A 70,942-nucleotide genomic window follows, 5' to 3' on the forward strand; every position below is an offset into this window, starting at 1 on the left:
GAGGGAGGAAGGGAGGGAGGGAGGGAGAAAGGGAGGGAGGGAGGAAGAGAGCGAGAGAAATAACTGAGTGAAACTGGGAAACAAAGGCAGAAGGACCTCTTGAGTCTGAAGCCAGCTTGGTCTACATAGAAAGTTCCAGGCCAGCCAGGACTACACTGTGAGACCCTGTCTTAAAACATTTCAGTGATTGTATTTCAGCTTCTTTTCTTTATTCATGTTAAGAAGCAGACATATCTGTAACATATCCATACTAGGTGGTAGTCCCTCATGTACTACTCTGAGTCTGTGCTACACCCTGTCCATCCTCTATTGAACCCGGGGACGACATCAGGGGTCTCTGGTCCCTGAGTGGTCTGGCAGACACCTGGAATGAATATTAAAGGAGGGAGGAGAGGAAGCCCTCCTGTGGAGGTGGTGTCTCTCACCAGGGCCTGGTAGCCTCCCTTTGGAGCTGAGGCAGGGCCTCTCCTGTGGTTCTGCAGTTGAGAATGCTGTGTGACTGCCCTGACTTGAAGGCTCTATGTATCCCCTGAACCTACCTTTATAACCCCCGCCTGACCTATCTTTCCTGGGTTTTCTTGGATATCCAGAATTTTAGTTAAATGCTAAAAGATATTCAAAAGGGGCTGGAGAGATGGCTCAGTGGTTAAGAGCATTGCCTGCTCTTCCAAAGGTCCTGAGTTCAATTCCCGGCAACCACATGGTGGCTCACAACCATCTGTAATGGGGTCTGGTGCCCCTTTCTGGCCTGCAGATATACACACAGACAGAATATTGTATACGTAATAAATATTTAAAAAGTAAATAAAAAATAAAAAAGCTCCCAACCTAAATTTTAAAAAAAGATATTCAAAAGTCTTTTGATCTTGTAACTGAGGCCTTATTTGGTGTGTTACTTCTCTGGTTACTGTGACAAAATATCAGACAGAAACTATTTAAAAGAGAAGAGATGGCTCAACGGGTAAGAGCACTGACTGCTCAGCCAGAGGACTGGAGTTCAGTTCCCAGCACTTCCATGGCGGTTCATAACTGTTTATAACTGTTGTATTAGTCAGGGTCCTCTGGTGGAATAGAACTGATAGAATGAACGAACGAATGAATGAATAAATGTATCTACCTGTCATCTATCTGGGGTTTATTAGAATGGCTTACAGGCTGTGGTCTAGCTAGACTCAAAATGGCTGTTTATCAATGAAAGGTCCAAGAGTCCAGTAATAATAGTCCAGTAATAGTTGAGCCTACAAGGCTGGATGTTTCAGCTGGTCTTCAGTATACACTAGAATTCCAAAGAAGTAAGTTCTGCCTCCTTTCTTCCAGTATTTAGTTTAGTTTTCCCCGCCTAGCTAAATTCTGCCTTTCTATAGGCTCAAGCCAGCTTTCTTTAATCATTAATGGTAGTCACAGCATACAGAGGGGAATCCCACATCAATAAAGTTATTATCATGTAGAATATTTAGCATCTTTGGACAGGAATCTGCATGGGTCTCTGTATATTAGCCCAGACATGTCTGTGATGGAGCAGGTGACAGCCGTTATGTAGAGTGGCTATTGGCCAGCTGGGCTCAGAGATGTCATGCATTTTGGGTACCTGTCAGCTCACTAACGCTCTCTCTGGTCTGACTAGCTTTGCATAGCATAGGAGACAGTAAGGGCAATCTCCAGCAGCCTGAGACCTTTCTTCAGACTGCCCTCCTTATCCCAAGTGCTGTGGCATCTAGACCCCGTGGTGTGCTTAATTATGCTGGGGCGTGCTAGAGTCTGATGGGGTGATTTGAGACGTCCTGGATTTGAGATGTCAGGATGTGTTTGATGTGCATGTTAAGGTGTCTAATGTGTTAGGGATGCTGAGGTGTCCTGGGGTGAGCTAAGGTGGGCTGTGATGGTCCAGGTGTGTTCTTCTGGCACCCATCCTGCCTTGAAGCTGTGTCAGTAAACCTATGTACTGAAATGGCCTGGGCTCTTCCAATGTTCTAGAAGTTTCCCTGAGAGTGGGGAGTGTGAGGTTAGGCCAGAACTGTCTTTCACCTCAGCAGAGCTTCAACCTAGGTAGTATGACCAAGTGGTCCTGGCTTCTTCCAGATTGCTGCATGCAATATTCTCAAAGGGAACTGAAGTTAGGCACTGAGGAAAACAGGCTGACGACATTGCTACTTGGTGTCCCGGGAGGGGACACAATCCCTTGTTAGAGCAGCAGCTCCCTTATCTATAAACCAAGGATAATTTTAGTGCCGTCCCTTGGCTGGTCACCTTTGGGACTGGATAAACACCACGATGCTGGCATCTGTCCTCAGCATCACTAATGTGGCCCCTTGTGCAGGCCTGCAAGCCATCCCCTGCAATCTGACCTGTAGGAGGGTTTGAAGTACTTTCTGGTTTTATGTGAATTCATCAACTCCATGAACATTACTCTGAAAGGGCACAGACTTTCAATCCCTGAAGGCCATGAGTAATTAATCATGCTGAGCTGTGTGGCACGGCATATGTAATTTAATCTGCCGCAGGGCTTGGGAAACACAAGGTGACCGTGGTGATTTGAGAAGGCCACCCTGGGTCCAGAGTGGGGATGAGGACTGTTCTGGGCAGAGTTCCTCTTAGGCACAGGTGCCTGCCAGATCTCTCTCTCTCTCTCTCTCTCTCTCTCTCTCTCTCTCTCTGTGTGTGTGTGTGTAGGGGTGGGGGTGCCAGATGCCTGCCTGCTGTGATTCAGGTCACAAGCCCCCTGTTCTCAAGAAACTTGGAGGAGGGAATTAAAGGCCTGTAGCTGGTTATGTGGCAGGTAAGGACATTCTTTCGAGTTGATCCTGACTGGACTTACTGGGTCACAGCCTGTGGAGGCCTGGCCTGACACCTGGTGTCCCCAGCATCCAGCCCCAGGAATATCCAGTGTCTCTCTTTTAGGTCTTATTCCAAAGCTTTCAGAACTACGCCTTTTCCACCTCAAGCAGCAACCTTTTTGACTTTTTGTTGTTTCTGGACCAGGTTGTCTATGGATTACAGGCATCTGCCATTGCAGATGGGAGTCATCCCGTCAAGTCCTAGACAAGTAAACATGTATTTTCTCTTTGCTGGGCCTGGCCTCCAGCACGTTGGGAAGTGCTCCCCAGAGTCACACCCCCCTGTAGAACAGCCTTGCACCAATATGGATGTAGCGCCAATGTGTGCCTGCCTCCCAGTCACACTACAGGTCCAGAACTGAGACCCCTGAGGGCGTGGACTTGCCCAAGGACACATTAGTAACCCGAAAAAGAAGAAAGAGCTGGGCGTGGTGACGCACTCTGTTGAGTTCGAGGCCAGCCTGGTGTACCTACTGAGTTCCAGAACAGTCCGAGCTACATCGTGAGACCTTGTTTCAAAAAAAGCAAAGAAAGGTAGGGAAAGGAAGGAAGGCGGCCATAGCGAGCCTTGGAGTTACTGAGGGACTACTCGCAGCCTCAGGTCCTGCTGCCAGCCTTTGCCACCCCGCCAAGACCCGGAGGTCAATGTCATACCCTGTGCGCGCCGGCGCACGCAAGGGGGCGGTGCTCGTGCCGGGGGCGGGATCAGCGGCGGCGCATATTGCTCGCGGGAGGGAAGTGAGAGACATGGGGGGGGGGCGGGAAGTCAAGAGGCCACGCCCACAACCAGCCGGGCGTCGTCGTCGCTCCGCCCCGCGGCGCGGCTGAGAATCTGCTGCTTGCGGCAGCGGCTTCCTTGCGCTAGTGCGCGAACGGGCGGCCGAGGGCTCGCGGCGGCGGTAGCGGCGCGGCGGCCAATGAGGACGGCCGGAGGGGGCGGGGCGTCGGCTGCGGTTTTTGTTCCGAGGTGGCTGAGGCGCGTCGTCCTCATGCGCGGAGCGCAGCCTGCGCGGCTGGCGCCCCGCCTCACTCAGGGAGCCGGGCGCTCGCCGGCCTCGCGGAGAGTGCTCCCGGCCATCGTCGTCCTGCGCACCACTACAAAGTCCGGCCGCGGGGACGCCGTGTCCTTGTGCTGTCTATCAGTCCGGAGTCCCCGCACGTCGGCCGGCTCTGCGCAGCCGCACGTCGAGAGCCCGGTGCATCGCCGCAGCGCGCGGAACACCACCCCCTCGGGCCGGCAGGCGGCTCAGCGCCTTAAGGTCCCCGCGCGCCCCGGGCCCAGCGCGGTCCTCGTGTCCCGCGGCCGGGACACCCCAAGGTCCCCGGGGACCCAGCTCTCCAAAGTCGTCGCGCGTCTCGGGACCCCTCCGAGCAGGCCAGGCCCCAAGCACTCCTGTTGTGCGCGCTCCTGCACGCCGGGCGGTAAGGCCTGCCCGCTGCGCCTGGGGCGCGCTGCCACTTGTTGAATCACTTCTCGTGTCGATATTGAGACCTGTTGTCGCCATGCTGAGCCTGTGGGCCCTTGAGCCCACTGTTTCTGGGACTCAATGATTGTTATTCTGTACTCAGGAAGCAGGAAGTTTGACGAGATAGGATGGTCCCTTAAGGGAATCAATCCTAAGAGCAGATACTTCTCAAGGACCCGTGGAAGGTGACTTGGAAGTGTATTCCGAAGGGAATGTAAGCCCCTTGAAGACTTCCTGTGAGTGGAGGATGGAATGTGAGGTGTAGACAGTGCATGTTGCCGCTCCTTATTGGCTACTAACTTTGTAGGTTGGGTTTTATTTTTCCTTAGTTTTAAGTAGGGATCTGAAATACATCACTTCAACTTAAATTCACGGTTGAATTTTTTTGCACTTAAGAATATTTCATTATTGGATATATCTTTTAAGTATGAATTTAAACTTCCATAATTTTTTTTTCTTTTTGGCGTTGAGACTTCTATCCCTGGGCCTGGCAAACCTATGCCTCCAGCCCATTACTTAGTGTATAATAATGTCTCGACTCTGAGAATTTTAAAGCTGGATTAGTTTGACTTTAGAGGTTTTTTGTTTTGTTTTTGTTTTTTCCCCCGAGACAGTGTTTCCCTGTATCTCTGACTGTCCTGGATCTCACTCTGTAGACCAGGCTGGCCTCGAACACAGAGATCCGCCTGCCTCTGCCTCCTGAGTGCATGCGCCAGCTTAGTTTTTGCATTAAGAAATGTGACTGGTCCTTCTTCAAATACATTTTGGTAACCTTGTGTTTCTGATGGAAGTGGGTCTTTAAAGAGAGGTTCAGTATCTCATTCAGAAGCTAGGAGTGAGGATGGTTTTCTTTTGAAAGCCTGAATATTACTCAATAGTGGAAATTGAAATTGTCTAGAAATTGGATTTTCTTTCCATGGATTTGGTTAGCAGAGACCTGTATGTGGAAGTCCTTTCAGACTCTTTCCTGGGTCTGGCACCTAGTTCACTCCTTAACTCCTCTGTGACTATTGGACATAGCAAGCCTGGTCCCTTCCCATGGCTTGATTAATGATTCTGCTAACTGTCCCTGGAACTTAGATCCTTCTAGTATAGGAGCTTGTGGCTTGAACTGAAGCCATACTAATTTACATGGCCTTTTAGTTTTTCTTCACTGAGGTTGAATTTGACAGTCATTGTAGAGACAGTTTTAGTTGCTACTCTGAAACAGAGAAAATGCCAAACAATTTTTTTTTTTAAAATTAAAACATTGATTTCAGCCGGGCGGTGGTGGCGCATGCCTTTGATCCCAGCACTTGGGAGGCAGAGGCAGGCGGATCTCTGTGAGTTCGAGACCAGCCTGGTCTACAAGAGCTAGTTCCAGGACAGGCTCCAAAACCACAGAGAAACCCTGTCTCGAAAAAGAAAAAAACAAAACAAAACACATCGATTTCATTTGTATAGGTGAGCATTTTGCCTGATTGTGTGTCTGAATCACATGCATCCTCGGTGCCCTTGGAGGTGAGAAGAGGGTGTTGGTCCTAAGAAACCGGAGTTCCTGGTGGTTGTGGGGACACTGTGTCGTTGTTAGGGATCTAACACAGGTCCTCTGCAAGAGCAGCCAGTGCTCTTAACCACTCAGTTATTATTGTCCCTCCAGCCCAAACAATCCCCTGCCCCCCTGACAGGGTTCCTCTGTGTAGCCCAGGCTGTGCTGTCCTGCCTCTGCCTTCTCCTGAGTGCTGGGATTAAAGGCCTGCGCTGCCCGACTTTTTTAAGTAGGCGCACTTCTAGGTACAGAGATTCTGTGAATACACACGTGCACTCAGGGACCAGGAATATCAAGGAGCTCCAGTCTGAGAGAAAGAACATGATGTTACTGGTAGAGACAAGACTCAAGAAATCCTTAGGTATTTTACCTTGGTTCTTTGGAAACAGTGGGGAAATTTTTCTTTTATTTAAGAAAAACTTTATTTTAGCTTTTGAGACAAGCTCTCACTGTGTGACTCAGGCTAGCGGCCAGCTTGTGATCCTCCAGCCTCCATCTTCTGTGTGCTGGAATTACAGGCATGTATCAGTATATTTAGCTCAAAAACATTTTCATGACATAATGAACACCTTTATTTTGTATGCTTACTTGAAAAATTAACAATAACGAAGCTCAGTGTGAGCTTAAAATTAGCAATAATGAAAGAAATTATATAAACTATATAGTCTACAATGACATTTCTCAAAGGAAGATTAACTTATATAGTAGAGTTCCAGGTACTTTAACTCCTTGAGGCCTTGCTAATGGGTAGTTAATCCCTCCCCTACCCCAAGACAGTGTTTCTTTGTGTCCCTGGCTGTCCTGGAACTCACTCTGTAGACCAGGCTGGCCTTAAACTCAGAGATCTGCCTGCCTCTGCCTCCTGAGTGCTGGGTTTAAAGGCGAGTACTAGAGTTAAAGGCCATCTGCCTGGGTGGTGGGCTGAGTAATTCATTCTTATTGTTAAGGGTTGGGGTTGAGCTAGTGAGTAGGCTGTCAGTCTCAATCTGCACGTTCCACCCAGCTGATCAGAGCTCACCTGATGCCTTTTGTCTGCGAGGAAGAGCTCAGGTACTGTCTTCTTCCATGTAGTGTTCTCCAGCCTGGACTCACCAGTAGTGATCATTTCTGATGATTTCCTTTTTTAAATTTATGGTTCTTTTATTGGATTTCAAAGGTGACATTACCCAAGAATGGATTCTGTGTGCTTGAAAAAGTAGGTGTGGTTGTGTCTGCCTATAATCTAATACTTGAAAGGTTGAGTCTAGCCTGGGCTATATAAAGAGAATGACTAGAATCAAAAAGTACCTTTATTTCCTGGTGGAGGTGGCACAGGCCTTTAATTCCAGTACTCTGCAGGCAGGAGCTGGTGGATTTTTGTGAGTTCAAGGACAGCCTGGTCTACAGAGTGAGTTCCAGAACAGTCAGGGCTACATCTTTGTTTTTTCAAGACAGGGTTTCTGTGTAGTTTTGGAGCCTGTCCTGGAACTAGCTCTTGTAGACCAGGATGGCCTTGAACTCACAGAGAGCCACCTGCCTCTACCTCCAAGTCCTGGGAGTAAAGGTTTGCACCATCACCGCCTGGCTCAGGGACGCATCTTTTGATGTCTCATTTTAGAAAAAGATTTATCTATTTTATTTTTATATTTATGACTGTTTTGCCTGCATGTATGTATGTGCACCACATGTGTGCTTGGTGCCTGTGGAAGACAGAAGGGGAGGCTGGGTCCTCTGGAATTGGAGTTGTGGATGGTTGTGAGCCACCATCTGGGTGCTGGAAATTGAACTTCTTTGCAAGAGCAACAGATACTCTTTTAAGTGGTGAGCCGTATCTCTAGCCCAGATGTCAAGCATTTTGAATTTTGACTAATGTGTAGCGATAGCATTTTTCATTTTAATGCTAAGCAGAGTGTTTCAATACCCTAAGGCTCTTTGCTCCAGTTCATCCCATCCCTCCCTCTCTCAGCCACTGGTCACCGCTTATCCTTTTTACTGTCTCTATAGTTCTGCCTTTTTTGTCATACGTTTGGCATTCTTTTCATATTGGCTTCTTTCACTTAGACATGAGGTGTAAGTTTCTTCCTTGTATTTCCTGGTTTGATACCTCACTTTTAAAAGGCTTATTTTTAATTATGTGTATTGTGTGTGTTTGAGTATGTACAAGTGTTGTAAGTCCAAGTGCTAGAGGAGTCCAGAAGAGGGTGTTGGATCACCTGGAGCTGGAATAGAGGTGGGTGTGAGCCATACAATGTGGGTGCTGGCAGCTGAACTTAGGTTATCTGCAAGAAGATGTATACTGCATGCTGGCTAGTTCTGTGTCAGCTTGACCCAATGAAAGAGAGATCCTCACTTGAGAAAATGCCTCTCCTAGATTGCTTATGGGCAATCCTGTTGGGCATTTTCTTGGTTGATGATTAATGTGAGCAGTGCCACCCTTGGGCTGGTGGTCCTGGGTGCTATAAGAAAGCTGATTTAAGGCTGGATATTGTGGCACACGCCTTTAATCCCAGCACTGGAGAGGCAGAGGCAGGTGGATCTTTGTGAGTTTGAAGCCAGCCTGGTCTACAGAATGAGTTCCAGGACAGCCAAAGATACACAGAGAAACCCTGTCTGGAAAAACCAAAAAGCAAGCAAGCAAACAAACAAACAAAACCCCAAAAACCTCAAGTTTTGACCATATGAAGAGACAGAAAAAATGGATCTCTACACCAGAAAGGAGGTGAATGGAAGCCCTCGCAGACACCACACCTGTCATTGACATGTTCTTTGATTCCCTAGTCTTTAGAATGTGAGAAATAAGATTCTGTTTTTTTTTTTTTTTTTAAATAAATACTGTTTTATTGAGCTGGCTGGTAGTGGCGCATGCCTTTAATCCCAGCACTCAGGGAGGCAGAGGCAGGAGGATCTTTGTGAGTTCGAGACCAGCCTGGTCTACAAGAGCTAGTTCTAGGACAGGCTCCAAAGCCACAGGGAAACCCTGTCTTGAAAAACCAAAAAAAAAAAAAAAAAAAAAAAAAAAAAACCAAAAAAACAACTGTTTTATTTGTGTGAGTATTTTGCCTATGTGTATGTCTGTGAACAACATGTATGTAGTACCCAAGGAAGCAAGAGGAGGGTGTCAGATCTCCTGAGACTAGAATTACAGATGATTGTGAGCTGCCATATGGGTGCTGGAAGTCGAACCAAGGTCCTCCAGCAGAACAGCCAATGCGCTTCACTGCTGAGTCATTTCCCCAGGCCCCTATGGTCGTCTTTATTTCTTCTTTTCCTTCTTCTTAATTAATGACTTTATTTTAAATTTTTTATTAGATTTATTAATATTATTTTATGTGAGTGTTTTGCCTAATTCCATGTGTGTGCCCAGTGCCCATGGAGGTCAGATCTGGAACTGGAGTTAGGGATGGTTGTGAGCCACCATGTTGGTACTGGGAATGGAACCTGGGTCCTTTACAAGAGCTGCAAGTGCTCCTAACCACTGAGCCATCTCTCCAGTCCCCATCCTGACCCTATGATATTCTTATGGACTAGGAAAATTAGAATTGCCTTGGCTGTATAGATTGAATTAGGACAATTTAGCATTTTGCATGGACGTGGGCTACTTGATTGTTTTGTGTTTCTCTGATTTGTTTCATCAGAGTTTCGAAGTTTTCCTCATAGATGTAGGTCATAGCCTGTTGGATATATATGTCAGTAATTTGTGGAATGCTTGCATAAATGACATTGGGTTTTTAATTTGCTTCCACTTGTTCATTGCTAGCATATGGGAAAACAAATTTTTTTTTTCTGTTTTTGAAACTGGGTCTCACTGTGTAACCCTGGTGGTCCTGGAACTTGTTTTGTAGACCAGACTCACGTTGAACTTAGTGAGCTGCTTGTCTCTGCTGGGATTAAAGATGTGTACCACCATGCTCAGCTGAGATTGCCTTTTCTGTGCTAATTCCAACAGTCTTAACTGTAATGGCTTATCTTTCCAGAGTTACTTTGTTAATTCTTTCAGATTTTCTACATAGATGATTGTGTAGTTTTATTCCTCCTCAAGCTATCAGACTTTTTTTTTTTTTTAAGACAGGCTTTCCCTCTGTAGCCCTGGCTGTCCTGGAACTCCCTCTGTGGACCAGGCTGGCCTAGAACTCACAGAAATCCACCTGCCTCTACCTTCTGAGTATTGGGATTAAAGCATGTGCCACCACCACCTGGCTTTATTTTCCTTTCTTTTTTTTTTTTTTTTTTTTTGAGACAGGATTTCTCTGTAGCTTTGGAGCCTGTCTTGGAACTAGCTCTGGTCAGGCTGGACTCGAACTCACAGAGATCCGCCTGCCTCTGCCTCTCTAGTGCTGGGATTAAAGGCATGCGCCACCACTGCCTGGCTTTCTTTTAAGGACTTGTATTATGTTATTAAGAAATGATTATGAAGGGGCATTTGTTTTAGTCTCAGTGCTTTGAGTTTCTTGTTGTTAATTAGAAAAGTTAGCTTTTGCTTTTTCTTTCTATTTTTGTTTGGTTGGTTTTTTGTTAGGCAGAGTCTCATTTGTTTCAGGGTCTACTGTGTATTCTTGGCTGGTCTAGAAGTCACTCTATACACCAGGATAACCTTTTTCTACCTCCCAAGTGCTGGAATTAAAGGCATGTACCACCATGTCTGTTTTTGAAATTTATTTTTAAGTATTTACTTTTGTGTGTGCGTGTGCCCCTGCTTGTCTATATGTGCACCATGGGCATACAGGTACTCTCAGAGGCCAGAAGAGGATATTGGATCCCCTGGAACTGAAATTACAAATTATGAGCTGTCTGATGTGAGTACTGGGAACTGAACCCAAGTCTTCTGCAAGAGCAATGTGTGTTCTTAACCACTGAGCCGTCACTTCAGAGCTGGGAGCTGTTTTTCTTTGTTGTTGTTGCTTGTTTGTTTTCAAGACAGGGTTTTTCTGGCTGTCCTGGATCTCATTCTGTAGATTATGCTGGCCTCGAACTCACAGAGCTCCCACCTGCCTTTGCCTCCCTAGTACTGGAATTAAAGGTGCGTACTACCACTGCTTGACCAGCTCTTGCTGGCCAGCTGTTTTTTTCTACTTCTTCTCTTTTCTTTTGGAAGATATTTATCGAGTTGAGGAATTTTTTTCTCATTGCATATTTTGCTGTTCTAAAAACATTTGACACTAGTGTTCTTAAAAAATCTTTTTTAAATTTTTCTATTCTCATACTATAGCAATTGACATGAAAGTTTTATGTGACCTTTCCACCAGCAAACAAGTCTTCAGTTCTTCAGTAGAAACCAGTTGGTTACTCCCTAATCCAATTAATTTCTGACACTGTCTACTACGTGGAGGCTGCACCAGCCCCTTCAGGTTGAGGGATCCTTCTGCAGGACTGCCCCTACCTCTCAGACTGTTGTAGTCTGTGTCTGGAGCTTCTCACTGACTAGCTATAAACTGAGATTCTCATACCTTCCTCTTCAAACTTGATTAATCTGTTAGAGGTTTTCACAACAGTTGGGACACACTGCACTTACACCCCACAGGGATGCAAAAGAACAGCCAGGTGAAGATATTCAAAGTCAGGTCTGGAAGAGTCCTGAATGCATGACCTTTCACCCCTGTGGAGGGTGTGCCCTACTCATGGCATGTGGATGAAAGAGGGGGCCATGTTTTCACATAGTGCAATGGAGAAAGGAGACTGTTCTCATGTGGCAGAAGGAAAAGAGAAGGTCGTGCTCTTAATATGATGGAAGGAGGGACCCATGCTTTCACATGTGAGAGAGGAGGCCATCTTCTCATGTAGTGTGACTGAGGGAGAAGGTATCTTTATCTGGTGTAAGAAAGGGAAGTAGTGGGGCTGGAGAGATGGCTCAGAGGTTAAGAGCATTGCCTGCTCTTCCGAAGGTCCTGAGTTCAATTCCCGGCAACCACATGGTGGCTCACAACCATCTGTAATGATGTCTGGTGCCCTCTTCTGGCCTGCAGACATACACACAGACAGAATATTGTATACATAATAAATAAATAAATAAATAATTAAAAAAAGAAAGGGAAGTAGGAAGGAAGGACAGAGTCATGTCATCATGTGCTAGAGTGGAAGGACAAGACTTTGTCCTGGTGGAAAGGAGGGAAGACTGTTCTTACAGGTTAGGTGGGAGAGGAGGACTGAGGGAACTGTAGAAGGAGGTTCAGTCCTCACGTGGTAGGAGGGGAAGAAAAGGCTGTGGCTGCAGGAGGTTCTGGAAGGCTGTTTCCTCCGGTAGGTACTGGAAAGCTAAAGGGTGAGCTGCAGAAGCAAGCCTCTTTTATTCGTCAGGATGTAGTAACATGAAAGGCCTGAGATATGTTACAAACAGTAACAACCTTTCCCTTTTTTCCTCCCTTGGTTTCCACTGGGGGGTGGAACCCAAATCCTTATGCGAGCTAGACAGGCGCCTTGCCACTGAACTATCATCTCTAGCTCATCTTCTGTTTCTGGAGTGTGTGTGTGTTTATCACAAATAGGTTATCTCTTGTATTTTATCAAATGCTTTTTGGCATCTTTTGATCCCAAAATAGAATTTTATTCTTTTTTAGCTTGTCAGTGTGATTGCATGAATTGACATTTACATCTGTGCAGTTTTGAACTAAACATCCTACTGTCCAAATCAACTAATTTAAGGTTTTTAATGCTATCAAGATGTTGATTTGTTATGTCAGGGAGGTTTTGTCTTTTCCTCATGTTTTGAAAAGGCTTTTAAAAAAAAAAAAACAACTGGTACCAACTTTGTGGAACCCCAACAACGCTTTGTCCCAGGCTTTTCAGAATCAGTATGACATCTATGTGTGACCTTTTTAAAAACATATTTATTTATTTATTTATTTATTATGTATACAATATTCTGTCTGTGTATATGCCTGCAGGCCAGAAGAAGGCACCAGACCCCATTACAGATGGTTGTGAGCCACCATGTAGTTGCTGGGAATTGAACTCAGGACCTTTGGAAGAGGCAATGTTAACCTCTGAGCCATCTCTCCAGCCCCTATGTGTGACCTTTTAAAAGAAGGTGATGTCTAAACAAGGCTATATTCTAGTCTCTCTGGGCATCAGTATGATATCTAGATGTAACCTTTTAAAAGAGCAATTGAGCCCCAGCTGATCAGTGACTACCAAAGAAAGTCTGCACTGGTAATCGCACTGGTTTCACTTGCACGACCTCAGTGGCACGTGGGGCGCTAGCCTTTTATTCTCCCTTGTTTTCCGTAACAGTGTGGTCACTGCTCCAGGAAGGGAGCAGGGCATTTGGCTCCATTCTTTGTATTAAGTGTCGTTGTTTGGGCTACTATGGCAGCATAACAAATTACCTCCACAGTTGGTGGCAGGAAATGGTAATGATAATTGTTGTTCATGGTTGCTGGGGTGTGGAATTATTCTACTACATCAGCTCAATGGGGCAGCCCATGTGTAAAGTCTCGGGCAGGTTGATCAGGTAGGTATGGCTCGCATATACACAAGGACTCCCTAGGCCACTGTCCACATGTCTCCTGACATGCTGCCTTTTTGATGTTTTTTTTTTTTTTTAGTTTTTCAAGACAGGGTTTCTCTGTAGCTTTGGAGCCTGTCCTGGCACTAGCTCTTGTAGACCAGGCTGGCCTTGAACTCACAGAGATCCTCTGCCTGCCTCCCGAGTGCTGGGCTTAAAGGCGCGTGCCACCACTGCCCGGCAAAGGGAAATTTTTTTTTAATTTAATTTATTTATTATGTATATGGCATTCTGCCTGCATGTATCCCTGCAGGACAGAAGAGGGCACCAAATCTAATTACAGATGGTTGTGAGCCACCATGTGGTTGCTGGGAATTGAACTCAGGACCTTTGGAAGAACAAGCAAAGCTCTTAGCCACTGAGCCATCTCTCCAGCTTTTTTGCTTTTTTTTTTTTTTTTTTTGGTTTTTCGAGATAGAGTTTCTCTGTGTAACAGCTCTGGCCATCCTGAAACTCACTTTGTAGACCAGGCTGGCCTTGAACTCACAGAGATGCCTGTCTCTGCTTCCTAAGTGCTGGGATTAAAGGTGTGTGCCACCACCACCCTGCTTGTGGTATATTTCTAAAAAGTCTGGCAGATGGAGTACCCTTTCACTTTAGTCTGTTCTGCTTAGCTTCTGTCCACTGTGTCCAAGGAGGTAACTAGACATGGCTTTCCCCGAGAGGAGTGTAGGAATCTTAGGTGTGTTCTAAAGCCTCTGCTCATGACTTGACAGTTACGAACTGATGTGCATCAGATTATTATTTTTGAAGTGCTCTACATTAAAGTTGTGTGTGTGTGTGTAGGAGTCAATTCTCTACCATTTCAGATCTGGGGAATCAAACTCAGGTCATCAGGCTTGGAGGCAAGCCTTTTTTTCTGCATTTCAGCTTTAAAGATTTATTTTTATATGTGAAAGCATTTTTTGTTTTGTTTTGTTTTTTTGAGACAGTTTCTTTATGTTGCTTTGGAGCCTGTCCTGGAACTAGCTCTTGTAGACCAGGATGACCTCGAACTCACAGAGATCCACCTACCTCTGCCTCCTGAGTGCTGGGATTAAAGGAGTGCGCCACCACTGCCTGGTTTATGTGAAAGCATTTTGTCTACATATTTGTATGAGTACCGCCTGTGTGTTTAGTTCCCTGCAGAGACCAGAAGAGGGCATTGGGTCTCCTGAACTGGAGTTGTAGATAGTTGTGACTTGCCACGCAGGTGGTGGGACTAGAACCCAGGTCCTTTGGAAAATCAACAATTGCTCTTAACTGCTGAGCCACCTCTCTAGTCTCCCTCTTTCTCTCCCCCCTCATGTGTAATTTTTTTGTCTGTTGCTTATACCAGTTTCAGTCATTAGACTTGATACTTTTCCTTTTTCAGCCGCTTGAGTACCTGAGGTGTGTGCCATTGTGCCTAGCTTTCAGCTGCTTGCTTTATTTATTTATTTATTTATTTATTTATTTATTTATTTATTTATTTAGCCTGCAGGCCAGAAGAGGGCACCAGATCTCATTTCAGATGGTTGTGAGCCACCATGTGGTTGCTGGGAATTGAACTCAGGACCTTTGGAAGAGCAGGCAATGCTCTTAACCACTGAGCCATCTCACCAGCCCTTTCAGCTGCTTTTTAAAGAGAAAACTAAATAAAAAGGAAACAGAAACCTGGCATTTTGTGCCAGTGTCTTAGCTGCCTGTTGCTTCTTGACTTTGTGATGACCTTGGTTTAGCAGAACTAACTGGTAGGTTCCTCTGTTCTCTCCAGTTAGAATTACCTTCAGGCTACAGTGCTTTTGTCTGTGTAGTGGGAGCTTGGATAATTCTCTGTTGACCAGGTTTTGTGTTTTAGGCTCCGTTCATTGTACAGCAAGCTCTTTAAGCAGGACTTGGAAGCTTTTCTTCCCATGAAGCTGCTGAGCTTGCAGTCCTTTCTCAGCTCCTATCAGACTACCTGTCCCTGGTGTCCTGGGCAGTGCTGGTCAGTTCTGTCCTTTGAGCCAGGTTTCTCTGATCAGGCTGTGTCTTCCCCTATGTCCACCTTGATATGAGTCTTGGCCTTCATCCTGCTCTCCTCTTACTCAGCTGTTAGTCTTGTCGAGCACCAGTCATCCTTCAGAGAGGCTTCTCTGCCCCTCTAAATAGGCCTTTTGAGCTATGTCTCATTTTGTGCATTCAGGTTTCTGTAAGGGGAGATTCACTTGGCGTTGTGGGTTGAATTGCATCCCTCAAAGCTGTATTCAAGCTGTAACCCCAAGATCTGTGAAGTGACCTTATCTGGAAATTGAGTCTTTGCGGGAAAGACTTTTTTTTTTTTTTTTTTAAGCACCTGGCTAGTCTGTTCCCCCACTTGGGAACTTTGTTTGTTTTGTAGTGCTGGGGATGGAGCCTCAAGCATCTAGGGACAGGTGTTACCACTGAGCCACACCCTAATCCCATGAGAGTCTTTTGAGTTGCCTATCACGTGAATTGTACATACATGCCTCCTTCAGCCCAGTTTCCAGCAGGCTCTTTATACCATGTTCTAAACATCTGTGATTATGACAAGGGTGACAGTTCCATACTTACTTAGCCATTATCCTATTTAGCAGCAATGCAGACCTTCCCAGCATCCACACTTTTCCTCACACAGAATGCTGATAAACTTTGGAAAATAATGCCAGTAATGTGTTGTTATCTAACAGTAATTAATCAAACTTTGGATGTTGTCTCTTTGAGGATCAGTATTGCATTTGGTCCCCTTTTGCTTGCATGGGGACTTGCTCTGCTTTTCCATACCTAGCAGTTATTTTTAAAAAATTTAGAGGGGGCTGGAGAGATGGCTCAGAGGTTGGGAGCAATGGCTGCTCTTCCAGAGGTCCTGAGTTCAATTCCCAGCAACCACATGGTGGCTCACAACCATCTGTAATGAGATCTGGTGCCCTCTTCTGGTGTGCAGGCACACATGCAGGCAAAACTGTATACATAATAAATAGATAAATCTTGAAAAATTAAATAAAAAGTCACAAGGTGTGTGAGACCCCTGTGGTGGCACATGGGCCAGGAATGACCTCGTCATCATGGTCCTTGATGGAAGATCCTGCAAAGCTCAGGTTGGGGGGAGGCTTTCAGTTTAGATGAGCAATGAGACCAGGCTGTCTATGGCTCTGTGTTCCTGCTGGCACTGCCAGGTAGGCTGGCCCTACTCTAGCTGCGACCCTTCCCTGGTATAAGTTGGAGATGGTGGTAACCCTGCTAGGGCTGAGTATATCAAGTGCTGTGCCTTTAAGTGTGTGGATGGGATTTCAGGCCAGACAAACTAAACAGGGATGGTATGTGAGTGGTGTGGTATATCCGTGGCTGAGAACAGCACCTATGTGTTGGTGGCACCTTTTAGTGAAGTGACCTCACAGATATGCATGGGCTGGGCAACGTGCTTTCTGCATCCGCTAGTGGAAACTCATGCCAGGCTCTAGGCTAGCCAGTATGTGCTCAGTGTGGAGTTGGTCACGTTGCCGTGTTCCCCATGCTTGCTACATGCTGACCTTTCCCTGTTCAGTTCCATGTTGGCTTTTGAGCCTCATGTTTCAAAGTCACAGAGGAAGTGTTTGTTGCTTTTGTTGACAGCCTATGTATATATTTTCAAGAATGAAAAGTGGGTGTTTGATTTTTATTTGAGGTCTTTCTAGTATCTGTAGAAATGTTGATATGATTTCTCTTTCATTCTGTCACTTTATTCTGTTGACAGAGTCCTCTGCTTGGGTGCACATTCCTTGTGGCTCATACCCTCTGCTCTAGAGACAAACACTCCCAAGGGTTGCTCTCCTTTGGAGTGCCTTACTGGGTGGCCTGTGTTGCAGGGTGTTTTGTTGATTGTGGATACATACTGCAGAGACCCTGATTCAGCTTCTAGCAGATCTGCTCTGTTTTCCTTCATTCTTCTTTCGAGTACCATGCTTGACCCCTTCTGTTGCTGGACAGTGTCTTGTCAAGGGCACTGCGTGCAAGGCTGATTATCTAGGTGTTTCACCTTCATCTTTTGTTTGTTTGTTTGTTTGGTTTTTTTGACTCTTTTGAGGGGTGGCTACCACATAGCTCTCAAATAAATACATATAGAGGCTTATTCTTTCTTGTGAATACCTAGCCTTAGGTTGGCTTATTTCTAACCAGCTTTTCTTAAATTATTCCCTTTACCTTTTACCTCTGGGCTTTCACCTTTCTCTATTTCTGTATTTCTTTCTTTCTTGCTCTGTTGCTGATTGTGTAACTGGGTGGCTGGCCCCTCGAGTCCTCCTCTCTTCCTCCTTTTCTCATTCCTCAATCCCCTCCTAGATTTCTCCTCCTATTTATTCTCTGCTGCCAGCCCTGCCTATTCTTTCTCCTGCCTTGCTATTGGCTGTCAGCTTTTTACTACACCAGTCAGATGTTTTAGACAGGCAAAGTAATGCAGCTTCACAGTGTTAAACAAATACACCATGAAAAAATGCAGCACATCTTTGCATCATTAAACAGGTGTTCCACAGCACAAACAAATGTAACACATCTTAATAGTCCACAGCAGTGCTGAGAACCCCAGCTTCAAAGGCTGGAGTTGGGGGTGGTGTGGCCAACTATAAGAGCTAGCAGGCCCGGGGCTGGAGAGATGGCTCAGAGGTTAAGAGCATTGTCTGCTCTTCCAAAGGTCCTGAGTTCAATTCCCAGAAACCACATGGTGGCTCACAGCCATCTGTAATGGGGTCTGGTACCCTCTTCTGGCCTGCAGGCATACACACAGACAGAATATTGTATACATAATAAATAAATAAATAAATAAATAAATATTTAAAAAAAAGAGCTAGCAGGCCTCTGGTATGGGCCCCAGTAGCTTGCTACTGGTGTTCTCACTGGGTGTGGCTGCCGTTGTCTCTTCTCATGCATTCATTGCACTTTGGGGACATAGGCTTTCTTGCTGCTTCAGGAGAAGCCTTGGTCTTCCTCTAGATCAATGGTTTTCAACCTTCCTAATGCTGTGACTTTTTAATACAGTTCCTCATGCTGTGGTGAATTATTTTCATTGCTACTTCATAACTGTAATTTTGCTGTTATAAATCATAATGTAAATATCTTTGTTTCCTGATATTCTTAAGCAACCCTGTGAAATGGTTGCTCCACACCCCCTCCAAGTGGTTGTGACCCATAGGTTGAGAACTGCTAGATGTTCTAGATGTTACAAGAAAGTTATTGGAGATTAAAGGATGTTACTAGAGGTTCTAGGAAGGAACATGCTTGCTTGTTTTGGAATTGGGAAGGTATTTTCCAGAGGGATATTAGGAACATTTTGTGTACACAGAATGTCGTATGTAACAGAAATATGGATGGAAGCATTCTACATATGGTCATGTGGCAATTTCTCTTTACAGAGACACAGCCCTGATGAGTCCATGGAAATGGGTCAGCAAAGTTAAGTCAGAGCTATAACCCTGAGTTTTAGCTCAGACCTGATGACTTGAGCCTGCTGATGTCCAGTGTTCTGGAAATTCAGTGCCCATAGATGTGGACCAAGGAAGAGCCCCGGCCATGGTCACTCTTATCACAGAGAAGCTGCAGAACCAGAGTTTGGATGACCTTACCCGAAGGGCCCGTGAGGCTGGCCCGGTGAGTCAGCTTGGGGGTCAGAGTGGGCACAGCCCACTGTGTGGAGACATAGACACGGAGATAGTACGCTTAGGGTGGAGACAGAGCTGAGTGGGGGCGTTGGACAGAAGCCAGTGTCTGTCTAATTATCACCACAAACAAATCAACTTCCAATGCAAAGCTGACCAACACAGATTTCTGTGGCCTGCTTACCAGATCTGCCAGGGTAAGTGATCCTGTGGTCCTGCTGCCTCTTTCCAGGGATGTCTCAGATTTATCAACTCAGATTCGTTCATCTGCTTTAGTTTAGTAGGTGGGTCTCTTTTTATTTTTTTAACCATGAAGTCATTTATTTTATTAATTCATAGTTAATTTATTGAGTTTTTTTTTTTTTTTTTCAGAGACAGGTTTTCACTGTGTACTCATAGCTGGCCTGGAACTAGCTGTGTAGACCAGGCTGGCCTCAACTCAGTCCACCTGCCTCTGCCTCCTGAGTGCTGGGATTATGGGTGTATACTGTCATATCCAGTGGTTACTTATTTTTAATGTTTTATGTTTGTAACTACTTATTACATGACTCCACATGCACTTTAATGTTTTGTCTTTGGTTTTCAGTGCCATGAAACTTGACACTAACACAGATACACTCTAAATACAGCTAGGGATTCCAGAAACACAAAACAAAGTATGCAAACAACTCTTGCGCTCTTTCCTTCAGCTCTCGTATGATGATGATGTCCGTGTTGGGCCATGTTCATGCCCAGACTGTAGGCACGAGTCTTTCTAAACTTGGATGCCTAAAGGACGTTTTTTTTCCTAGTGAACTTTTCATAAAATTTACACTTGGAAAAGTAGATTCACCTAGTCGAGGCATTCTAAACATAATTAACAATTTTCTTTCCTTTTTTTTTTTTTTTTTTTCAAAACAGGGTAACTGTGTAGCCTTGACTTTCCTAGAACTAGCTGTGTAGACCAGGCTGGTCTTGAACTCACAGAGATCCACCTGCCTCTGCCTCTTAAGTGCTGGGATTAAAGGCATGTGCCATCAGCCATTGGCAATTTTCTAATAACAAAACTGAATATCAGTTTTAAAAGTAAAATTTTAAATAATTAAATGTTAATAAAACTCAAAGTCGTTAAGCATTCAGTGCCTCCATTGCTATTATTGTGGTACTAGTCTGGGTTGTTTGTGCTGCCTGCTTGACCCTCCATGTGCTGGGTGGGGACAACTTGTGGTGGCCACAGTTCTGGCTCTTGGGCCACAAGACTGATGCAGTTTTTTGAGCTCAAGGTCAGCAGAACTAGAGGAGAATGCAAGGAACCTCCCCTAGTCTTAGGGCTCTGTTGTTGGGACAGATGCTGATGTTTGCCACTATGGACTCTGTCATCATGGGCTCACAATGTGTGCCTGATCCTGCACCTTTGGTCCTCCTCTAAAGCCAGAGTCCTTCAGTACTCTTCTGATTCAGCAGGACTGAATCCTCCCATCTTTGCTATCTCTATTCATTTTATTTGGTCATATTATGTACCCTCTGCCTGAGGCACACCCAGTTTTTCTTACTTTGCCTCTCGTGCTTGAAGGATAGAGAATAGTCTGGCTGTTGCAGAAAGACCTGGAAAAATGTGTGGTTGTATCTGAATGACTGCTACCTCAAGGGTGGAGAGGCATAGATGGTTTGTGACCATAGGTGGAGGATTGGTGAAGGCAGTGATCTAATGTATTGCTGGGTTGCCAGAGCAACAATGAGTATCTAGGATATGATTTGGGATGTACATTGAAGATGGGAGTTTTTTGTTGGCTGTGAAAGTAGGTTTGGGGGCAACAAGGACAGGACAATTGACAAGTAGTTGGGCCCTGCTGTCACATGTATTTGGACTTAGAGTATTCTCAGACAGCAGGGGACACTGGAACCTGAATTTCACATATGCATTTCAGTTGTGCATTGAGGCTTCTGATGCAGAGCTGGGAAAGTGTTTATTTACCTCCTAAGAGGCAGGGAGATAAGGAACCAGTGTAGCTGGAGAAAGTGGGCAATGACCTGGGCAATAAGTGCTTTCTGGGATGAGGGCTTGGTGGCAATGGAGATACTATGCTGGTTGGTTTTTGTCAACTTGGCACAAGCCTGGTCATCTTAATTGAGAAAATAAGGTTAAGCATTTTCTTGACTAATAGTTGATGGTAAGGGCACAGCTCAGTAAGGATAGTACCACCCCAGGTAGTATAAGAAAGCAGGCTGAACAAGCTGTGCAGAGCAAGCCAGTAAGCAGCATTCCTCCATAACGTCTGCTTTAGTTTCTGCCTTCTGGTTCATACCCTGATTGAATTCTTGCCTTGGCTTCTCTCAGTGGACCGTGACTAGGGATATGTAAGCCAAATAAACCCTTTCCTCCCCAAGTTGCTTTTAGTCATGGCATTTTATCACAACAGTAGAAAACATAACTAAGACATATGCCTTGGTCCTAGGATTTGACTCTTAGGTGCCAAGGGATTGAAGTAGAAGGGCTGTGATCCAGATCAGAGTAGCAGTCCCCTCTAGCTATGGGAAGAGGATAATGGGGTCAATGGAAGCAGAGAAGGCCAGCCAAGACCACCAGCACTAGCTTGGTCCAGGATAGATGCAGTAGAGCTAGAGTAAAAGGCTAGTGTTGAAATAAGGAGCGGCGGGACTGCGTCCCCAACACCCCGGCCGCTTGGCTAGCTCATGCCCGAAATAACAACACACAAACTGTATTCATTTAAGAACTGCTTGGCCCCTGAACTCTAGCCTTTACAGGCTAATTCTCGCACCTGGACTAGCCCATTTCTAATGATGTGTGTAAGCACCCCAAGGTGCGCTTACCGGGAAGAGTCTAGCCTCCGTCCATCATGGTGTCTCTGCTCCAGAGTGCAGAGATGTTGAGTCTCTGCGGGAGCAGAACAGAGTCTGACCTCACTTCCTCTTCCGCCCAGCATCCTATTCTGTTTTCTCCTCCCATCTATGCTTTAACCTATGAGGGCCAGCCAAGCAGTTTCTTTATTGCTCAGCCAATGAAATCAACAGATTGATATGACACTCCCACATCAGGCTAGGAGCTAGCTGTCGGGAAGAGGAGAAAGGAAAGTGTGATGTGACTGAGCTGGAAGCAAGAAGCATGGAAGGTTTATCATGTCACTGGTTTAGATGGTATAACATGGGCGGTTGGTGCCCCTAGCCATGTCCATCTGGGCAGGGCCAGGCTTGAATTGGCCCAGTGGGAGCCTGCTATCTCAGCAAATCTACCTTCTTGAGTATCTCTCAAGGAGGCCCAGAAGCTGCCATGTCTCAAGGTCCTGGATGTGGTATGATACAGAGACTGAGCTCTACAAATGGGTGTGGTCAGTGTTAGATCCACTGTATTGAGTGTCTGCACTCATGTCCTTGGGTTCTTCACCTTCTCATCCCATCTCTCATAGATCCCTGTAGATGCCTTCTGTGAAGAGTCTGGCTATTCTGCACCAGTCCTTGCATGTGTGCTGAAAAAACATCTGGTTAGGTACAGGCCCACAGCTCCTCAATTATCCCAGGAACCATTTCTGTTGGCTGAGAAAGGCCTGTCCTTCCTGGAGTGTATTAGGTTATTCTGGTGGGTGCATTCTTGTGCATCCTGGGGATGCAGGCCCAGGGAAGGTGGGCTATGAAAACAGATCAGGTACTTGCTCTCAGCAAGTGGTTGGACTGGCTGGCTAGTGGAGTGGCTATCAGCCACCTGGAAGGAAACCATTGTGCTGGCCCAAGACTGTGGTCTTTTGCAGCTATTCGAAAGGTGTGGGCAGTCCACTAACTATGCACAGTGGCATGAGAGCTTTCACCATTTGCAGTATCTCTAAAGCAGCCTTCTCTATCCATCTTAGTTTGAGGTTGTCCAATGCCCACAGAGTCCAGGTTGGTCATGTGTTCACCACCTCCATTCAGCAATGCTCGGGGAAACATAATCCACTGCAGAGGAAGACCTGTCTATCTCTAGACAGGTACCTGTTGTTAAACGGTAACTTTTTGAGTCATAAACCCAACTTTTAACTTTTTATTTTTATTTGTTTTTTCCTTTCTTTTTCTTTTTTTTTGAGAATAGAGTTTTACTTAGCCCACCTGACCTTGAATATGTTATATACCCAAACTCCTGATCCTTCTTTTTCTATCTCTATGAAATTCCCAACTGCTGAATTACAGGCATATATCACTACACTTGTCTTGCTTATTGATTGATTGATTGACTAGACAAGGGTCTTGCTAAGTAGCTCAAACTAATCTGAAGTTTGGAGTATTCCTCTTGCCTTGACCTTCCTGACTGCTGGGATTATAAGTATGTGCTAAACACCTGCTTTCTCTTTATGTGAAACAACAGTAGTTCTCCAGGACTTCTGGTACAGTTGCTATGGCATTTCCTGCTAATCTTTGAGACTGTCAATGGCTTATCTGCCTTCCTGGAGGGTTTTTTTTTCTGCTCTCTGGACCCTTCTCAGGACTGGGACCATCAAGCTAGGACCATCAAGATACTATATTTGGACTGTCATGACCAGTAAAGGGTTCTTGGGTCTTGGCTCAGTCTTTTTTTTCCTTCATTTTTGTGTTATGGGTGTTTTGCCTACATGCATGTTTGTGCACCACTTTTGTGCAGCCGCCTGTGGGACCAGAAGAGATCATTGTATTCTTTGGAACAGGAGTTATAGACAGTTGTAAGCTGCCATGTGGGTGTGGGAATTGGAATTGAACCCAGTTCCTAGGTTCTCTGGAAGAGCAGCCAGTGCTTGTAACCAGTGAGTCATCACTCCAGACCCTCAGTCTTTTTTTTTTTTTTAAAGCTTTATTTTTATTTTCCATGAATTAGTGTTTAGCCTGAATATATGTACACCATGTCTACCTGGTGCTGGAGGAGGCCTGAAGAAGGCATTAGATCCCCTGGAAATTGAGTTACAGATGGCTGTGAGCATCTGTGTGCATGCTGGGAATTGAACTGGAGTCCTGAAAGAGTAACCAGTGCTGAGCTGTTTCTTAACTGCTGAACTGTCTTTCTAGCCCCTCAGGATCTTTCTGAAAAGTAACTGGGTGGTGAGGTTTAAAAGACCATTAGTATAGACCATCCAAAAGGAAAAGGCCAAAACTTAAAGAGCAAGTATGAGCTAGTTCCAGGACAGGAACCAAAAGCTACGGAGAAACCCTGTCTCGAAAATCTAAAAACAAACAAACAAACAAAAAAACCAAAAAAAAAAAAAAAAAAACCCAAGTATGAGGAAGCACGTAGTGGGTCTGGATGATGTCTGTTTGTTCAGGTAGATTTTGTTAGGTTAAAAAAAAAAAAACTTCCAATGGGCTCAGTGGGTAAAGGCATTTGTTGCCAAGCCTGGCAACCTGAGTTTGATCCTGGAACCCACATGGTTTTAAAGACATAACTGACTCCCATAAGCTGCTTCTCATTTTAACACGTGCACTATAGCTATACATAACCACCCCATACAGAAAATAAATGTTTAATAAAGTCTTCAACCTTTTTATTAAGAAAAAGGTATTTTCTAGAGGTCAGTACCTGTAATTTTAAACACCAATGGAGGTGTTCGGGAGAAATGACATTACTGTAGTGAACGCTTGAGTTTTCACATAAGTACTGAGACTTCTCTCTTGTCACTTTCAGTATTCTGCTGAGAAACTGAACAAAAGTGGCCATTTGTTCCCTTTGGAGATTGGCGGTAAGTGTCTCAGAAGCACAGGTAGGGTCTTTCTAGGGCTGAAGAGGCTGATGATGGAGCAAAGTGGTGTTGGGTCTTTGGCCAGGAGGGGATTTTGGAGCTACACTGAGTCAGATATTTAGAGCAAGGTTCAAGGAGGCCTTTGTGTGACCTAATGTGGGACAGGAAGATCACAAGCCACCACCCTCCCTGCTCATGATCTAGAAGTCAGAACTGGTCTCTAAGCAGGATGGGCCAGGGTCAAGGCTCAGCAGGGCCTCTCTTTGCTGCTGCTGCTGATGTGGGAGGAAGCTAGAGAGTGCCTTACCCTTTACATAAGACACAAGGCCCACTCTGTGGTTTCCTTTAGCTATCAGGGGAAGGATAATCAGGTGGTACGTGTTCTGGCTGTCATTCTACTGTGATATACACTGGCTGAACAAATACTGAACCTACCTAGGCTTGCCCTCACTTCCTGACACATTGCTCTTTAGGAGTTACAGAGGACAGTGGTCCCTAAGTGTGGGCACACTTCTGATAAATCCAAGCAAAGACCCTGAGGTTAGAATCACCCTGTGTTGGTCTTGACAGTCTGAGCAGCATACATGGTAGAACCATGTCAGAGTCGCCTTGCCGAACACCAGATTACAAAAGTAGAGGTATTGACTAACCTTTGCATGAACAGTTGGAAGTAGGACGTGAGGTCTCAATCCCCATCTCACTGGACCTGTGTCCTCACTCCCGCTTGATTTTGGCTCCTCCAGTCCCTCCTGCATATGGGACCATGTTAACTGCCTCAGGCCCTCCTCAGAGTTCCTGGGGGCCTCTTATGTACTCCTTTCTTCCCTTTTTCCCTCAGTTGGCACTCTTGCCTTCTTGCTATCTCAGGTCATCCCAGGGCCCTGACTGTTTCCTGTTGGTCTCTTGGCCCATACTCCAGTGTCCCTTAGTTTGACAGTGACTGGAAGAAGCAAGGAAAGGCTGAGTGACCCGTGGGATGCCTTCCCATCAAGAGTGTCCAGAGCATCCTTTGGTCAGGTCCCTGGATATTTGGGCTTCACAGCTGGGCTAAAACTATATGAAGACACGCACATACCTGACTTTGCACATCTGTGAGTGAGGGCTGGAGCAGGTGCCTGCCCTTTGCAGCCAACAAGAGGAATAGAAGCTAGGGCCATGGTAGCTCTGAGAAGCTCATGCAGGGTCTGGATGCCAGGTTGTACTGAGTGCTTAAACTGACCCAAGGAGAGTTGGACTAGTCTGGGCAGTGATATGGAGAGCTGTCATGTGGGTATATCCCCTGGGAGATATAGATTTATGTTAGTTCCTGGGGTGCTGAGACTTGTGAGCTACAGTCTGGGGTCAGATGTCTTAAGGGCTCCTAAGTCTTCCTCAGGGGGCTTGATGGAAGGGTCAGAAGAAGTACCCCTTTTTTTGTTGCACTTAACCTGTGATGTCTTAGGTACATGGCATTGCAGGATGACCAGCCACCATGGGGCTATTGCCAGCACCCTGCTTTAGAACTGAAGAAGTGGAGGCTTGAGGATGTTGGGCAGGGTCACAGTCCAATGTCCAGCAGGCAGATGTCCAGGCCAAGTCTTGTTTTGTTTGAGACAGGGTTTCACTGTGTTTCTCAGACACAAAGGAAAACTCTAATTTAAACGCTTGTCAGTTCTGCCTTTGCCTCACCAATCCTGGGATAACAGGAATGAGCCACTATACCTAGCTTCAGCCACAGCCTCTATCTGTAAGATTTGAAACTCTGATTTGGTCATTAAGAAATGTGGCAGTTTCTGTGAAGTAGCGTCGTCTGACTCGTGGCTGGCAAAGGTCCACCTTTAGAGGCCAGCCAAGGACAGGAGTAAAGCATTTTGATGACACAATGTATTAGTGAATGGGGGTAAGATCGGAATCAGATTATTTTCAGGAAACACAGGTGGAGAGACAACTCCTTAAGACCAGGTGAAGCCAGGCATGGTGGCACGCACCTTTAATCCCAGAACTCAGGAAGCAGAGGCAGATGGATCTGTGACTTCAGGGCCAGCCTGGTATTCATAATGAGCTTCAGGACAACCAGGGTTATATAGAGAGACCCTATCTCAAAAAAGGAAAAAAAGACCAGGTGGAGCTTGGTGATTCAGGTGCCAATGGCCATTGAAGATAGGGTAGTACCAACCATGTGAGCAGGGGTATTTTATGTTCAGATGTGTCTGTGAGCCTGGGAAGGGAGGCAGCAGTGTGACTTCCTATTGCTCACCTGTTTCTTCATACACCTTTGTGTTTCCTTAGTGGACAAAAGTCCCTGGAAGGCCTTACATGGAGGATGGCCCATTGGAAGCCAGGTGGCCTCAGGCCCTTTCCCATTAGGCCCACTTGGTGTGTCTCACAACGAAGGTCTCAAATGGCAGCTGGCATCTCCAGGGCCTATGAATGTGGGCAGCTTCTTGGACCTCCGTGAGAGCACAGGGCCACCTGCAGCACCACCAACCAAGCGACACTGCCGGTCCCTGTCGGAACCAGAGGAGCTGGCTCGATGCCGCTCCCCATGGCGCCCTGGCAGCTCCAAGGTGTGGACTCCCATCTCTAAGAGGAGGTGCAACAGTGGTGGGAGCGCCACCCTGCAGTGCTGCAGCGCTCTCGGGAGCCCTGCCCTGCAGGGGCGTTCAGGCCTGCCCAGGAGTTCTGTGTCACCGCCGACGCCCCGGCCAGCTTCAGCCAGCAGTGGCTTTGTGGATGTCAGTGAGGGCAGCGCAAGCTCAGGTCCGCCTTGGCTTTCTGCAGGACCCTGCCCATTTTCCTCCAGGCGCCGACTGTCTCTCTCACAAGAGCACCTTGTAGATGCGAACACTTGCCTGCCTTCAGCTAGCAGCACCCCCACATCCACACCTGAGCTAGGCCGACACCATGGCCTGCTCCGGTGCCGCTCACAGCCTTGTGTGTTGGATGGGAGGAGGGTCCGGCGCAAGCGGAGACGGGAGGAGGATGCCAGGTGGACACGGCCATCCTTGGACTTTCTGAAAATGACACGGGTGAGGCTGCGTTCTGTTCTGGTTGCAGGGAGCTATGTTCTGCCTTGTAGTGTGGTCTTGGAGTAAGGCTGGTTATGGCCAGCAGCCCTCTTAATCTTACTTGAGTACTTTCTTCTGAGATGAGATGCTGTGTAAGGCCATCTTGTCAGGGAACATGGCATAGCTTGGTTGATGGGAGGATGGTTTGTCCCCGCTATCCCCAAAACCTCAGTCATACCCCACAAGCAGAGCACCCACATAGGGAACCTGGATCCTGGGCCCTGAGGAAGCAAGGAGGGACTGAGTGTGGAAGTTCAATGAAGCTATTGCATTTGGTGCAGCCTCATCTCTTGGGAACCCTCACTACATTTTGGGCATGGCAGTTATTTATAAAGTAAGAAGCCTTTCCTGGAAGCTGAGGCAGAGCTTGGTACCACTGAAGGCCTAGACCCTTGGCTTGTGATGACTGCAGGAGCCAGGGCTTGTGACTTGGGCTGTGCCTCATTCAGAGACCAGCAGGTACCTAGATGTGCTGTGCTATCACATTCTGGACATCCCTACACATTCTGGGGAGTTGTTTTGTTGTTGTTGTTCTTTTTGTGTGTGTGTGTTTTTTTTTTGGTGGGTTTTTGTTTTATTTTTGTTTGTTTGTTTTTGTTTGAGACAGAGTTTCTGTGTGTAGCCCTGGCTGTCCTGGAACTTGCTCTGTAGACCAAGGCTGGTTTTGAATTCAGAGATTCACCTGCCTCCCAAGTTCTGGGATGAAAGGCGTGAACCACCACCGCCTGGCAGAGCATTGGGTTTTAATTGGTGTAATAGACCACTGTCTGCTCTCATGTGGATCACAGAGAGGTGCCGGCAATGGGAAGGAGGAGAAGAGAACAGTGAGAATGGGCCCTCACTGTATCTAGGAGGGTATGTCTACTTGGACGCATCTGGGGCTTCTGTAAGGTTTCTTAGCCCCCCTGTGGGAGCTGGAGTGGAGCCCAGCAGCTCTGCTCCCTCTGTGTTGGTCCTTAGCTAGAAGCAGAATTGTAGGCCCTTCTGCTTCCCTCCCACCCCCAGCTGGGGCCGCACTAAGGAGCCTTGGCTGTTCTGTTATGTAGATTAGCCTGGCCTTGAAGTTCCAGAGATTTGCCTGTCTCTGCTTCCTAAAGGCTGGAATTAAATGTGTGGCCTCCTTGGTACTTCTTGCAGAGTTGTGCCTCTCTTCTCTTGGTGACTGGCATTGGCAGTTCCCTGACTCCCTATCACCCATACCTGTCCCAAGGCTTCAAGCCTGATTTGCCTCCTGTAGGCACTGCTGTGAGTGCACGTCAAACTCTGGGTGTTGTGGGTGGTGCCAGGGCTGTCCTGAAAGGAGCTGCTTTAGTGTGTCTGGTGAGGCCATATTGGGACAGTACAGATGGGACAGAGTGCCATTGGGTTGGGAGAAGCCTGTCTGGCAGTCCCAGGCTTGTGGAAAGTAGTGTAGTTCCTGCTGATGTCTTATTTTGTATTCTGCTGGTGTGACTGTTGATCTTCCTGACAGTCAGGTTTTCCAGGTCTTCCTGGTCACTATGAGGGTTGAAAGCCCAGTCTCCCTGGTGTGACTGTAGAGGTCTGATAGAAGGGAAGTGGTGGTGCCTTTAGTGTGATGTCGGCTGTTGGAAAGTTAACAAGTTTTGGATACCCAAGCTTCTCCTGCTAGCCAGTGCTTTGGGTGTGGCATATGGCATCATCACATATGCCAGGGTGACGGCAGCGTAGGATGAGGATGCCGGCAGAGGAGTCCTTGACTTGGTACCTTTTGGGGAAGGGGATAGTGTATAACAAAGACGGGGTGATAACCAAGGGATAGTCCTGCTCTGGAGATGCTATGAACACTCTGGGCTCCATAGGAGGTAAGAAAAGTAAATCTGTCCATGGGCTCATTGTGGAGGTAGGGTGTCTTATGGGCCCCACCTCATCTCTGCTCCATTGTGGCTGTCCCTTCTCCCTACCCCAGCTGTCTGCTTCAGGATTCGGATGCCCTCTGTTCTAGTCAGTCTCCACTTAGTCCCCATAACCCTTGTGACTTACAGTCAGCATCACTGGATAGTTAGCTGTGGAGTCCCCATAACCCCTTGTGACTTACTCACTGGTCAGCATCACTGGATAGTTAGCTGTTGCTGGGTAGCAGGTGAGCCCAGTTCAGCTGGAAGAATCTGAGCTGTGCTGTCTCACTATCCCGTGACTTCAGGTCACAGGACAGGAAGCTCACTAGGAAGGTCCTGGTCATGCTTGCCTGCAGGACCTGCTTCCCAGCTCCCTTCTGTGGTTCCTGACCGTTGACCTTTGTGGGACACATTAATGTTCTTAATCTTTCCAGCGTGTGTGTTGTGAGGAGCTGGCAAGGAGGCACTGCAGTGTTTCGCGGCAGCTAATTTCTGTGAGGTCCGTTGTAGTCCACATGCACCATGATGCATTTGCTTTATGGGACTGGCTTGCAAACCATTTGCAGTGACTGTGTACTGAGCAGGCACTGGCTCAAACACCTGGGATTGTGCAGACAGATGGTGTTGTAGGGGCAGGGGGAGTAGTATAGGAGGCCAGGTGAGAATAACATTGTGGATTTTGTGTATTTGCTTTTACTTTTATTTGTGTGTGTATTTACATGTGGGCATATGTGTTCATGTGTACAATGATCTAGACAGAGTTCAGCCTTGGATGGTATGCTTAGGAATGTCACCCACTTTATTTTGTATTTTTTAAACTATTCTTTTATTTTTGAGATTATAATTACATCATTTCCCTTTCCTTCCCTTCCCTCCAAACCTTTGCTTATACCTCTCCTTGCTTTCCTTCAAATTCATGGCCTTTTTTTCACTAATTTTTATTAATGCATATATATACCTGTAGTTTTTTTGTGTGTGGGGTTGAGGCCTTGTGGTCTTTTCCCTGGTTCTCTTTGGCATGTCTGTTGTTATTGTTTAACTCGTGTTTAGACAGTCATGTTGGTGAGAAAAAAAAGCATACAGATGCTTTCTGACATTAGTAGGAAACCCAGTCTCACATCAAACTCCTTGGTCCTCTGACTCTTATAATCTCTCTGTTCCCTCTTCTACAGTGTTCTCTGAACCTTAAGTGGAGAGTTGTAAATGTGTCCATTGGGGCTGGGCTCCATGATTCTGTATTTTTGATTGTTTGTAGGTCTTCGTCTGTTGCAGAGAAGTTTCTTTGATGAGGGCTGAGGACTACACTTACCTGTGGTATAAGAGCAAATATGCAAATATTTATGATGCAGTAAGGGATTATGCTAGTTTAGGAACCACTGTTTTTTTTTTTTTAATTGAAGCAAGGTTTCTCTCTGGGACATGGGCTTCACCAGTTTGGCTAGGCCAAGTGACCATAGGCCCAGGAACCTTCTTATCTCTGTGACCCCAGTGCTGGAATTAAAAGTATGTCACATACCTGTCAAAAAAAAAAAAAAAAAAAAAAAAAAAAAAAACCCTTAAAGTCCTTGTGAGGACTTTTGAAAGCATTCCTTTAAAAAAGGAATGCTTGAGGGCTGGGGAGACGTCTCAGTCAGTAAAGTGTTCACTATCCAAGCCTGAGGACCTGAGTCTGATCTCCAGCACCTGTGTAGGAAGCCAGTCCCACCCAGGGAAGTCTGCCAACTGGGTGTCCACTTCTGGGATGATCCTTTGAGTTTCCCCACTGTGTCTTTTCCTGTCTCCTTGGTGTTTGTCTGCCAGTCCAGTGAATCTTCTTTTGAAAGGCTAGGGATGTCTTACCCCTCTGAACTCTGCATCTTGTTGAGAGAGGGAGAATTATTTTTTGGCTCTTGTCCTTACAGGGTGTCCCTACAGGGTGTCCCTCATGGTTATTCTGATCTGTCTTCAGGTGAGATGGTTCCTCTAGTATTTGGTGCCACCTTCCATTTGCTCCTGTTTGAGACATGGGTCTGAGCACACCTCAACTTTGAGTTTTCTGGAGTAGTCTGGTGTTGGGACTCCTGTGTTTCTGGCCATTTCTTTAGAGACTGAATCCCTGGGAAGACTTGTCAATCTGCCTGGAGAGTGGAGCCCTCCAGGGTCCTGGAACTCTGCATTTGGGGCACAGGGCTTTATTTAGTCCCCCTATCCCCACTGTTCCTAGAACCCTTATCTACTTTTGAAATTTTCTCTTTCCTGAGCAGAGGCCTCTCTTCTTGAGCAGAGCTGGGGCAGGCACTGCAGGGTGGTCAGAAGGACTGGACTCCCTGTGACATATATGGGACATACTCACACGTGTGCGTGTGTGCTCTGGCCATCTTTTGTCAAATACCAAGGTATGGATGTTCTATGTTCCTCAGGCCTCTGTAATGTGGAACAGGCTGATGTTTTCCCTCCCTGACACCTGAGGGAGGCCCTCCTGGTTATGTCCAAAAGTCAGTTGATGTTTCTTGGCCATACTGGGATCTTGGCCTGGCACAGACACACACACAGCTAGACTCTAGGTGTGGCTTATTCTACCTGACTCAGACTCTGGCTTTGCCTTGGCCTGTAGCGCAGTTTTGCTAGCAGAAAGTGGAGCTTGTGGACACAGGTTAGGTGTCTTTATCTGCCAGGTGGCTTCCTCAGCATGTGGTCAGTGCCGGGGTGGAGAGGCAAACCCTGGGATGTCAGTGTAGTTGTAGGAGGCACTGTTTTCCCAGAACCTGCCTGGCTCACTATGGCTGAGGAGGCTTGCAGTGGTGGTCACTGGACACAGCAGAACATGTCGGTGTCACTGCACTGTAAGGATTTCTGGCATGTGTAGCTCCTGTCAGTTTGTTTACTTACATGCAGATCATCATGAGTGGCAGTAGGTGTTTGGTCCTCCTCTGGGGACATCCTCTGGGGATGTTGATGTTGCCAGTTCAAGTCAGCATAAGTATGACCTGTGGCCCCTATTTTCTGGTTTGGCTTTCTCAAAGATGCTGGTTTTGTGTCAGGTTCTTTGTTGATTGGTAGTTATTTCTTGTTGAAATAGGAGCGGCGAGGCTGCGTCCCCAACACCCCAGCCGCTTGGCTAGCTCATGCCCGAAATAACAACACACAAACTGTATTCATTTAAGAACTGCTTGGCCCATGAACTCTAGCCCTTACAGGCTAATTCTCGCACCTGGACTAGCCCATTTCTAGTAATGTTTGTAAGCACCCCAAGGTGCGCTTACCAGGAAGATTCTAGCCTATGTCCATCTTCATCGCGTGTGCCTCAGAGAGCAGAGCTATCGCGTCTACCCGGGAGAGCTGAGCATGGTGTCTCTTCAGGAGCAGAGCAGAGTCTGACCTCACTTCCTCTTCCGCCCAGAATTCTATTCTGTTTACTCCTCCCATCTATGTTCCAAGCCATGAGGCCAAGCAGCTGGTTTATTATAACTTAACCAATGAAATCAACAGATTGATATATGACACTCCCACAATTTCTCTGTGAATAGAGGAGCTGACTCGGAGGGCAGTGGGGCCCAGCAGTGTTTTCACACGTCCTGAGGGCAGGCTTCTGACTGCAGACCCAAGTATATGTCTTGTCAAGACAGGATCGGGCTGCTGGTGTGTGCCCATGGTCTACTGTCCTGCACTTGGATGTTTTTATTGTCCAGGAGGGGCACAGGAAACAAACTGGCACAGGTCTTCCAGCTGATACAGTGACATGGATAGTCAAATTTATCTTGATTTGAGTAAAATATAAATTATGCCTTTTTATTTTTGTGACCAGAATCTAGCTGCTGATATCTTTAAGGATTTGCTCTTTAGAATATTACTTCTCGGGGGCTGGAGAGATGGCTCAGTGGTTAAGAGCATTGCCTGCTCTTCCAAAGGTCCTGAGTTCAATTCCCAGCAACCACATGGTAGCTCACAACCATCTGTAATGAGGTCTGGTGCCCTCTTCCGGCCTGCAGGCATACACACAGATAGAATACTGTATACATAATAAAAAAAAAAAAAAGAATATTACTTCTCAAATTGGTTTACTGTTTTTGAGACAGGGTCTCTCTGTTTGCCCCACCCCCAGTTAGCCTAGAAATTGAGATCCTCTTACCCTCCAGCTCCCAAGGACTAGGATAATAGCTGTGTACACTGTCAAATGTCACATGCTCAGCAGGGTGTCACTCTTTATAGTTGAACAATAAAAACAAAAGATACTGCAGCTTGTCTTGTGGAGACAAGTAATTCCCATAAAAGCACTGCTCTGTTCTCCACAGGACTTGTGTATCTCTGTCTGTTTGTGATAGGACCGTTTCTAGGGATCTTCTTGTCAAAAAATAGATTTTTGCTCAGAGTGGTAAGCACATGCCTGAAACCCAGCATTCAGAAGGTGGAAGAAGCAGAAGGATCAGAAATTCAAGGCTCAGCTACATAGCAAGTTTTTTTTTAATTTATTTTTATTTATGTACATTGATGTTTTGCCTGAATGTGTGGCTGTGTCAGATCCCCTGGAACTGGAACTACAGAAGCTGCCATGTGGGTGCCGGAGAATTGAACTCTGATTCTCTGGAAGAGCAGCCAGAACCCTAACTGCTGAGCCATCTCTCCAGCCCCTACATAGCAAGTTTAAGCCACCCTGGGTTACTTTGTTTTTCTCTGTGTGTCTCTATTTTTGTGACTCTGTGTCTCTCAGTCTCAATTAGGAGGCACTTAGAAAGGCTTTTTCTGTTGTCTTATAGCACTGTTTACCTTGTGTTCTGACGGCCAGCGTGGCTTGCATGGTCTGTGTCATCTGTGTTGCTGTCCCTGTACTCACACGCCTTTTAGACTCCTCAGCCATGGCACCTGTCAGAGGCCAGTTCAGAGGAGCCTGCTGGAGATTGCGGGGAGAACATAGGGCATGTGAAAGGGACTGGGCACTCCTGGAAGGGGAAACAAGGTCATACCAGGGAAGGGGCAGGGAAACAAGGCCTAGCCATGTCAGAGGCAGTTGGTCTGATGTAGCCCTACTGTATGTGCATCTTGAGGATGTAGGTGACTTCTAAGAGACGTGTGAACAGTCTAAGAAGCCCTCTGAGTAGGCAAGGACTATTGGAACTGGGAGAGAACTCTGGTTTGGGGCAGAGACTGACAGTTGAATTTCCAGAGGACATGCAGACAACACAGCCTCTCAGCTGGCCCTTATGGCTCTGAGCCCTGGGTTTGTCTTGGATAGCTATATACTGGAGGCATCCTAAGATGCTGGCAGGCCTCAGAGTGCATGCCTGGAAAAGGGTAATCAGAGGCCTCTTCTGTATATATGTGTGCTTTTTTCTTAGATGATTTAGGATGATAAAGCTTTCCACATGTTGTATTTGAGGAAGGTTAGCCTTTAGAAGATGAGAGAGGAAGGTGAGAAGCAGGGTTGAGGCTGTTAGGATTTGAGGAATGAATCATGGGTGTTTGGGGGTCTAATGAGTTCCAACTGGCTGACCTTGCCTGAGGTCTCTTGGGAACAACTGGGTGTTGTTGGAGATGGGCTGCATTGGGATCTTCCTGGATAGTCTGTCTCCTGAGAACTAGATGGGCTCTGATGCAGTCCTCTCTGGGTGGGTCCAGTACCAAATGGTCTTCCCAGTACCAACCTAGTAGGTACTATGGGAACTCTGTGGCCCTGCTTTCTGATAAGGCCAGGGATGGGGATGAGCAGAGTCCAGGAAACAGCCCAAGTAACTGGTAACTGGTGCTTGGTGGCTGTTTGGAGTGGGCTGGACACTGAGGACACAGTGCTGTGGCAGGCAGAATGTTGTCTTGCACACGTATCAGAAATGCCTTCAGCCCCTGTCTTTTCTATTGCAGACTTTAAAAAACTCAAAGAGCCTTTGCTCCCTGGACTATGAAGATGATGAGGACGATACCCAGGCGAAGACTGTTGTGTCCTCCCCGTGTAACTCTCAGGGCCTTGTGGGCATCATCACACCTGGCTCCAGCCCAAGGATCCCTAGACCTGGCCCAACCAGCCCCAGTGCCTGGGCTTCAGAGGAGCCAGAGGCCAGCACAGGAGAGGGTGGGAGCAGTGGGGAGCCCAGTGACTGGGACAGTGCAGGAGAGGAGGGTGTCTTCCCACTGGACCACAACGACCTGGACCTGGAGCAGATCGAGAACAACTGAATTTTGACTGAGCGTAGTTACTGTCTTGTCACCTTGGTGCCTGACCAGTGGAAATAACTTGTGTGTTATTTTGAAAATTGAGGCGTAATTTTGATTCAGTTTTTCCTAAAGAAGTATTTTGCATTTTTATGGCTTCTATAGTTTGGGAGAGCTTCTCTATTTTGAAATGGGTTTTCAGAGGGCATTGTATTAAACATGGTTCTGCCTAGATTCTGACTAGTTCTGCTTTTTTTTTTTTTTTTTTTTTTTTTTGTCAGAAACCTACTGTGAAAAGAGAGTATGATTTGCTTGACAACTTTGAGGCTGATGGTTGCAGGTTCCCTGTGGAGGGATCACAGCCTTGGGTGCTCGGGGTGGTCTGCACCCTTGGCCCTTGGTGTCTGTGGTTGACTAACTATGGCTTGGTGACCACCTGGCCTTCTAGCAGCTGGCTGGGCTGATGTATGAGATCCCACTGCTGAGTCCTGAGTCTGCTTTTCTGTAGCCCCATGATGTTGAGCTTCTGGGATGTGAAGTGGCCATACCAGTCCCCAAAAGTGATGCTGCTGGCAGCACAGCTAGCTCCTCTTCAGGGATTTCCTCCCTAAGATGTCCACTGAGGACCACTATTACTAGGAAGGGCTTGAGGACAGCACAGGAAATGATCATCTCTGGAGAAAATGGTTGTTTTTGTTTTTTTTTTTTTTTTCAAGAAAATTTATGAAAGGTGATTGACATTAGTCCTGCTTCCCTGTCAGATGATCTGGGCATACATCAAGTTTTAGTGGGGTTTGACTTTCAGGGTCTCTTATCTTTCCTGTCACTGGAAACCAGTGGTGTGTTCCCAGTCCTCCCCCCATCAGCAGACAGTGGCACCCGTGTCAGTGAGTGTGTGTTCAGTGGTGCTTGTCTGACACAGTCGCTTGCACAGCTGTGACATGGCCTTAAAGGTTTCCTTTCCATTGATGGCCCAGAGCTTTTGTTGCTGTTGGAACTTGGGCTGCATCTGCAGAGCCCTGTGAGGCAGGCAGTGGCCCAGCTAGTTCACATGGCCACACCAAAGCTTTAGTGTTTAGTTCCAGGACAGTCTGGTCTGGTTAGTGGCCCTTATCACAGTGTGTGTTACTCAGACGACTCACTCAGGCCAAGGATTGCCAAATGTGATTTCATAATTCTGCAACCAGCTGTGCAATGTGGCATTTCCAGGGCTGATGAGGGTCAGCACTGCCAGGTACTCAGACCCTGCAAGGCTTGTGGCTTAGCACTGGGAACTGCCCTTCTCTGGTTTCTGATCTCAACTCTGTAACCAGTGTCCTTGCTCCCTTGCTGTGGACCACTAGAATCCTGTGTGAGCTCACCCAGTCCTTGGCCTGTCACCCTGAGTACATTTTTCTAAGGCTGCTCAGTATTCCCTGTGTCAACACGGGCCTCTTAGCCACCTGGCCTACTGAAAGGGGGTTAATCTCATAGAGGACTATAGGGACAATTGGTTTCTTTTATATACCGTCTGCATGCCTGAGTGGCTACCTGCTTAGTCAAGCCCAGCTGAGGCTACCTATCACCTGCCTGCTTGTGATAATTCCATGTGCCTTTAGTTCTTAGACAGAGAACTCAGGCCTCACAGAGGCTACTAGACCTGCTTACCATGTCTTCTGTTCCCAAAGCCCTCCGCTGCCCCTGCCTGCCTCCCCTCAGTTGCCTGTTTCCTGCTCTGGGCCTCTGAGCCCCACCCTAAGTCCTCAGCCTGGGTGGGGCCCTCCTCTGGACCTTCATTGGTGCCTTGTTTCCTGCCCCTTGACTGCAGCTAGGCTGCTGCTAGCTACAAGCCTGCCAGACTTCCTCCTGCATCCTCACCTGTGCCAGCAGCATCGAGATGGGAGTACAGCCCTGCCTCTGCCCTCCACATCTCTCAGTGAGGCTGATTTCCCATCATCCTCAGAGCTGTCATTTGGCAAGTGTCCTGCTTTAGGTACACAGTTCAGCGACATCAAGATAATTGTGTGACTTCCATCTCCAGAACTTTGCATGTGCTCTTTATTTTTTAAGCTTACCATTTACTTATGTAATGTGTATGTGTGTTTTGCCTGAATGTGTAACTATGCCTGGTGTCCTTGAAGGTCAGAAGATGATCTCTAGGACTGGAGTTACAGAGGGTTGTGAGCCACCATGTTGGTGCTAGGAACTGAACTCAGGTCCTACTACAAGAGCAGCTAGTGCTTTTAACCTCTGAGACGTCTGTCCAGCCCTAAAACTTTCAGTATCTTGAAGCTGAAGCCCTTTCCCCTGTTTATCACCCTCTCTACCTTTCTAGTCCACCTTTGTCCCCGAACAATGGAATCGTGTGGGTCTTGTCTGATTTATATGTCTCAGAGGCACTTACATGTTAGAATCTGTTAGACTCACTGTTTTTCAAGGACAAACTGAGGCTTGCTTATTCTTGAATCCATTGAGATAGATGTTGACTCTTATTGCTGTGAGGGGCAGAGACATACCCTGGCAGCCCTGTCCAACCTGCTGTGGACCCTGATGCCCTGCTCAGGCGAGCAAGCTCCCCTTGCTCGACTGGCTCCTGCTTCTTGAATGCCATCTTCATAGGAGACATCCTCCCCTTGGCCCAGACACCTCTGCCTGTCCTGTGGGGCTCAGGTGGAGCAGGTCCTGCTGGTGTAGATACGGCAGTGGATCCTGAAAATAATGTAGCCTTGTGGCCTGACACCTCACTCAGGTCTGGCCGGCACAGACACCTCTTCAGGCTCACCAGAAAACCTGGTTTCAGGCATCCGTCTTGTGACTGGTCCCTGCTCTTGTCTTGTGGGGAAGCATCTGAGGAGGCGTGTTCTGCTTAGGGAGAACAGATGGTGCAAAGGTTCTGGGGACAAGCTTGGGGTGCTGGATGCAGCAAGGGGACCTGGGCTTCAGAGAAGAGAACAGGGTCTGGGGGCACAATAGTATGGTAAACACGAGTTCAGATACATAAGTGCAAACAGACTAAAATCTGAATAGGAAGAAACCACAAATGTAGCTATCCTCAGAATCTGACTTCCATGGCAAAACAGGGCAGATTAAAGGAAAAAGTCACCAGTTCCCTGTCCCAATGGGGATTCTGGTAAGCGGTAAGACAGACAGCTCACGTGTGTCCCAGATGGTGCTCCTAACAATGGGAGTCACAGCCTTTCAGGCATGGGGAATCTTAGTCAAAGTGTGACCATGCATAGGTCAGGAGGATGTATCAATACATGTCAAAAAATTGATACTTATCCGTAGCTATCTGATCATACCTCTATAACAACAAAGAAAACTTTATTTTAAAAAAAATTTATAAGAAGGGCTGGAGAGATGGCTCAGAGGTTAAGAGCACTGGCTGCTCTTCCAGAGGTCCTGAGTTCAATTCCTAGCAACCACGTGGTAGCTCACAGTCATCTGTAGTGAGATCTGGTGCCCTCTTCTGGTATGAGGTAGAATACTGTACACATAATAAATGAATAAACAAATCTATAATAAAAAAATTGATAAGAAGACTGGAGAGATGGTTTAGCCATGAAGACCACTTACTGCTCTTCCAGAGGACCTGAGTTCAGCCCCAGCACCGTATCAGGTGGCTACCAGCTGCCTGTAATCCTGCCTCCTGGGCATCCAACACCCTCTTCTGGCCTCCACAGGCACCCACACAAGTGTCAAAAGTGTTTTCATGCACACATATAAATCCTAAAAAAGAAAGTCACTTATGTAACTCATAGGTCAAAGAAGAAAATGAGGAATTAGAGAAGACACTTAGAACTAGCTGGGTTCCATGACAAAGCACTTGCCTAGACTCCTCCAGTGAGGCCTGGGCATAGCTGGACAGTAGAGTACTTGCCTGGAATCCATGAAGGGCTGGGGCATTGACAGTAAATGTCTGTAACTCCAGTTCCAAAGGACCCAGTGCCTCTTCTAGCCTCTGTGGGCACACAGGTGGTGCATAGACATGCACAATACCCATACAACAAAGCTGAAATAAACCTTTAAGGGGAGAGAAGAAATAAAATGAAAGCAGAAATACAAGAGACTGACCACCATGCAGCAGGAAAACTGACCAGCAGATTATGCCTATGGCTGAACAAGACTGTCTTATTCATTATCACGCCTTTAATTCTAACACTCAGGAGAGAGAGGCAGGCAGACCTCTGAATTCAAGGCCAGCCTGGTCTACAAAGCAAATTCCAGAATCCAGGACAGTCAGAGCTGTTACACAGAGAAACTGTCTCAAAAACCCAAACTAAAACCAAACCAAGCAAAACAAAACACACATACAAAAAAAAAAAAAAAACTACAAAAATAAAATACTACAAAAATAAAAGCCCCTCAAACATAAATAACAAACAACAAAAAACATCCAGAGCCATGCTTATCTTTTGATTTATTTACTTTATGTGTGTGAATGTTTTACTTGCATGCTGTAGCTATGATAAAATACCACCACCACCAAAACAAAAGGGTTTATTTTGGTCCACAGTTTCAGGTGATGGTCCATTATAGCAGGAAAATCAAGGAATCGGAAACAACAGTCACCTTACATCCATGTCAGGAGCAGAGAGATGTTAATATGTGTGTATCTACTGCTCAGCCCACTTTACTCTTAACACAACTCAGGACCCAAAGCCAGGGTGTGATGCCACCTACAGTGACTGGGCCTTCCTAAATCAACTAAGAAAATCAAGACAGTCCCTCACAGGCCAACCTGATCTAAATCCTCCATGAGACTATCTTCCCAGGTGATTCTAGCTTGTGTCAAATTGACATCAAAACTTAACCATCAGACTGAACAAGGTTTCAAAAATGATCAACACTTCTAGGAATGGAAGGAGGGGCAGTGGCAAAAAGGTAGGTCACAAGAAAAGGAGAGGACATCAGAGACCGCTCAGAGGAGATGGACTTTGTGCTGTGGGATAATGCTTTTGTACACTGTAAAGATTTGTCACTTGTATTGGTTTAATAAAGAGCTGGTTGACCATTAGCCAATCATAAAGTATGGACGGGACAACCAGACTAAGAGAATTCTGGGAAGAGAAAAGGCAGGGATGCAGTCACCAGCCAAATGCAGAGGAAGCAAGATGAGAATTCTACACTGAGAAAAGGGACCAAGTCACGTGGCTAAACATAGACAAGAATTATGGGTTAATTTAAGTTGTAAGAGTTAGTTAATAAACCTGAGCTAATAAGCCAAACAGTTTATAATTAATATAAGCCTTGTGTGTTTCTTTGGGACTGAGTGGCTGTGATACCAGGCAGGACAGAAACTTCTATCTACACTTTGAGAAGATACTGTCAGAAATTGACTCCAGAGGAAAAAGAACCCACAGATAGTCCTGTGGCCATAGGCTTGTATGAATGGTAGTTAGAAATCTTATTATAAAGAATGCCTGACCTGAGCTGGGTATGGTAGTGTATACCTGTTAATATCAGCATTCATCCCGAGGCAGGAGAATCATGAGTTTCAGGCTAGCCTGAGCTACAGAGTAAGACCTTGTTTGTTTATTTTAGAAAAAAAAGGATACAGTGGGCTGGAGAGACAGCTCCACAGTTAAGAGTGCTTGCTCTTGCAGAGAACACAGGTTTGATTCCTAGCACCCCATGGTGGTTCACAACCATCTGTAACCTTAGTTCCAGGGGCTGACAGGCATGCACTTGGTGATATGCATGCATTCAAGTAAAGCATTCACATACATAAATAAATAAAAGATAAGCGTAACTCTAGATTTTTTTTTATTTGTTATGTTTCTTTTTTTGAGAAGGTTTTTTTGTTTTTGTTTTTTGGACTTTTGAGACAGTTTCTCTGTGTAACAGCTCTGTCTATCCTGGGTCCTAGAACTTGCTTTGTAGACGAGGCTGACCTCGAACTCAGAGATCTGCCTGCCTCTACCTCCTGAGTGCTGGCATTAAAGGCATGCACTACTACCACCTGCATGATTAAAAAAAAACCTTAAAAATTGCATTTATGGGGTATAGAAATGGTTTAGCAGCTAAAAGCACTTGCTGCACTTTTAGCGGACCTGGATTTGATTCCCAGCACCTATGTGGCAGCTCACAACCATCTGTAACTCCAGTGCGAGGGGATCCAACATTCTCTTCTGGCCTCTGCAGGTCCCAGACATACACATTTTTTTAAAATATTGCATTTATGTGTTGTGTATGCTCACATGTGAGCATGCCACACATGTGCATGAGTGTCTAAGAACATGTGTCCTATTGGGCATGTGGAAGTCAGATCGTCCAGCATCAGTTCTCTCCTTGCACCTTACAGTTTTTGAGAATTGGACTTAGTTTGTCAGGCTAGTGGGTGGCGCCTTTCCTGCTCAGTCATCTCACCCACCTGACGGTGAGTTTATGGCCTCGTCTACAAAGCAAGGAAATCCTGATCATTTACAAGGGTGACCTTGAATTCTTAATCTCTTTCTCCTGAGTGCAAGGATTACAGGAATTCACCATCAAGCTCAACTAATCTTCACAGTGTCTGAGAACAGAGAAAAAGAAGACTCCTCCCAAAGCATAGCACACGGCACATATGATATCCATGTGAAACCAGACAGAATCTGTGAGCTGACTCAGAGGCTGGTCCTCTCTCTTTGTTGTGCTCCCTGGTATCTGGACAGTATGTGGGGATTATGGCCTCATACTCAAATCCATGGGGGACGTGAATAGAGCTCAGAGGGTATCTAGAACCGCCTCAGTTGGTTCTCTCCTCCTGCACACTTTGCTCTCTTCCCAACACCTGAACAAGGGGTTCTGGTTGCACAAAAAACTCAGGCCCCTCCCATCATCCCCCAAATCAAGGCCACAGGCAGATGGTGTCCACCATGGCCTCAGGTCCTCAACCTCCAGCTCAGCCATCTACATAGCCAGGAAGAAGCCCCATCCCTCACAGGAGTCACCAACCAGTGCCCCAAGAAGGGGCTCAGTCAGTTTCATCTGCCATTCACCTCCCACTGCCAGAGAGCCCCTCCCTGAGGTGTCCTAGGTCCCACAGAGGTCGTTCTGAGGGGTGGGCTCCTACCCCATCACCAGCTGGAGGCTCACGACACACCTCCTATTGCTCTGCCGTTATGGACTTGGACTTTTTTTTTTAAGCATCTTTAAGTTAATTTTGGTAATATATATTGTCCTAAAATTGTCAATTTTGTCAAGAATATCAGCTGTATTAACTTGTCACATTTAATCTCCTTTGCTGCTCTGACTCCCTCTCTGCATCCTTGTGGGCCTCTGTGTGTGTGTCTCTCTTTGCTGATTAGACTGGCCCAAGGTTTGTTTATTTTATTTATTTATTTAGAGGAACCAGCTCTTGGATTTACTGACAGGCACTCCCATTTTTCTTGTTTCCAATTCATTAATCTGCCTTTATCTTTACCCCCTCCTGCCTCCTGTGGATTTACTTTATTGTTCTGTTTTTCCCTCCTTGTGTCGAATGTTTAGTTCATTTATTTTCAGTCGCTCTTGCTCAGTAATAAAAACATTTAAGGTTGTGAATTCTCCGCCAACTCCCTGAAGCTGCTCCATGAATGTGCAGTTGCTCTCTCACTATAATTGTAAAATCGCCTGTCACCGTATTTTATTAACTCTCTGGCTTAGGAATAATTTAGGAGAGCATCTCCGGATTTCCAGACCATCTGGCTTAGTTTAAGATCCTCTTCTGAACTGTTAAGTTTCTTGTGTTAGTTTAAATAATGACGTCTATAGAGAACTGTGTGTACGCATGAAAGTGGGCACTCACACACTATTATATGTACATACATAGAAGTATCATGTCCATCCTTGTGCCTCTGTGCTTGTGCATGTGTATACACTGCACAGCCCTACACACATAGCCACAAATATGTGCCTGATGGCTATGTGCCTACCTCTGTGAGGGGTCTATAAACTTATATGTACCTATTTGTGTGTGTGAACTCAGATATATGTGTCTATGTACCTATGTGTTTGTATGTGGATCTGTGTGTGTTTCTGTGTATGTACTATGTGCATCTATGTAACTGTGTAGATTTATATATACTCAGGTGCAGTCTGCATCCATATCCAGGCACATGTGTATGCGTATGTGTAGAATGATCTGTGGTTTGGGGTAAACATTTTATCTGTGCAGTACTAGGATCTGTGAATATACAGACATCTGTGAGAGGACTCACTCCAGTTTAGTTCTCTTGGTTCAGGGTCTCTGGTGAAATCCATGCATCATTCAGGATGGTCTAAAGACTGGCCTTCCCAGGTTGAGCTGGAGTCTGCATCCATGCTTATAACACATGTCCTAGGCTCACTGGCACTATGGTGATCAGGGCTGAGGGTGGGACCAGAAACCCTCTAACTCTGAATGGAAGACAGACACCTTTGATGTTACTGGGCTCACCCCAAGGACTGTGGGGTCTCCTGCACAGAATGTAGTGGAGGTGGGCTTGCCCTGGGGCTCAATGCTCTTTTTCCAGCCTTGTAGGGGCTTCATGCGGTTAAATCACAGAGCCCCAGGAAGGCACCTTGGGAGATTTTCAAATAGAGCATTTTGGTGTCTCCTGAATTTGTTAATTAAAATTGTAGATGGAGCTGGGATTTTACTCCTGTTTTATTTATCCCCTAAAGCCATGTGGCAGCTTGGTCTGTCATCACAAAATGCAACAAACCAGGCTGGACTTTGGTAACCTCTTCATTGAAAGTAGTGGTAAAATTTGCTACTTTAACCATTTTTAAGTGTACAGTTCGGTGGTAATGAGTACACACAACTTGTGCAACCACGACCATCATTTAATCTGTGTTCTACCATGTGACTTTCACCTCTTTCCCATTTTGTGTGTTCCACTCATCCCACATCTCCGTGGTGTCTTCTGCATGGCTAGATTCATCTACTTCCTTTCTCTCTGTCCAGAAGTCCCGCCTGTACCTCCTGCCTAGCTATTGGCTGTTCATCTCTTTACTAAACCAGTCACAACAATATATCTTCACAGTGTACAAATATCCCACAACATTCCCCCCTCATTTTTAAATGAAAAGGAAATGTTCTAACTCTAACATAGTAAAGCCATATATAGTAAGGACAATTATTAGGTAAGAATTCTGTTTACAATGTCCAGTCCATTAGTATTGGAAAATTCAACTAAACACTCCATTATATATCCTATCTTGGTGAGTCCAAAGTTTTGTACCTAATTTACTTTCTATCCTAACCTGTATTACCACCCCAAAACTGTTTTTAGACCTCAAGTCATTTTCTTAGATAAACAATTTAAGCTTTTATGTCTCCCAACCCTATATACTTTACACCTCTTTTGTGAGTTTCTTTTCTGAATGTGGTAACAGGGAAAACTGTATCTAATATTCAAACCCATAAAAGATATGAGAAGGATAGCTATTACCTGAGTAAACAGGAAGTATAGAATGAGCAACTTCTAAAACTATAGAAATGACAAAGACATCTGACTGCCTGGGCAGTCACCCACATTTCCTCTGCAACATTGGAGCATCCATCTTCAGCCTACAGGCGTAGACTATCTGGCAGACATTTTTGTGAAGTAGGAATTTTGAAGGACTGTCCTGCTTTGCCTTGGCGAAGTTTGGCAGTCACTTTCTTTTGTGTCCTGCATGTCCAGTTTAGACAACATACTATCAGTAGTCTAGGAAAGGGCGGTTTCTTGCAGAAATGGCTAGCTTTGCCACATTGAAAACAACTCCATATAGAAGTTCTTTGATGTCTATCATAATCTTTTGAAGTAAATTGGTACTTCCAGGAGCAGACTTGTCTCACTGTCATGAAAAGACTTACATTATTAAAACATTTTAAATGCCATATTCTGTGGGTCTTTGAAGTGTTTGAAGACCACCTATCCATTTAAAATATATCTCTGTTTAAAAAAAATCTCTGTTTGACCTCCAAAACATACCTAACATGATAAGTTTGATTATTATAGGATTATATTTAGGATAATAAAGAAATACAGGTTAGTATCTAGTGGACCTAGATTCATCTCCTATTTCCTCTTTCTCTGCCCAGAAGTCCTTCCTATACCTCCTGCCCTGCTATTGGCTGTTCAGTTCTTTATTAAACTGATCACAGCAATATATCTTCACACAGAGTACAAATATCCCACAACACTGACTCTGTATTCTTCATGTATTGTCATTCTTATGACTGGCCCACTTTATTCCACACAATTTCTCAATGTTTATTCATATTGTGGATGTGTCTGTGTTCTTTTTCAAATGGAGTAATATTCCCTCAAATGCAGCTTTCTATCCACTGTTGACAAGCACTTGGGTCTTGGGTCAGCCTTCTTTTTTTTAATTTTTTTAAAAATATTTATTTATTTATTATGGATACAATATTCTGTTTGCATATATGCCTGTAGGCTAGAAGAGGACACCAGACCTCATTACAAATGGTTGTGAGCCACCATGTGGTTGCTGGAATCAAACTCGGGTCCTTTGGAAGAACACTCAATGCTCTTAACCACTGAGCCATCTCTCCAGCCTGTCAGCCTTCTTTTGGGTTCTTGTGAACCTACAGTAGTGGTGTTCATGTGTCTTCTTGAGACCTTTTCCCATTCTGTTCAGTCTATACCTAGGGATAAAGTCACTGGGTCCTGTGTGGTGGTTACATAATTGGCATCCTGGCTGTGCTGTATGGCTCTGTCCTCTGAGCAGAACCACCATCCTAAGACCAGCTGTGTCTGCTGTGCAGGATCATCATAGCTGGGCTTATTACCTGTTGACATTTCCTCAAACGGAAGGAGCATGAAGGGTCATTGTACTCTCATCTGACTATTTAGCCATTCCTTCTAGCCAGTTGTATGCAATTCTGCCCAAATTGCACCTAGCTGTTTTGTTGGAGCGATAGTGTATACAGGCTGGGGAAGACTGGGAGGGGCTCCATCTACATAGCCATGGGAATGTCATCATCCATGCTAGGTGAGAAACATTTAGTGTGGCTGCTTTTTTTAAATTAATTAATTATGTATTCAATATCCTGTCTACATGTATGCCTGCAATCCAGAAGAGGGCACCAGACCTCATTATAGATGGTTGTGAGCTACCATGTGGTTGCTGGGAATTGAACTCAGGATCTTTGGAAGAGCAATGCTCTTAACTGCTAAGCCATCTCTCTAGCCCTAGTGTGGCTGCTTTAAGGTCAACCATGCTCCTGTGTAGCCAGCCCCATTTAAGCTCTGTAAGTAGCCTAATAAATTCATTGCTTCCCCAGGGGGACCATCAATTTGGAACTAAACCTTGGTTTGTCATTGAAACCACATAAGGGTCTGGGAGGAAGTGTTGTGTAGTGGCATTCATTTGTATTTTAATAAATAAAGCTTGCCTGAAGATCAGAGAGTAAAACAGCTCTGCTGGTCAGTCTACAGAGCAGGCAGTGGTAACACACACCTTTAATCCCAGTAGCCATACTAGCTGCCACAAAACCTGATGGTGCATCCTTTAATCCCAGTAGTACACACCATTAATCCCAGCCTTAGACAGGAATATAAGACAGGAGGAGACAGCTCACAGTCTCAGTCTCATCCTGAGATTCCCGGGGGCAGGATTGCTATTTCCGACTGAGATAGAGGTAAGAGCCAATGGCTGATTGCTTTGCTTTTTGGTTCTTCAGGTTGAACCCCAATTTCTGTCTCTGAGTTTTTATTAATCGTGCTTCAGTGTTGCTTAGCCACCCCACCCCAGGAGAAAACTGTTACCACAACTGGATTTGGAATAACAACAGAAACACATCTGCTGTGTCCATGAAGGAGTTTCCAGAAAGGTTTACCTGAGGCAAGAAGACTTAGCCTTAATGTGGGTGCCATCGTCATTAGATTGGGATCCTGGACTGAATAAAAAGAGAAAAGCAAGCCGGCTGCCAGTATTCATGGCTCTGCTTCCTGACTGTTGACACAGTGTGACCTGCGACGTGGCCAGCCACATGCACCCGATGATATACTTGCTCCTCCAGAGACCAAATAAGCCCTTCCTTAAATCACTTCTAACAAGTCTTTTGTTCCAGCCTGGAAAAAAGTAACTAACACTATATTGCCAATAGCAGTTTTTAGTTTTTGAGGTACCAACTGTCTTCATGGTGACCATACCACAGTGTGCCACCATCGTGCGCGAGGGCTCCTGCTGGTCCGTGTTCTCGCTGCGCTAATGTGCTCTGATTTTGTTCTGTTCCCTTTGGCATCCTAATGCTCACTCACGCCATGGGAAGATTTGCTGCTATCTTACTTTTATTACAACAGCAAGCTGTTTTCAACTTTGTGGCAATTTCTGTGGACATTCTGCATGTACTCAGTGCCCTAGTTTGCTTTCTGTGGCTGTGATAAACGTCATGACCAACGGGAACTTGGGGGAGTTAAGTGTTTATCTGGCTTACAGTTCGTCACTGATGGAAGCCAAGGCAGGAACTCAAGCAGGGACCACAGATAAACGTTGCTTACCATGCTCCCAGGCTCACGCTCATACTTCCCTTGACCAGTAGGGTTCTCTCCATAAACCAGCAACCAAGCAAATGTTCCACAGAAGCGTCCACAGTCCAGTCAGGCAGAGGCAACTCCTCACTTGGGATTCCCTCTTTCCAGATATGTCTAGGTTTGAGTCAAGTTGAGGAAATGACCAGCGCACTCGGAAAGCCTTTATTTTGAAGAGACATCCTGCTTTCTATGTACACCTGTAATAGCTAATGTTGTACAAATCTACACCCCTGCTTTCTTGTAATTTTTTTGAGACAAAGTCTCTCTATAATACAGCCTTGGCGGTCCTGTAGTTCACTATACAGACCAAGCTGGCCTCAAACTCACAGAGACCCGCCTGCCTCTGCCTCCGGAGTGTTGGGTCTACAGGCGAGAGCCACCACACCTGGATCTTCATGGTTCATATTTTTTTCTGTCAGGATCTGTCTATATAGCTCAAGCTAACCACTAGCTCTTCTTTTTACTGGGCTGACAGGCACGTGCTGTCATGTACTTCCTGATACATTAGTCATTGGTTGCTGAGTTCGATTCTTCACTGGCTGTTTTCTCTGTTTTCCCCCCACAGTTTTGTTGGCACATAAAAGTTTAGAATTATACAATTCTATGGGTTGGAACTTTAAGTTGACCCTTTTTTGTCTTTTTAATAATTTTTACCTAAATTCTCTTTTGCCCAAGGTTATCATTTTCCTGCTTCTGATTCTTCCTGGCAAACTTGAGCGCCCTCTGCCCCTGTTTCTCTTCAGCTTCAGTCACTTTCTCAGAATTCACTGTGTTTGGGTCTGGCAGCTCTGCTCTCACGGCTCTGACAATGACTTTATTTGCCTCATTTTGGAAGGGTGTTTGCTACGTAGAGCTTGTTTCTTCATTAGTTTTAAAAATTACACTTGTGGGCTGGAGAGACGGCTCAGCAGTTGAGAGCACTGGCTGCTCTTCCAGAGGTCCTGAGTTCAATTCCCAACAACCATATGGTGGCTCACAATTGTAATGAGATCTGGCTCCTTTTTCTGGCCTACAGGCACACATACAGACAGAACACAGCATACATACATAATAAATAAATAAATAAATCCTTTTTTTTTTTTTTAAAAAATTACACTGTTTATTGTGGGCTTGTTGGGGGCATGCATGCCACAGCACACACAGGACTTAGGAGCACAGCTTGTGGGGAGTCCATCCTGTCCTTCTGCCCTGTGAGTCCCGAGGATGGGCTCTAGCTGTCGCCAGCCCCTTTCTGTGACTGGAAGAAGTGTCCCCATTGCCTGGCTTGCATTGTTTTGGTAAATACCAGCTAATCCTCACCACTGCAGCTTTGTGTGTGAGGTTCTCTCCTCAGCGCTGGTTCCCTGGATGCTCACGCTGCTTTGCTGTCCTTGGAGTCCTCCTCACTGAGTCTCTGTGGGGAGCTCCCATGGGTCACTTTTGGAGCGACTTTGGCTGTGGATTTGGTCTGGCACAGCACCTGCGGTCTCTACCATGGGCCCTGCTAGGGAGGCTCTGCAGCTGGGAGCTCTTGCCCCTAGAACTGGCCCCTCAAGGTGTTCCTTGATCCCACAGCTAACTGGCCTTGCTGTTCTCGGTGCTCCAGCCTGGGGCGGAAGTTGCAGCGCTTCAGTTAGGGCCTCCAGCTTCCTCAGCCTCAGGGACAGAAGCCTTCAGACAGAGAACTTTCTTATCCCACCCGACCAGTTCTACATTTTGCTTTTTGTCACTTCTGTAGCCTTGTTGCGGACTTTCCATTTCTCCCTGTTGGTGACAAGGGGAGCTCCAGCCTTTAGCCCTTTTCCTAGGAACTGCAAGGGCTTCACTTTCTCAGGGCCTGGGGCTCTGGAGTCCTCACTTTCCTTCCTGGCAGTGCCAACGACTTCGTTAGGCCAGCCACTTGCCTCTCAGCTGCCCTGTCAGGCCTGGACGCCCATGTGTATTTTCTCAGTTGTATGAGCTGTGACCGTTTTCATGAGTTTCCCCACTTGGACGAGCTCCTCTCTCTCTGCCCTTTGGATTGCAGACGATTCCTCCAGGGTCAGTCACACTCAGCTCCCGCCGCTCAGCCTCTCCAGAAGGACAGCATGGTTCACAAGCAAGTGCCAAAGGTGGAAGCCAATCTTTGTCGCCTTCTTCCCGCAGGGACCTGTCACATCTGTTGATCCTGTTCATAGAAGTGACCCTCCCATTCAGGAGCAAAGAGGTCATGAGGAACATGTTTCACAGAGCTGGAAGTCACAGGGCTGCATGACAGAGGAGACCCAGGCACTGTCCTTGGCATACATAAGTGAACATGAGTGTTACCTGCGCTTCATGCCAGTCCAAGTCCCCTCTCAACTCCCCTTGCCCCTGCCGTGAACAGCAGAGGTTGGGGCCTGGGCAGAGGCGTTTCCTGAAGTTCCAGAGGCTCAGGTGCCGTCCTACCCAACTCAACTGCTCCCCAGGTGGAGTCTGTCCTGGCAGCTGGGAGGGGTGGGGCTGAGGTCAAGTGTCAAGTTTGTCTCCCCTACCATAAATGTTATCTTGAACAGTTGGGAGGTCTTACCAGGAACGCCCTTTTGCTAGCACGCATGAAGCTCCCTGATTTGGGATGTTAATTTTATACATTACTACATATATGAACTGCCTGTCTTCTTAAAACTCTAAAGCAAACTTCCTATAATATAAAGTTAACCATTTTAAAGGGCTCAGTTTAGTAGCATTTAATTCACAAGACTATGAAGACACCACTTTTGTTGATTCCCAAACGTTTTTCCCTCGAATGAAACCCCTGAAGAAAGTCCCCTGGAGTACCCTACTTCAGCCCTGATGACCACTAACCCCTCTCCATCGGGACACTTCCTCAAAACAGCATTGCTCAGCTTGCAGCTGTGAAAATGCACACATTTGCAGGTTTTTAATCGTATTTTTTATGTTTGTTCAGAGACAGAGTTTCTCTGTATAGTCCTGGCTGTCCTGGAACTCTCTCTGTAGACTAGGCTGGCCTCGAACTCACAGAGATTCACATGCCTCTGCCTCTGAAGCACTGGGAATAAAGGTGTGTGCCCCCACTGACTGGATAGTTTTTTTTTTAATTTTTAAAAATTTTATGCTCATTGGTGTTTTGCCTGCATGTATGTGTGAGGGCATCAGAAGCCCTAGAACTGGAGTTATAAACAGTTGCGAGCTACCATGTGGGTGCTGGGAACTGAACCTGGGTTCTCTGCAAGAGCAGCCAATGCTCTTAACCACTGAGCCATCTCTTCATCCCCTAGTTTTGTTTTATTTCTTTTTAAGTTTCACTGAGTGTGTGTGCACCTCTGTCATCGTGTGGGTATGAGCGCCAGGGGACAATGTTGTGGAGCCAGTTCCCTCCTTCCACCTTCACACGGGCTCCAGGGATTGGACTCAGGCTGTCAGGCTTCATGGTAAGGACCTTTATACTCTGAGTATCTCACTGACTGCACATTGGTGTTTTTAATTATATTTATTTATCTATCTATCTGTATTTAATTACATTTATTTTTCTATCTATTTTTATTTATGTGTGTGTGTGCACATGCATCCAATGCGCGTGCTTGTATCACAGGTGTGTAGAGGTCAGAGGTTAACCCGTGGGAGTTGGTGCTCTCCTTCTACCATGTGGATCCCCGGTAGGAAGTGGGTTCCAGGCCCGAGATGTGCTGTGGGTCAGGTGTGTGCTGGGTCCTCACCAGAGAGCTGTGGGTCAGGTATGTGCTGGGTCCTCGCTGGAGAGCAGTTGGTTAGGTGGGGGTGGCTGTGTTGTGCTGAGTCAGGCATTGGATCAGAATGTTCCAGAAGTAGAAGAGGCTCATTGGGCAGAGAATGTATGGCCGGAGGATTTGGGACATTTGGGGCCTTGAGTGCTAATGTGTCCTTGAACCAAAGGAGTCCTGAAGAGATGCTGACCCTTGGTGGCAATTTGAGTCTTGTGTGAGCCGCTCAATGGGACGAGGTGAAGCCTACGTGTCTAGAGCCACAAAGAAACCATCCCTCATCAGTGCACCCGAGGACATAGTGAGGACAGGCCTGGCCCTTCCTGAGGCAGCCCAGCCTGACACCATTTGAAATCTGACAGTTCAGGGACTGAGAACTTGGCCAATGCAGCCTGGCCTCGTATGTGGGGCCCATGTCACACTCAAATGTCAGCCGTTGTAAAGCTGAGAACTATGGTGAATGAGCATTTGGACACCTGACGCTGAGGTCAGGAAGATCTCCAGACAGATGGATGGACCACGGCCAGAAATCACCCTGACCTCCGAGGCTCCCATCTCCTTCCTGTCCAGGCCCAGGACTGACCTTGGACCACCATTGGGGTTGAGCCTTGTGGCTCTACCTACTTTGGCCAGTCTTCTGCCCTCAGCAGCCACTGGGTGGCAGCAGAGATCAGCCCTGGTTATGGCTGTGCATTGGCATACTGTAGCTGGCCTTGTAGACTGAGGGGCCTCAGAACTGGAGCCTGAGTGGGTGCCCTGACCTTCTGGACTCTTGTGGTGAAGAGAAAACTATGTTTATCTCATCGACCTTGGTCTCCTACTTCCTAGCTTGGTCTGGGCCCTGGGATCCCCTGAGGACCTCAGTGCCTCTCCCAGAAGAGAGCACTAGGCATCCTATAGAGCATGGATGAGAAGGGGACCACCGCCCATGCCCCATGGAAACCAAGGCATCAGACACTGGGCATAAGCTTGGGGGTGGGCCTTTGTGTGTGGCACCGGGTGTAAACCCAGGACCTGAGGAATCCTCGTTCCTCGCTGCTGGGTGCTCCGGGCTCTGATCACAGAGACGAGGAGACTCTTGCCTGTTGCACACAAGCAGAGCTGGGGTGTTTGTGGGAGTCATTTCACGGTGGGTGGGGAGCCTCAGTTCAAGGCCAGGCCCCCTGATGTGCTGCGTATCCTAGGAGATACTCCTCAGAGTGGAGACCTTGGTGGCCGCCGATGGCACTACAGGGGAGTAAGATGTGGGTGTGGGGAGAAGGCCTGTGTATAGCCTAGGCTACCTCTTTGGGCCCTGGGCTTCCTCCATGACTCCCTCACCAGGCTGACCTTGGATGTGCTCTGGGCCATTCTACCCATGTGGACCCTGCCTTTAGCTTCAAGGATTTGACCTAAGTGCTGAGAGTAGGACCAGGCTCAGCCTAGACAGAAGGCCAGGGACACCCAGGACTTACCGGGCCATGTGCAATGGAGGGCTGTCTGGGCTGGGATACAATGGGAAGTCATGACTGGGTGGGCCTAGTGGCACTCAGTGGACTCTGGCCTGAGTCCCCTGATCCATCCACTCTTAGGTTATTAATAAGCAACCACAGCATATGAGGTCTGGAGACTCGCCCAGACACGGGCAGTTCACAGCTGACAGCTATCTGAGGCCCTGCGCTGGTCAACAGTAGAGCCAGACCAGCCAGACCAGACAGGGTGCGTGGGATCAGAGTGTAAAGGCAGGGTCCCCTCTATGTACTGAACCGGACAGAGCCCTGGGTGCTGCTCTGGGGACTCGAGTCCCCACTTGAGTCCTCACGGGAGGTTGTGTGAAGGCACACATGCGGGTTGACCAGACTCCTGGGTACAGATATGGTCAGGACTAGCGACAAAACTCAGAGTAGGGGCCCTGATGATCAGTATAGCCTTTGACAAGCCCTTGGACCAGAGTCTGGTCTCTCATGGGCACTGTTCACTGAAGGCTTTGGCCTTCCCTTTACATATGATCTGCACCTGGTTGGTGGCACACCTTTAATCCCAGCGCTCAGGAGGCAGAAGCAGGAGGATCTCTCTGAATCTGAGATCAGCCTGGTTTACAGAGTGAGTTCCAGATCAGTCAGAACAACACAGAAAAACCCTGTCTCAAAAACCATAAATAAAATAAAATATAAAGACGGTCCACAGTACCCCCACCCCCATACTGTACCTAACTTGCAGACAGCTGGCTCCCACCTCCCCCATGGGATGTACAATGAAGTGGTTTGTGGAAAGACTTGGTGAGTTCGGGCTCAGTCGTCTTTGTAGGCCTTGGAAGTCCTGTCCCCATAGTCCTGAGTCCGTCCATGCATTGCCCACCAAGATAAGAAGGCCTTTCCTGTTCTGCCCCAGCCTGTCCTTGCTTTGTAGCAGGGTGGTGATGGAGCTTGGTAACCAGTGGCACTAATCCCTCAGTTCCAAGTGTCTGAGTCAAACCCCTGCCGTCAGCAAACGTGAATGGCTAGGGCAGATTCCAGCATCCTTCCTGGCAGATGTGTCAGCTCATCTGTGCCCTGCAGGGGTCAGGGACGCCTGGGTCTCCTTACCTTTCCATCTGCATGGAGGATTCTGTCATTGCTTTTGTGGGTGCATAATGTCCCAGTGTGTTTGCGGTGAACGTTCCACATGCAGGGGTTTCCTGGATGACTTTCTCAGATCCCCGAGGTGGTTGCGTTTGGCCACTTACCATCCTTGAAGCACTGGATGTGTGGAAGCATCTCCCCACTGGGATCCTGCTTTGCCTGGTGCCAACAGCTGCCCTCAGGAATACCTTACACCTAAGGCTCTGGCCACCTTGCAATCCTGGGCCGCTCTTTTGGATATTTATCTTTTCATGTGTAGAAGAATGTTTACTGACTGCCCCTGAGTACCTGGTGAGACCTTAGCTAGGTCCTGGCAGGGGATGTGGCCACCTAATTTCAGATGAAGGGACAGGGCCCAGAGAACTGACCAGACAACTGGAGAAGGCATGAGCCAGGGGCATTTGTCCAGTCTTGCTGGGCACAGTTTCTGTTCTTCATTGATGGCAGGGGACCTGGCAGGAGGCCACCAGCTATCCCTGCAAACAGCAAGGCCCAGTAGTGACATAGACTGCTCACAGCTGGCCTGGAACCACAGACAGGAAGTTTGAGTTCTGAACCCTTTCTCCAGCAGTGCTAGACCTGGACTCTTGGACATGCCTTGCGGGTCCCTTGGGATGGGTCCCTCGTCCTGCCTGGGGACTGTGTTTAGCTGGTTACAGCGCTCTGACTACCACTGGAGACAGAGCCCGGCAGTGCTGTTCTCCTCAACTTTTTTTCTCCTCCCCAATTAATTAATTTAAATTGACCATTAAGTCAGCCGAGTTTTTGATTGATATTTTCATTAGTAGCCCTGTCCGACGCCCCAGGAATGTATGGTGATGTCCAATCCAGGGGCGGCCATGCTCCTCCCCGTGCTGAGTTATGGCTGGCACCAGCGTGCGGCTCCCAGGGTAATTTGAATTCAGATGAGCTGCAGCAGCGTTCCGGAGGCTGGCGGCCGGCTGCTGACGGATGGCACTTGGGTTACTACAAGGTCACCGTGCAGCCGCCACCACACTAGAGGAGTGGGCCAGGCCTCTGGGGGAGATGGGCAGTCTCAGGGTAGGCTGCTGCATAGACCCTGAAAACTGCCTCGCTTCTGCCCCTGTCCTGGTAACGTGCAGTTGAACTCCAGGCTCTCAAGCCTCACGGCTACTGTTCATAGGGTGCAGCCTCTTCTGTGGAGAGCCAGGCCAGGTCACATCATCAGGAAAGCCAGGCTGTCGCCAGGAAAGCTGCCCACAGAGCGCCTGCCAGCGATGGCAGCTGGGATGTACTTGGAGCATGACAATACTGTCTGTAGCCAGTATCATGTCCTGAGGAGGATGCTCCATGTCCTGTCATACCAGGTGGGCAGCTAGACCAGCTTCATTCTTACTGTCCAGCGTGACAGAATGGAGGCACGGAGTCCTGTGATCCGCTGTGTAGCTGCATGGCTGTGGCACCCCGTACTGTGTTCCTCATCTCTACAACAGTGAGACACGATTTAGCAAAGCACACTCAGCCCCTCCTGCTCTGAGTGCCTGGTCACCAGGAGACACTGGCCAGTGGAGGTAGATCTGTCCAGTCCCGTTTAGATGTAGTTGCCCCCAGGGATGGAGCTCCTTTGTCCTTGTCCCTGCCTCCTTCCCACATGAACTCTGTCACATGGGCTAATCTGCGGACTGAGCCGGGAGGGAGGCTGGGCAGGGAGGTATGAGTGTATAGCAGGGATCTCTGTCATCCACCCTCTGGTTTTCGTTGCCTGGTCTCAGAGTGTGGTGAGAGGATGAAGTTGCAGGGTCATGTCAAGGACCCGATGCCTCAGACCCATGAGAGGGGCAAGCCTTCCTGGGTGAGTTTCAGAGGGATGACAAGGCCTTCCTCTTGTCTGAGTGGAAATGCTGGCAGTTATGCAGGAGCTACCAACCACAGCTACCCCCTCTGGGAAGACTGCAGTCTGAGACTGCGCCACTACAAAAACACCTACCGACATTAGCTAAACCAACCTCCTTGTTCATTTGGACACAGTAAACCTGCCTCCTCTATTCAGATGTAGAAAACAAACTCACTGAGTTTCTGAGTTGTTACTGTCGTTGGTGGCCTGTCTCCATCAGAGATCACACAGCCCACCTGATCCCAGTTTTTCTGCACATGTGTCTGCGTGCTTGTTCATGCTTCATCCCTCCATCACTTCAGTCAGGTTTCCAGGACCAGTCCATGCAGGATGTGGCAGCTGAGGTTGCCGAACATCCAAACATATGACAATGGAAACACCAACTCCTAACTTAAATTGTGAACCATCCCTAGCGGCCTGATGACATCTTGCACAGTCTCGTGCCCTCTCACCCTGAACGAGACTCCTCCCTCTGCCTACCATGTCCACAATACATGTGCCCTCATCCTCTAGTTTCCTAGTTTTCTAGTTACCTGTTATCAGGATTAGCTATTTTGGTATCTCTGGTGTGCACAAGGCTTGTATATTCATTGTCCAAGGCACTTGCCAGGGTTTGGAGCCCATCCCTCATATGGGGACACAGTGAGGAACAGTTTGCCTCCAGAGATGGGGTGTTGGGGTATCACAGTGGAGGGGCATCTGCAGGGCCTGTTGGTGTGCCCAGGGGCTGGTGTTTTGGGCAATGATGACAGTGTTGATTATGGTTTTTGTTAGTATTGTTTTGTTGTTGGTGGACTGCTGCTGTTTTATTAGTGACACTGAAGGTGATAGGTTTTGATTGTTAGTGATACTAATATTGGTGGTGGTGAAGGACTCTACCAGGCCCGAATGTGGCAAACACAGGCCTGAGCATGGCAAGCATTGCAGACAGGTTTTGGCCTTTTACCCCCTTTCCTCCTCCTTGCTAAAAACCGTTACATTCCTAGAGCTATCCCCCAAGGTCTGTTCCCTTATTTGGTCACTGACTCATTCCTGAGACAAAACACCAAGGTCCAGTAATCAAAATTCATTATTTGGCTAACATGTGCAATCAGGATTTCCCAGCTCACCCTGGCACAGACCCCCCTTCCCCTTAAAAACCCACTCCTGCAGAAACACTCGCTTGCTCTCTTGCTTGTTGCTTGGTTGCTGCTTGTTATTGCTGCTGTTGCAGTTACCGCTGCTGTCCAGGGTTATAAATCTCCTTTGGGAGGAGAATTGGTGTCTGCATGTGCCCTGTACTGACTCCGAGGGGGCTGGCCTCCCTTACAGGTGGGGCAGGTGGGGTGTTAAGGGTTAGTATTGCTAGTGTTACTGGTGGTGATGGTGGTGTGTTAGTTGTGTTAGTATCGATGAGGATATATTGTTAATTTTGCTGTTGGGTTGCTGTTAATGATATTGGTGTGCTGAGACGCTTTGTTGGTGGTGGTAGTATTACTGTCGATGCTGTTATGGGCTGTGTGTGAGCCTGTAGCCCTGAGATCCTCCCACATCTAGGATCATCCACAAGGCGAGGGGAGAGGCCTGAGGCAGACCCTGGGGAACATCTTATAAAGGAGAGTCATTTCATTCAATACCAGCTACTGTAAACACTCAGGAAAGGTTTGTTATGGGAGCAAGAGGATGACACTTAATAAAATATTATCTTGGAACCATGTAGACAAGAGATGAGAGCCGAGGTGGTCACGGACAGAGGGAGTGACAGAATCTGCGTGAAGATTTCGTCCCTCTTCGCCTGGCTGCTCAGTCTGCCCAGCCCGCTTACCTGTTTGCGTTTGTTCTGGTTAGGACCCTGGATCCCTGCTCCAGCCTCCTTCCCAGGGTTTCTGGCTGGACAAGGAAGGGAAGGGGTTAGGCCATTGGTGTGAGCCCTGTGTCCTGTCCCACCTTCCCTGAGCATCATTACAGGCCTCTTCCCCCAATCCTGACCCACACAGGGTGGAATGGTGAACTCTTGCCTGTAATGCAGTTGCAGGCAATGGTTGATGTCACTGAGCTACTTGGTGTAGAAGCTGCTGGAGCGGGAAGTGAGTGTGTGAGTGTGTCTAGCCCCGGTGCCCTGCTGCCCAGCGGGACCCTGCTCTGTTTGGGTCTCCATAGTGCTCAGTCCCCTTCTTGTTTCCAGCTCTAGTCTGAAGGTCTGCTGTTTCACAGATCTCACCATGACTTTATTGTAGCTAGCTGAGGCAGTGGTTCGCAACCTGTGGGTCATGACCCCTGGGTTGACTGACCATTTCATGGGAGTCACCTAAGACCATCAGAAAACACAGATATTACAATTCTTAACAGTAGCAAAATTAACAGTTATGAAGCAGCAATGAAAATAATTTCATGGTTGGGGGTCACCATAATGTGAGGAACTGTGTTAAAGGGATGCAGCATTAGGAAGGTTGGGAACTGCTGATTTAAGGGTTATCACTCTTGCTCAGGGGTTGCTGGCCTGAAGACCAGAAGGCAGTCTTTTCATCCTATAGCTCTGTAGCCAAGGTCGGGCCAGGTTCACAGCATGATCATACTCCAGCCTACATCTGCTGCTCAGAGGCTGACATCTACCCACCTCTGTCTGGCCAGGGGCCTTCCCTCCTGTCTTCCTTTCTGAGGGAGTGGCTCAGAGTACCACCTTTACTGTCTAGTCCTAGCCCAGAATCCAAACAAAGCAGGGTCCCCAAGGGACCCCAAGTTCTATGACCAGGGTATCTGGGACACCAGCCTTCTCCTTTTACAGGCATACGGGGTACAGAATTTCTCTAGGCTGCTTTCCCTTGAAGCTTGACTGTTCTTTGCCCACCAGTCCATATTAGGGTGAACTTCTTCCATGTCTGCCCACTTAATGGCAGCACTAGAAGCCCTGGCTCAGTAAAAGTAACTCCTTAATAGGGTCCCGGCTACCCTGTCTGCCACTCAAAGGTGGTGGTTGCTCCACTTCTGTCCCTACATCCAGGACTTTGCTTGCCCTCATCTTCTTTCCAAGGAACTCACAGGGCATTTTGCTTTTCTTTTAATTGCTGTTTATTTCGTTTCTGCTGAGGGTGTGCCCTTCCCATGGCAAGGTGACACGGGCTGCATGCAGAAACTTTCCTAACACAGGCTCCCTCACCCCATGGATCTGTTATTTCCATTGCCGATAGGAGGGTGTGTCTGCAGGATGTGACCTCCCCGTGATGCTGATGGGAGGGTGTATCTGCAGGATGTGACATCCCATGATGCTATCTTTCAGTATATCAAGATGATCCCCGGTAACAGGAAGCCCAGAGGGCGTACCTGGCAGATCACTCTAGGAGTGTGGCTAATGATGTCCCTGGAAAGAGGTGAGAGTGGGAAGAGAAAGAAACTTGGGCTGTGGAGAAAGGAGTCAGTTACCGGTGAGTGCTATGACCTCTTCATGCTTGGCAACTCTCTAGAGTAGCCGTTCTCGACCTGTAGGTCTTGGCCCCTTTAGGGGTTATCTTAGTTGGGGTTTCTATAGCTGTGAAGAGACACCATGACCTCAGCAACTCTTATAAAGGAAAAACATTTAATTGGGGTGGCTTATAGTTTCAGAGGTTTAGTCCATTACCATCATGGTATGACGTGGTGGTGTGCAGGCAGACATGGTGCTGGCGAAGGAGCTGAGTCCTCCATTTTGACCCCAGCAGGCAACATGGAAGTGATCGGAGACAATGAGTGTGAGAGCTCAGAGCCCACCTCCACAGTGACACACTTCCTCCAGTAAGGACACACCACTCCAACAAAGCCACACCTTCTAATAGTACTGCTCCTTTTGGAAACCATTTTCTTTCAAACTACCACAGGGGTTGAATGACCCTTTCACAGGGGTCACCTAAGACCATCGAAAAACACAGATATTTTCATTGCAATTCCTAACAGCAGCAAAATTACAGTTATAAAGTAGCAACAAAAATAATTTTCTATTTTGGGGTCACCACAACGTAACATGAGGAATTGTATTAAAGGGCTGTAGCGTTAGGAAGCTTGAGAACCTCTGGCCTGGAGCCTGCATGGGGCTTGAGGCAAAAATCAGATGTGGTTTCACACAAATCCTGGATTGGGCAGGGCAGGCCAAGGGACACTGACGTGGCTCCCACACTTCACTCGAATGGTACAACGCTGGCAGCAGAGGGCTGTGGACTTGGCATGAAAGCAGCTACAGACAGCTGCAGCCCTAATGTGCCATAGACTCAAGACTCCAAGTCAGCGAATGGCCAGAGCTATGAAGGCATTTTGAGAATTTTCTAGAAGAATCACAGGCTTTTGCAATGAGGTCTGAGTTCATTTTTGGCTACTGTGGACAGGCACTGGTATTCAGCTTCTGCAGACCATTAACTGACTGCAGCAGCACCGTTCTTGGGAGAGTTCTTCCTTACTCTATTAAAGAGCATTAATGTCTTGTCACAAATAATTGACTGTGTGTGAAGACCCCCGCAGCTCTCTGCGTCCTCTGTTCTCGCCTTTCTGATCTGGGGGCGTGTCTGGATTCTACTGTCTTGATTGCCTCTGTGACCCTGTAGCCCCTACAGTCTGCATGGACACAGAACCAGCATCACGGGGGTGATGTCAGCGTCCGCTGACAGCCTGAGCGTTTGCTGGACCCCTTAGACCCAAGCTTTCGTGATCTAAGTGCCTGAGGGCTGAAATGGGAAAGCACCGTGTGACAGGCGATCTGAAGGTAGCTTTCTTCTAAAAGCAAAGTCTCTTAAGTGAGTTCATAATGTTCGCCGTGGAGCCTGCAGGGCGTCTTCTTGGTTCCTGAGATGCCCTCAAAGCGTATTCCTGTTGTCCCGAAGCAAAGATTTTGGCTCCTCCCTATCCTCTATGCTGAGAATTGGATTTAGAGCTAGGCTTACTCGGTCACTGAGCTATATTCCCAGCCCTTAGGTTCTTTTTTCAGGGGAAAAAAAAAAGGCAACCGTGCCTTTTTTAGTTCCACTTTTACGTAGACTTTTCTGGCCAAACTACAAGGCTTTTTTTTTTTGTTGTTTTGTTTTGTTTTTTGTTTTTTTGGTTTTCTGAGACAGGGTTTTTCTGTAGCTTTGGAGACTGTCCTGGAACTAGCTCTTATAGATCAGGTTGGTCTCAAACTCACAGAGATCCACCTGTCTCTGCCTCCCGAGTGCTGGGATTAAAGGCATGTGCCACCATTGCCCGGCCAAACTGCAAGTTTTCGAAGTCTGATTTTTCCTCTGTTGCCTTCTGCAATCCTGGTGTGCAGAAATGAACACGGCACAGTTGGAGCGCCGCACTGCCAGATGTTCCTCTGTAGGACTTAAATCTCACAGCGTTTCAGGATGTGGGTGCCGTGCACAGCTTTGCCAGCGTACAACAGTAGTGGCCTCCAGCCTTGCTTCTGATAGGGTCCTTGTCCCTGTCCAAAGCCTTAAGATGGCAGTCTTCACTGCTGCCTTTCTGTTGGCGTTCTGCTCTGTGCCTCCACCAGGCTGCCGCTGAGTTGTGCTGACGGCATTCTAGGGGCTTTCTAGACAACGTTCCAAATGCTTCCACATTCCTCCCACAAGTCAGTTCCAAGGCCTGAGAACCCTGTGGTCGGGTTTATCACAAGAACAGCCCCACTTCCCAGGCAGTGATTTCTGTATTTGTCAGACTTTGGTCACTATGACCAGAATATCAAACCTGCACAATGTAAGGGAGGAAAGGTTTATTCGGGCTCAAGGTTTTAGAGGCTTCATTCTATCATGGTAGGGAGACAAGACAGGGCAGTTCACATTACGCAGGGAGAAAACAGAGAGGGATGGGAAGGAGCCAGGGACAAGGTCCCCAAGGACCAGCTTCTAGTGATCTGCTTCTAACTAGCAGCAGCTCCTAAAGTTTCAAGAACTGTCTTGTCCTAAATAGCATCACCAGCTGGGGACCTGGACTTTACAGCACCTTGTCCTGTGGGTGCTACTTCACATTTTAGCAGAAGAGAGGATCTTAGAGTAGGAAATGTTAGGCCTCTTATCCTTTTTTACAAAAAAATTTAGGTTATTCTAGTCTTCCCTCATAGCTCAGCAAGTTTTACAAAGAGGCCATTGGTATTTTGATTGGTATCATGTTAGATCTATATACCAACTTAGGGGATAATTTACATCTTGACACTATTGAGTTTTCCATGACCTTTGTCCTACTTCTGTCTTCTGTAGTTTCTCTCAATTATCACCACAGCACTCTTGCACACATTTGTTCAATTTATTTCCATGTGTCTTTCTTCCTGGTGTTAAATTAGTACTTACTTTTTAAAATTTTTCTGATCGTCTTCTAACTTATGTAATGGAGTTGATTTTTTTGTCTATTTAGATTATCTGATATTGTAGATTCCTTAGCCCTTCTCCCCAGAACTACTACTACTACTACTTCTTCTTCTTCTTCTTCTTCTTCTTCTTCTTCTTCTTCTTCTTCTTCTTCTTCTTCTTCTTCTTCTTCTTCTTCTTCTTCTTCTTCTTCTTCTTCTCATTCTCCTTCTTCTCATCATCATCATCATCATCATCATCATCATCATCATCATCATTATTATTATTATTATTGAGACAGGGTTTCTCTGTGTAGCCCTGGTAGTCCTGGAACTCCCTTCGTAGACCAGGCTGGCTTGGAACTCACACAGAGCCATTTGCCTCTGCCTCCCAAATGCTGGGATTAAAGATGTGCACACCACCACCTGGCCAGAACTTACTATTTTTTCCCCCAAGACAGGGTTTTTCTGTGAAACAGTCCTGCTGTCCTGGAATTCACCGTGTAACCCAGGCTGGCTTTGAACTCATAGAGATCTGCCTGCCTCTGCCTCCTGAGTGCTGGGACTAAATATATAAGCTACCACCACCCGGTCCAAAATTTACTTTGTAAACAATTTTTATAATTCACTTATTTGTGTATATGTGTGAATGTCATGATGTCTATTTGGACGTCAGCCAATAACTTGCAGCAGGCAGTTCTCTCCTTCCATCATAGGGGTTCCAGGGAACTCAAGTAGTCTGGCTTGGTAGCCAGCTTGCCCCTCCCCCAAAGTTATTTGCTTAAGACATTAACTGTTGACCATGTTGTTGTGCCCAAGGATGTGCGACAGTTTGTAGTCAACAGAGCCCTGTCCCAAAGTCATCAGCTGTGGCCCATCTGTGGGCGGCATCCTGGTCTCATCCAAAGACAGCTCTGCAAGAATGAAGCCCAGGGAGGTGTTCTGTGGAGGGTGGACCAGCCAGGGTCAGTGTCCACAGGGATGGCAAGAGGCCAGAGAAAGAGGAGGTGTCAGAAGGAAGAGTCACAGTTGGCTTGTTGATAGAACAGGGCAGGGTGGGGACCCTAGGGAGCAAAGGACAAAATACGGTCTGTGTCGGTGTTATGGTGACTGTCATGAAGGAAGTGACCTTAGGGCTAGCGGCAAGGACAAGGAGGACTGGCTCTGAGCTAAAAGAACCAAGCAGAACAAAGAGCTATCTGTAGATGGAGGCTGCTTGTTTGTTTCCTGGCTTCCAGACCCAAAACAATCACTCAGAAACTATATTAATTCCATCACTGCTTGGCCAACCACTTAAAGTGATTTGTTAGCAAGCTCTTATATCTTAAATGAACCCATTTCTGTTAATTTGTGTCTCGCCACGTGGCTGTGGCTTACCTGGCAAAGTTCTGGCAGCTACATGGCATCTCACTAACTCCACCTACTTTCTCCCAGCATTCAGTTTAGTTTTCCCACCTAGCTCTATTCTGCCCTATCACAGGCCAAAGCAGCTTCTTTATTCTTTAACCAATAAAAGCAACACATATATAGAAGGACCTCCCACATCAGTTATCAAGGGATGAGATGGGACCCAGAGGTCTATGAGCACCTGACAGTACAAGCCAAGGAGTGGCACAGATTTGCTGGGTGACATCTACAGAGGCCTGCAACAGAAATACCTCCATCAGTGCCTATCCGCTGTGGGTTTTAAGCTTCTGTGGGACTTTGGGCTGGCCCTGGACCCTTGCCTACACAACTCTTGTGATGAAGTACTGTGTGTGACTGTGCCCCATTGGGTGGTCTAGGTACTGTGTGCCTTTCACAATAGTGAACACTTGGGTCTCTTGAGCCTGGGTTCCACAGTAGGAACTTGAGGACACCCAGCATCCTGAGCCACCACCTGCCTTCAAGGCTTACTGCCGGTATCTGCATGGCCTGGGCCTCCTGTGTCTGCCTATCTTAGACAGGATCTAAGCATTGCTGTCTCTTCTCTTCAGGGCACAGTGTGTCAGGTTTACATCTGTGGGGAGCATCTGATGTGGGAAACTCTTCATCAGGGAGTGACCTAGCAGTTCTTTTTTGGGATTTTTCTGACTTTTTCCCTTTCCTCTTTTAAAAAATTATTTGCTTATGTATTGTTTTTACTATTGATAGGAGTAGTAGGGTGTGTGTGTGTGTGTGTGTGTGTGTGTGTGTGTATGCATGTGTGTGTGCTGATGTGCATGAGTGCATGGCTGAGTGCTGCCATGTGCCTGCCATGGTACCCATGTGGAAGACAGAAGGACAATTTTCAGAATTTTCTCCTTTCACTGTGGGTGATGGGGTCTGAACTCAGTGGTCAGGCTTGTGAAACAAGTGCTTTTACTCACTGAGTCAAAAGAGAGAGACAGGACCTCAGTATCCAAGAATGACCTTGAATTTGATATGTAGCTGAGAATGACTTTGACCTTCTGATTCTCCTACCTCACCTCCTGTGTGCTGAGATTACTAACGTGTGCCACTGAGCCTGGTTTCATGCAGTGCTTAGGTTGAGCCTGACACTTTAGACTTTTAGGCAAGCATCCTACCTCTGTGTTACCATCCCCAGCTCTGACTCTTCCCATCAATTTCCAAAACTTTCTGACAGGCTCTCATTAGAGATCTTTGCACTCAATCTGAGGAAGGATATAGCTATATATTTTTCTCCACATAATAATCCAATTCACTTTCATCCCTACGTTTTGATATATATATATGTTTTTAAAAGATATCAAGGTCTGGAGATAAAGTGTTTACTGAGCAACTGTGAAGCCCAGCGTCCAGATCAGCAGAACCCGTGTGAGAGCCAGGCGGGTGTGCTGGCCACCTGCAAGAGTCCAGACCACCAGAACCCGTGTGAGAGTCAGGCAGGTGTGCTGGCCACCTGCAAGTGAGAGGCAAAGAGGTGAGTCCTGGGTCAAGCTAGCTAGAGAAGGTAGAATTGGTAAGCTTTGGGACCAGCGAGAGACCCTGCCTCGGTAAATAAAGTGGAGGGTAACTGAGGAGGACAATTGTTGTCAACTTTGACCATCCACACACACCTGAATACGTATACCATGCACACACACACACACACACACACACACACACACACAAAACGAATCCAATACTAAACTTCATGAAGTACATTTTGAGACAATTGTATGGCTTGTTCTCTCTAGGCTCTTGACAGGACATGTGTGTGTGGCATATTTTCTGATGTGGAGATGTCTGAGGATAGCTGACCAAATTTATTATGAGGTGTCACTTAAAATACTCCATTGGATACAGTTAGCAGCATCTCATTTAAAATATATACATCACCAGATATGGTAAAACATCCAGTAAGCCCAGCAGTCCAGATGCTGAGGCAGGAGGATTGAAAATTGGAAATCAGGGGATGGAGTGATGGTTCAGTAGTTAAAAGCACCTGCTGCTCCTTCAGAGGACCGGGGTTCATTTCCCAGAATCCACACGGGGCTCAGAACTGTGTATAGTTCCAGTTCTAAAGAATCCAATACTCTCTCTGGCCTCCTCAGGCAGTGCACACACATGATACACAGATATGTATCCAGGTAAAACAGCCACACATGACATAAAAACAAATAAATGTAGAAAAAGGAAATTGGAGACCAACTGTCTAAATGGTAAGCCTCTATCTGAGAGAGAAAGGGGGGGAGAGAGAGAGGGAGAGAGAGGGAGGGAGGGAGAGAGAGAGAGAGAGAGAGAGGGAGGAAGGGAGAGAGGGAGAGAGGTGGGGCCAGCGAGGTGGCCCTGGAACACACATGGTGGAGGGAGAGAACTGACTTCCACAGGTTTTCCTCTGGCCTCCACATGTCTACTGTGGCGTGTGTGCCCACACCCCGACACCCCCACACTTACAGATTAATAGATATAAAAAGTACTTTAAAAGAAGTCTGTGATCTACACAGTCAGGCACATATGGGAATGTATGCACACGTCTGCATGTGTGCCACAGCTGAGTGTATTGTCTTGCATGTGCCGTGTTCTGCATGTGCCTTGACGCTGGGCCCCATGGCTGGAAGGATCATGTCCCTCCAGCAGCCACATCGAAACTTAATCTACAGTCACAAGGACTCTGTCCTCGGGAAGCAGGACTGTAGAAAGCCTTGAAGGAGTGGGCTCCCCTCCGCCGTGTGAGGCAGTCATCAGGTACCATGGGCACAGAGGCCTCAGACAAAGACATGCCAGTGTCGGTTCTAGACCTGTGACGAGCGTGTGACAATTAGAACTCACCTACCTGTGGTAGTTAGTGACAGTCAGAAAAGCTGAGATGAGGGTCATCCTGTCTCCTCCACAAGGTAGGCATGGCCGACACCTGCTCTTGGGAGCTGAGCTGACAGACGACTGGGACATGGATGTGAGACAGCTGTCCCGAGTGCTGTGACAGAGAGGGCGAAGAGGTCCTGGTCTGGGACATCTGTGGTGGCCGAGGGAAGAGTGGGGAATGAGTGGTGAGGTGGCTTAGCGGGGAAGGACCCTGATGACATAGTCTATCCCCAGGGCTCACACAATGGAAGGAAAGAGCCAACTCCCAGAAGTGTCCTCTGGTCTCCATGTGCACACAGATACACACAAATGTAGTTTTAAAATTAGAGAAAGAAGAGAATGCAGAGAGAGCTACCAGGGGATGCTCTACTTCAGGGAAAACTGTGTTTGCCTGCAGTGGGGCTGGGGAGGGGGTCTAGTGTGAGGCTGGATGGTTCTGGATGTAAGTACTGGCAGGTTCGGTTCTGGAAGTGACTCCGGAGAGTGCCGGGGTGAGGAGGGGGTTGTTCTGGTTGTGAGACAGGAAGGGTCTGGGGCACTCCGGGTGGAGGCAGAACAGAAATTCTTTAAGGGTGAGAAGAGGCTGAGGTGGGGTCAGCAAGGGCAGATGACAGCCAGAGAGGAGGTGACACCAGAAGGGACATGGAGAACGTCTGGGATGAACATGGAAGCCGTCTTTAAGTGACAGTGGCACAAACACCACACAAACCCACGCTCTGGTCATTCTTTTTATTTTGCGGGATAAAGTTTTCCTATTCATCCCAGATGGGATTCAGACTTAGAAACCTCCTGTTTCGGCTTTCCCAGTCTGGGCTTGTGATCATGGACCTGGATACAGAGCTACTTTGGGGTGTTATGGAAGGAGGGGCTAGGTCTAGGAACCCAGTGAGCAGGTGCGGGGCCGTCTGGGTCAGGCTCTCTGGTTGGTGGGCACTGCCCACATGTGGAAGGACTTTTGGCTGCTGGACATGTGTCTGGAACTTGCCAGGCCTGGCTTTGAGCTCCTTGTAAAATAGTGGTCTCCAAGAGGTCTTCCGTGGTCTGCATCTCTGGAGAAGTCCTGTGCAGCATCCAGGGATGAGGGATTTCACTCTTCTGGGGAGGCCAGCCAGCCCCAATGGCCTTGCAGAGCACAGGGGGAGGGGGCCGGATGTGCAGAGGAGGGAAGTGGAGAGGGAACCCTGCCCCTGATTCTTGTCCTGACTCCTAATCCTAACCACTCCTCTCCATCCTCAGTTTTCTCATATGCCCTTCCCAGACACTCATATCACTTAGGGCAGAGCTCTCTGTGGCCTTTCCTTCATAGTAAGGTTTGTACCACAAAGCCTCCTTCTGCCAGAATTGCCGTGAGGTTATGCACCCAGCAGGCTTGACCCGACATGATCAGAGATGGGCGGCCAACAGGACCTAAGGTAGAGAGGCCAGTGAACCTCAGGGGAGGATAAGGGCAACCTTTTGTGAGCTCTACCCAGGTGTGCCCGCTGGCAGGGGTCCAGATTCATCATCTGGGGACATCTTAGACTCCAATGTGACTATTACCTCCAACAGGAGAGCCTGGTTCAAGGAGGGAGGAACTGGCAAGCATGTGGCTCCTTGGTGGCTTCTTCCTGGCACAGAAACAGGTAACTGCTGAAAAGGAAACTGCCCTTAGTTCTGGGCAGTGTCAACACAGGTGTGGTGGGAAAGGGGCCAGGCTTTCTGATGTTCAGTGGCTCCTGCAGAGAAGCAAGTGTGCATGTGTAAGAGGTGTGTAAGCACTGTGATGCTCACGGTGCACAGACAGACCATGCTCACTTTCATATTTTAAATATTCTATCTGTTGGTTTATTTATGTGTGTTTGTGTGAAACTGTGTGACTTTGTGTGTTCTGCATGTGACTAGGGACCTGTGGAGGGCATAAAGTGTCATATTGTCATAGTCCCTGGAGCTGGCATCCAGGTAACTGAGAGCCCCCTGATGTGGGTGCTGGGAATTGAACCCGGGTCCTCTGAACTCTTAACTACTGAGCCATCTCTTCAGCTCTAATATGTTCATTTTTTGCATCTGCGTACTTTAGCTTTTTGGAAAGAGTTTACTGAGTAGCTCAGGTTGTTTTTGAACTCCCTGCCTCAGACTCCCAAGTGCTGAAATCATAGGCTTGGGCCACCATGCCCAGTTTATTGGTGCATTCTTGCAGAGATGTACATGTGCATATCTGGCCATCTGCCACATATGTGTTGGGCACAGGTTCTAGGTGGCATTGTATGGGTTTGCTTGTACATGTGATTGTGTACACATATCAGTGTGTACATGTGTGAATCTGTGGCTTTACTCCATGTGCATGTTCTAATGTGTGCCCGCTTCTCTTCACATGTGTCATGTGTAAGTATGCATGCTTGTGTGTGGTTATAGTCACGTGTGCATTCACAACGATTTGCATTCTTGTCTGCATGTACCAGGTGCATGTTTATACATTTGGGTGCTATGTGAATGTGGATAGGTGTGCCAATATGAATGTATGTGCCTATGTATGTGCATGCACAGGTGTGTGTGTGTGTGTGTGTGTGTGTGTGTCTGAGACAGAGACCCTTTGAGTTCACCATGGTGGATCCTACCACAATGGCCTGAACTCAGTGCCATTGCCCCTGCCCCTGGACTCATCAGCAGCTTCTGTGTGCTTAGGCTCCAGTGGCCCTCTGAATTTAACCTTCACCAGCCAGGGCCATCAGAGGACTGTGCAACCTGGTGTAAATACAGCAATCCACACTTCAGATAAATACAAGATGCATCAAAAGATTTAAGGCACCTGTTGTGTATTTAAAAGAATTATATCTTGTTTATGGTTTGGTATAAAATGCGCAGCTGATTTATATAGTGGCTGGTCCATTGCGGAGGAAATCTCATTTCAATCATAAATGGCAGGGTTTGATTTAAGAATTCATTCTTTAATGGGTCTGCAATGTTCAAATTTAAACCCATTCAATTCATCAGCCAAATATTCAATATGGGCACAGGGAACTCATTTAGGCAAACAGAGACTTTTAATATAAATTTTCCGGGAGATTTCTCCATCGATTCCGCAGTTTAGTGCAAAATGATTTGTGCGATACATTCTTGGGGATCAATGCTGCCGGTCAATGGCTCCTATAAAACTGCCTCCCCCACATGCGGGTCAAGGAACTTTGGCTCCCAGGGAGTGGCTCCAGGGCTTCCTGTGCCACCCACTGACGGAGGAGCTGCCTCTGCGCATGCACTGAGAATCTTGGGTGGGGACCCCTTACCCCTCCAGTTGATTTACTGTTCAAGAGGCCGGAGACCCTGAGACCGGGAGTTGGTTCCCACGTAGCATGGCCCTTGTTCTGTGGCTGGTGAGCTGTTTCCCAGCAGAGCTCTCTTGAGTACAGGCCCATTTGCGTCTCAGGACCAGTGGGGGACTTGAGACACTGTCTTCATCTGTGCCCGGGATTACATGGGGGGTTCTATTAGCTTTCCTAGCTATCACTAGCTGTGGACTAGTAAAGAAAGGGTCTTTGGGTAACTACTTCTGTGGCTGTCTCTGGAATAGATGGAGATTGGAGTGTTCTCAGCCGTGGAAACCTGGAGCCTCCTGGGATGGGGCCAGACTGATTGGTGAAGGCCGAAGCATCAGATAGGATGGATGGGTTGGGTTTCACCACTCAGGGGTCTCTAGTGGTCCAGAGAACAGGACTCCACATTCCTCAAATCCCAGTTCATGCTGTGCTCCACAGGGTAAGCTGGGCATTAGAAGCAAGGGACATACCAAGGCTGGCAGCGTCACGCTCATGAGAGAAGAGGCCACTGCCTCTGCTGGTTTCTGTGGCAGGTACAGGGGCGTTCATGTATGAATATGACTCTGCTCTGTACTCGTGACAGTGTATGTATTCTTTCTGGGGTTGAGGGATCAAGATGGATTATTAGGATAGTTCGTGGACTCCATTCTGTAAACACAGATGAGGCCCCGGGGATGTCTCCAAGGTCCCTGGGCAAGGGTCAAAGCTCTGTGGCCAGGCATTTTATTTTCCTGCAGCTGGGAGAAGCTAGGTTATTTCCTCGGGTATCAGGACGTGAAAAGGGAGGAGTCACAGGCTCCTCCTACACAGGTCTGACTATGGCCATTTCCTCCTCAGTACCCTCAAGCAAGGTGGGGTCCCTGAGCCTTGGAAGCCTGAAGGGCATCTGGTCTGTTCCCTCTACCTCCCTGTTGCT

General features: G+C 47.2%; 1 protein-coding gene across 5 annotated transcripts; it reads left to right on the forward strand.

Annotated features, from left to right (window-relative positions):
* The first annotated feature begins 3,815 nt into the window (after positions 1-3,815).
* Fam53a (family with sequence similarity 53 member A) lies at positions 3,816-35,822 on the forward strand. 5 transcript variants are annotated; one of them, XM_050141158.1, is made up of 5 exons: positions 4,112-4,256; positions 18,651-18,885; positions 24,511-24,565; positions 26,834-27,573; positions 35,301-35,822. In XM_050141158.1, exons 2-5 carry the CDS (start codon positions 18,808-18,810, stop codon positions 35,610-35,612), a joined length of 1,185 nt encoding a protein of 394 aa, XP_049997115.1. In that variant the 5' UTR covers positions 4,112-4,256; positions 18,651-18,807; the 3' UTR covers positions 35,613-35,822. The 5 variants fall into 5 exon arrangements, with proteins under 5 accessions (XP_049997117.1, XP_049997115.1, XP_049997116.1 ...); XM_050141159.1 differs by lacking the exon at positions 4,112-4,256 and adding an exon at positions 4,282-4,603; XM_050141157.1 differs by lacking the exon at positions 4,112-4,256 and adding an exon at positions 4,282-4,536.
* The last annotated feature ends 35,120 nt before the right edge of the window (positions 35,823-70,942 follow it).

Source organism: Alexandromys fortis, unplaced genomic scaffold (genome assembly GCF_014885135.2).
Source record: "Alexandromys fortis isolate MF-2015 unplaced genomic scaffold, M_Fortis_MF-2015_v1.1 scaffold_7, whole genome shotgun sequence".
Taxonomy (NCBI): Eukaryota; Metazoa; Chordata; class Mammalia; order Rodentia; family Cricetidae; genus Alexandromys; species Alexandromys fortis.

Excerpts from the sequence above, each read along its gene's own strand:
- Fam53a (XM_050141158.1), top strand. The coding sequence starts at position 18,808 with ATGGTCACTCTTATCACAGAGAAGCTGCAGAACCAGAGTTTGGATGAC. Across the intron at positions 24,566-26,833 it reads GTTCCCTTTGGAGATTGGCG|TGGACAAAAGTCCCTGGAAG; the intron begins GTAAGTGTCTCA and ends GTGTTTCCTTAG. Across the intron at positions 27,574-35,300 it reads ACTTTCTGAAAATGACACGG|ACTTTAAAAAACTCAAAGAG; the intron begins GTGAGGCTGCGT and ends TTTCTATTGCAG.